Below are 72,089 nucleotides of genomic sequence, written 5' to 3' on the forward strand. Positions count from 1 at the left end.
TACACCTCCTCATCAAAATCCCCGTGAAGAAAAGCATTGTGGACATCCATTTGATGTAATTCCCAATTTTTTGCAGCAGAAACCGCTTAGAATGCCTGAACTGTGACCATTTTAGCAATGGGAGAAAATGTTTCATTATTGCCAAATATAACAAGGCGAGCCTTTAATCGTTCAACTGTGCCATCAGAATTATGCTTCACCTTGTAAACCTATCTGCACTCGAGAGCTTTCTTCCCTGGAGGTAATTCTTCCATTACCCAAGTCTCATTATCTTCCAAGGCACAAATTTCTTTTTGCATAGCTTCTTTCCACCCCTCGTGTTGTATTGCCTCTTTGAAATTACGAGGCTCAACTGTCGTGTCTACGGCTGCAATAATAATTTTTCATTTGATTTGAATAATCCAACCTTCACACGATTTATTAATAATCCGACCTTTTGATACATGAATAATCCAAGTATTATATTCCATTTTTTTTTATTAGGCCAAGATGAACGATTTTTTTTTCTTTTCTTTTCAATTTTTTAAAAAAGGAAAATAATAAAAATAAAAACCTTTCTCTCTCCTTTTCCTCCCAACCATCCTCCACTTTACCTTTACCACCCATGTACTCTTCCCGCCCTTCCCTTTCCTTTCTGTTTTCCTGCTCAATCTCCCCGTCAACCTCCCAACCCCGTAGTATCGTGGGTTGCAATTATTGTTGTTCGAATTGGTGACTGCTGGTGGGCGGTTTTGCTGCGCAAGGGGTAGCAAAATGGAGTGCGGTTGGTGGCGCTGGTGAAGGGGCAACAGGGATGATTTGCTTGCGGTTGCTGCCGGAGGAGGGTAGTAGCTTGATATGTGAGAGGGTTGTGCATTGCGCTAGTGTAGAGGAGAGAATTTTGAATGGTGCTATTGAGAGGGGAGAGGGTTTTGAGTGGTGTCGGTGATTGTTGTGGAGGGTTTCAGGATGTACCAGTTTCAAGGGTGGGATTTTTGGAGGTGTTTAGTCCCGAGGTGGGGTTTTCAGGTGGGGTTGTGGCCGGTTTCAAGTAGGATGTGGCCATTTTTGGGTGGGGTTATGACCGATTTTGGTGGGTTGTGGCCGAAAAGGCATGGTGGTTGGTAAGGGAGGGTGGTCGGAAAAAAGGTGGTGAGGGTCATGGTGGCCGGATTTAATGGAGGAAGGGAGAAAATTGAAAAAAAAAAATCATATTTTGCAAAAGTAAAAAAAATTAAGATTTTAAAAATAAAAATATACTACCTCCGTTTTTTATTAGTTGACACATTTTGACTTTAGCACTATTCACACACTTCCCTTTGACCATGTGTTGTGATTTATATGAAAGGAAAATTATAGTCAAGTGGATCTTGTTAGATTCGTCACAATGTATATTTTCAAAATATCAACTTTTTATAATATTTGCTTATCGGTAATTAAAGATATTATTAATGATCTAATTTGTGCGTTGGCAAACGTGACTAAAGAAACGTGTCAACTAAAAATAAACGGAGGAAGTATATGTTTAGACGAACCAAATCGCAACATGGGGCAAGGTAACCTGGTGTTGTAGGTTGGTAACTGGTTTGGTCTGATAGAATAGAATGGGATATAAAGCTTGGATTATTCATGATTATTTCATGTATACTAAAAAGGTCGGATTATTAAAAATGAATCGCGTAAAGGTTGGATTATTCAAATCAAAATTTCCTTTATAATAAGTAATTGTAATTAATAAAAATGACCAACACAAATATATATAATTAATTCCGAAAAAATACTCCTTCCATCCCCAAAAAGCATAAATTGGAGAGAGGAAGCATCAATCAAAGACAGGGAAAACATAAATTGGAGAGAGAAAGCATAAATTGGGAGAGAGAGAATCCTGCACCTGAACCTAACGTAACTATGGTCGGTGAAGACGGTGGTGTTTTGTAATCCGCCACCCTTTGTCAACAATTTGTAATCGACTAAGGTTATGGTTGAAGGTGGTGGATGGCGAGTGGAAAGGGGGAATCAATTGGGGAAGGAGGAATAAATTGGGTTAACGTGGAGTTAACTTTGTTATCTCCGTCAATTCTGCAACGGGGCGTCTTCAACGGGATATTACTTTTTTTAATTTCCAGGACATTCGTACCCTTCATTTAATTGTGTAGATGACGGTAATGCTCCTGATATCAACAATCCAAGTTGATATCAGTTATTAACTTGTATTTCCTCCGATAATAAGGTTTACCCTTAATCCAAACCAAATGTAAACCAATTCCTTCTAGATTACTTGTACTTCGTTTTATTTAGAGTTGAAATTTTTTCAAATGAGTCCTTCAAAGAACATGCTGTGCATCTACCCGTGAAATATATTTACAAGTTGCAACGAAATTATATGACCACCACCTTCACTAGCTAGTTATTACACTAATTAATTTCTACTCTTAATACTCAACTCTTCAACCTCCAAACCTCCGGAGTACATGATCAATAGTGCCATTTAAACCTAATGGGATTTTTTTTTTTAAAGGTATATACAATCAGTACTTAATTAAAGCAATCTACAAGTAGCAACTAATGAAATTTCTTACCACCATAATTCAAAAAAAAAAAAAAAATAAAAAAAAAAATAATGATAATGATAAAAAATTAAAAATAAATAAAATTCTTACTAGCTTCTTAGACTTTTATATTGTCTACCTTTTTTTTTAATATAAAAAATATTTCATTAATTAAAACTAAATATTATAAAACACCCGGTGTACAATAGCATCGTTGTAAATCGGCTCAAATAGAGTAAGTTATGATCTGTTTGTTTGCACACCTTCTTCCTTATTTTTCATTTTCTAGATCTTTCTTTCTTCTTTCAGTTTCTCTCTCTATTCTTACTTTCCTTCTCTCCTTCTTTACTCTTTCATTTTCTCTTCGTCATCTTCCATGCCTAAGAAATCACTTCCTCTATTCTGAATTTTTCAACCTACAATTAATCTTTTGTTGATCAAAAAATTTTGACCCTAAAACCAATTTCTCAAATGACGAATTTTTCTCAAAAATTTGTTTATTTTAAAATTGAGTTTTTGATTTATATGATTGAAATTCAATCGATTGTTTCTATCAACATTTATGAACCTCCAGACACATAAAATATAGATGATTGGCTTCATCTCAAATCATTATCGAAGCGGCACAAAAATGGCTATTTGGTATGGCAAATAAATCTTCGTTTCTTTTCGCTATGGTGTTAGACTTCATTATGATGTTTCTCACAAACATTTATGATGATTGTTCTGGTGAATATGGGATTTTTTGCTTCTCGAATTTAAAGCGAATGATAGTGCTTATTGATGAAAATTCCTATGCTACTTCTCTGTTTTGTTTTGTAAAAAAAAAAGGTCACTTTTGTGAAAAAAAGGGTCACTTTTGAGAAAAAAAAGGGTTACTTTTGTGAAAAAAGGGTCACTTTTGTAATTAGAAAAGGGTCGCTTTTGGAAAATATGGATTTTTTTTTTTTAAAAAAAAGGTCACTTATGTAAAGAAAAATGGTCACTTTTGTAAAGAAAAAGTGTCACCTTTTCGCAAAAAAATTCGATGTACAATAAAATTATTGTAAAACGAGGGCATGCAAAAGTTTTTGTTAATTAAGTCATACGACATCTACAATTGTAACACCCCCAAATCTCCCTCTACGTAAATACTATATTTATACGTATACAAATACCGTAGAGATAGACTTGGGCGTATTACCGCCACGTGAAAACGTAAGGCTTAATTAATTACTCAAATTGCAGCGGAAAAATAACTAACTTTTATTAATAATATGAATAATTATAATAACTGCTTCAAAATAAGCTAATAAAAAACTTGTCCATACATAAATAAAATTAATTCCTATTTATGTGATCCCAATCCCGACTCAAGTATGCGTACGAACAACTTCACACCTGAAATCAAGACTGCTACCAAAATGGTAAACAGGGCGAACCAAAACAAAAAGGAAAACAGATTAGCAAAAACGCTAAGTACGTATAAATGCAAGGCATGTAAATACTTTTATTAGGCAAACATGCTTTCGAAATAACCATCTAAATTTAAACCTGTCACGAGTCACTTTCCAAAATAAAACTTTCCAAAAATAATTAAACCTTCCAAGGGTAGTAATATCCATCAATAAAAACTTTCCAAACCAATAGATTTCCAATTTATAAACTTCTCAATTTTTAATACATTTCTAAACCAATTTTCCTCACCTAAGTGTGCACACCCCCCAAGCAAGTTATACTATACTCGAGGAAAGACCAGATCATACAAATCTCATGGTCTTACTTAACCAGTCCCGGGTAGAGGGACAATTAAAATATCAAATACTCAGGCTCACAATGAGCTACAAATTAATTAAACCAAGTGATTTATAAATCAAACAACTTTTATTAAATCGATCAACATTTAGAGATCAAACCTTCAAATCATAAAATTATATACTTTAACTTGTCATGAAAATTGTTAACTTAAATATTCATACGCAACATTTATTCAAACAATCATTAAAACAAACATTATACAAAACACGCATTCAAAATTGTATCAAGGACCTAGCCACCTATACGTACCTTGATCACGAGAACAAAAAGGTACGACTACTAAACTTGACCACGATTGGGAGACTCCTCCTACACAAAAAAATAACCTTAATTAATATAAGGTTAACAAAATAACACAAATCCAAAAACACCATTCTATTGTGCATGAACTACCTAAATATTAACCTTTATCAAAATAGTACTATTAGTATAGTTGGGTGGTCGTTGGTGGCGGATGAGGTGGTTGTTCGGTGGCAACAACTTGGTTATGGGTTGCAGAGTTTATTTAAGCTAGATAGAGTAAGAAGAAGGGGTGATGAGATAGAGAGTAGAGAAGAGGATTTCTGATTTTTGGTGTGAGGAATTTGTGAAGTGTTGAGGGTCTATTTATAGTGTTTAAGGGTGGAAAAGATAGAGTTCATGAAGGTATAGGATTAGTATGAAAACTAGATAAGTTTGGTTAGTTAAATGAACTTGGATGTCATTTGGCCTAGGTTAATTTATGTAGAAAAGAAACTAATGAAAGATATTAGGAAAATAAATAAATAAGATAGGTGTTAATAAGATAGGAAGTAGAATAGATTAAGATACTTAACAAAGGTTGTTGAATGGAATTACTCCAATTCTCACGGCCAACCCTTTTTTTTTTTTACATATATATATATATAAAGAAAATCATTCTTAAATAAATAAAATAATTAGATTTGATAATTAAATCAAGTTAAAATATATAGATAATATCAAAACTAAGATTTGTTGTAATTTATGAGATAATAATTAAGCTAAAGTTGTTAAGTATTATTAAGATAAAATCCGGAAAATAAAATTAAAAACGGCGTACAACGTTAATTAATAAAAATACGGACCGACCAAGATCATAATTTAGAAATTTTAATTATTTCAATTAATTAAAGAAATTACTAATTAAGAAAATATTTTCAAAAATTAGGGGTATTACAACAATAGATATTCGGTTAACAAATACATAAGATATTGAGTCAAACAAAATTTTCCTATATAAAAAGTACGATCGTTGAGTAAATCTTGTAGTGAAAATTTTAAGGTATAGCAGCCTGTACCTTGCTTGGTACAGACAAAAAACGCGGAAAGAACACCTAGTTGTTTTATAAAGAACATAAAGTTATTTTATAAAATACATGTAGTTGTTTTGTAAAGAACATCCAATTTTATATATATTTTTTTTATATATCTACAGAAAATTTGTAATATTAATAAAGAACATGAAAATATTATGTAATGAACATTATTTTTATATATCCACTATAATTTTAAGACAAAATTCAAAGAACAATACACAATAAGCAATGAACATTATATCACAAATAAAAATACATTACATTGACAACCAAAGAACATGAGCATATGTTCTTTTTACTTTTTTTTGGTGCAAATATGTTCCTTTTACTTTAGGTATTTGTTCTTTACATTATAATAATATGTTCTTTTCATAATAGCTGTATGTTCTTTACATTTGTATAGTATGTTCTTTTCGTGAAATAGTTGTATGATGCAAGGTACCCACGCCTGTAGGAACCACACACAAGATCTTGCAGTGTGGAACATCTCCCGCTTATATCGCTGGAATATACAGCCTTGTTGGAGAGACAATCTAACAATATTTTTATAGCCGTGAGGATGTTTTCCTTCTGATTCATCTGTCTATATTTGAAAACTTAATAACTTTTTCACCAACAAAATATAATTTCACGACAATACATTAGATTTAATATCATGGATCAAAACCAAGAAATTTTTCCCCCGAAAAGAGGAGATAACCTTTTTTTTTTTTCGAAGGAGGTCGAAAAACCCTTGTCTTTCAAAGGAGATCGAAAACCCTTTCTATTGACCAAAAGGAGGAAGCATTATTATAAAACCTAAAAAAAATTAAAGAAATAAGGATTAGGGCTTTTCACCGATTAAAAATGATGAAAGTCCCCACAAAATTTAATAATGGAAGCTAGGTTTTTGGTGAGAGGGCGGAGAAAGGAAATCCGAAAGACTTTTTTTCTTCTCTTGCCTACCTAATTATATTGATATGCATGTATCTCTATTCGTCTCTTTTTATTGCTTCATAAAACATACTATCTCCGTTAACTATTATTTGCAACAAAGGAATATTTTATATCTCATAAATAATACCCCTTTGTTGCAAATAATAGTTAACGGAGGTAGTAGTATAGTTTTTAAAAGAAGCAAGGTAAAATTGTGCACATGGACTTGTAAATGGGATTGATGAGAAGAGAGAGGGAAGGGGGCAAAGAGCACGCAATTTAAGTAGGTTACATACTGTTGTAATATAAGAAGTATTTTCAAGGCTATATTGAAAGAAAAATAATAAGATCGAAAAGATGATCTTATGACAATGAAAGAGTACGATGTGTCGTGATGCAAATCATTGACTTGAAAACGAAATTCTGGCGCAACCGTGGTGCTCATTGTATTCGTCGGCACGTTCCCTGAGGTTAACACACCACTTCCACACAAAGACACTTTTGGGTGGAAGGTTGGAGCCAAGTAACTTATGCCTAAAAAGAGATGTGTTTAAGCTATTGTGTTTGATGATTATTATTAAGTGTATAAAATCAGAAAATTAAGTCTTCCATTTATAGAGAAGCAAGGATGGAAGAACATAGAAGACCATAGAATAATCTCTTGCATCAATGAGGGGTGAATAAATCAGAATAAAGATGAAGATTTAATCACCATAATCTCCTTCTTAAGTGAGGGGGTTATTAGGAATCAAAAGAGTACAAGAAAGGAATCCAAGAAGAAGGCTAGAAGACGCTCAAGAACTCAGTATCCCACGTGCCCGGACCGGGCACCCAACCGGGCGAGATCGCCAAGCCAAAAATGCTTCTTGGGCCCGACCGGGCAAGCTTGCCCGGTCTGCTCGGGCACAAAGAGAATTCTCCGTTTTTCTTGAAAATTAGTTTTTACCCTCTTCCGCCCTGCTAGAGCGAAATTGCCCTCGCAGCCAGGGCAAGCAAGAAAATAAAATATTCCTTTAAACTTGTTTTTTTCCTCCCTTTAACACAACACATACAAGTGAGAAAAATGACCGAATAAGACATTGCTAGACCAACCTCAAAGGGATACACCAAAAAAGAATACAAGGAACAAAAACAAAATTAAAGGTGACAAAGGGAGTTTTTTTTTTTTTTTTTTTAATTTTTTTTAAAATTTATTTATTTAAAAAAAATTTATATTTAATAGTCAAACAATAAATGAACAAGATTTACCTTAAAATTTTAATGGTCAAGATTGAGAACAGTTTGGCTACATTTTTATTGTAGCTATTGAATAGGTGATTATTTTTATTTTTTTTTTCCACTATTACCTTTATTGTTTACTACTTCGTATTACTCATTATATACTACGCGTTTTATTCTTTAAAAAAATATTACATGTTTTTAGGAACTCAAATGATTTACAATATTATACTCCCTCCATTTTTTTTCCATCACTTTTCTTTGATGGATGTTTTTTATTTATTTGCATCACTTCTATATATATAGTAACTTTATATTATATTTTATTATTTTTCTCTCTTACTTTAAATCATACTCAAATAATTTATCATTTTTCTCTCATGGTCCCACTACTCTGATCTCTCCCACATGTTTTCACTTTCATGGTCCCCACATCACTTTTACCATAATAAATTATTCATCCACTCACATTATTAAATTATACTTAATCCATTCTCCTAAAACTCTGTGTAAACACAAATGATGTAAATAAAAAAAAATGGAGGGAGTATTTAAAGTATGGAAAATTTGTCAAAAATAACACCACCTTTGGCCGGTCTTCCAATAATAGCACGACCTTTTGATTATTCCAAAATAACACCACCTTTCACATGCATTTGCCAAAAATAAAACAAAAAACCGATAACCTGTTTTTCAGGTAATCTTGGAACACGTGTTTCAATCTGACTGGGTCATTTTATATTTTTATATTTTTGATTTAAAAAAAAAACTAAAAATCTAAAAAATTAAAAAAAAACTTATATAAAAAAAAAACCCCCTCTTCCACATTCCCATCCTCCCTGCCCACCCCTTTCACCGGCATCCACCAGACCACCACCCCCCACCAAGACCACCCACCTTGAAAGCACCTCCTCTTCCTGACCCCCTTTTTGGCACCCCCTTCCCTTTCCCGACTCCCTTTTTGGCACCCCCCTCCCTTCCCGACCTCTTTCCGGCATCCCCTTCATACCACCCCACCAGCCCAACCACCATCTACTGCCGCCCACCAGTCTACCAACTACCAGCACAACCCCTCGCCTGCCAACCTACGCCAAAGCGCCGCGCCGACCACTGTCCCTCCCCTGAACCGTCGTCTCTCCCCCTGAACCGTCGAATCCCCTCCCCTAAACCACCAACCATCTCGAAAAACCCATTCCTCATCTTGATCTCGACCTCCCTCATTCACTCCACGACCACCACAGTACCTTTTCCGGCCCTATCCCCTCCCTGTACCTTTCTTGGTCCCCTTCCCTTCCCCACGCACTGGTTTCGACCCCAATCCCCTTTCCACAATCTGCCGATTTCGTCGATCTCCTATTCCCATACCTTGAATTATATGATGGATGTGGTGGTTTAGTTGCGACGGAACAAGGGTGGTTGGTACTGGTCGAAAAATGGAGGAAAGGGGGAAGGGAAGCGGAGGGTCGTGAGAGGCCGTAGATGGGAGCTAGTTTGGGGGAGGCTGGTGTTTTCCGGTGAATTATGAGGCTAGCAGTGGAAGGGGACTGGGTTGGAAGGGGTTTTTTTTTTTTTTTTTTTTTTTATAATTTGAAGGTTTTTTTAAAATTATTTTTTATGTTTTTCTTTTATTTTTTAAATCAAAATTAAAAATAAAAAGAATCAACCAATGAGATTGTGACACGTGTTATAGGTAACCTGTTAACCAGGTTACCAACCGATTTTGTACCATTTTTGGCAAATGCATGTGAAAGTTGGTGTTATTCTGGAATAATCAAAAGGTAGTGCTGGAAGACCGGCCAAAGGTGGTGTTATTTTTGACAAATTTTCCTTAAAGTATTAACTCGGGGCAGTATTCGGGACACAAATTAGTTATTTCATAAACCATTGTGTACTCAAATCTATGCTTAATTAGGCATTAAACATGAAGAAATTAAAGCAATTTCTTGGAGAGCCAGTTTTCATGGAACAAGCTCATTTCGAGAGGTAAGATTATTCACTGGGTATTATCGTGATTCAATTGAAGTTGTTAATTTTTAGACTTAGGCCATGTTTGGTAATTGGCTTTTTAATGGCTTTTTGGTTAGCTTTTGGCTTAAAATGAAAAAGCTGCTTTGAGTAGCTTTTTTGTTGGCTTTTGGCTTGTTGGCCCATAAATTATCTAATGAACAGCAAACAACCAACAATTAATTTACCAAACACTTTTATAAACAGCCAGCTTAAACAGCCAATTTCAAAAGCCATTATAAACAGTCAAATATTCCAGCTAGTCAAACAAGCCAAGTGAACCAGCCAACAACCAACCGCCAACAGCCATTTGCCAAACAAGGCCTTAAAAATTGATCTACCAAGTCTCGGAAGGATTTGATGTTATTTACTAGTAAATTAAAGAAAGAAAGAAAGAAAGAGGACGCAAACAAATGAAGAAAGAGGGTTTTTTTCTACAATTAAGTAGATGACCAAGAGTACCATCTATATACTAATATATTAAACAATTAATATAGTACAGTTAGTTTGAGCCAACTAACTTAATCGAACTATAATGGAGAAAAAAATCATTATTACTGGCTTTGTTCGTACGATTATCTCGTAGGCTAATATAGATGATATTCGTGAGAATTAAAGGGTGCACTCAAATTTCATGGATAGCATGCACCGAAATTACTTTCGGTCTTCCCATTACATATCCGTAAAATTTTTCTTGACTCACCTACTCAGAATTAAATGAACATTGTTTCTTATCTTATACCTCTTCATCCCTTTTTGTTTGCCTAATAAACACAACAAAAAAGCCAAAACAAGTAGATAAAGTGGCATATATATGTGTAACTCAAACTCTCCTAACTAAACCGCGTAAATTATTTAAATGAAATGAAATTTCTCTGCCCCTTCCGGACTACATCTTATTTATTACACTTTATATAATTTTAATTACTACCTCCGTTACAGGTTATGTGCAACGATTGGACATTTACCCTATCTGCTTTATGTCAAATCGTTGCACATAACCTGTAACGGAGGTAGTATATATATAGGATAGGAAAAACCCTAAAATTTTCACACATACAGCTCAACTTCCAAAAAATACCCTTCTACAAAAACAAAAATTCAAAAATCAGAAGAAAAAAAAATGAAGAGTTTTGTTTTGGTTTTTGTCATAGCAGTAACTATTTGTTTGAGCATGAAAGTCAATGCGGCTTTTTCTTTGAATAGCCTAGCAGAACCAGTGAAAGAATTTGGTAAAGAACTTGTGAGCAGGGTTGGAGACACAAAGGGGTTGGAAAAAAAAGCAAAAGAGTACCATGCTGATGAAGTGCTGAAAAAAGGAGCGGAGGAATCTTTGAAGTATATCCCTTCGCCACCACAGGATGATAACGTCCGTGATGGTCGTGTTGTTGTGCCTCGCAATGGTAATGGTGGTGTTTATGGGGGTCACCCAAATGGCTATGCTAATACTGGCAGGAAGATTAAGCCTGGGAATTGAATTGCTTTGCTAATAATAATGTTGATCATCCTTACATTATTGCTGTTGTTGTTGTTGTTATTATGAAGGCAGCGCTAGGTCTCGTTAGTATTTTTATTGACTTATTCTACTATGGTCCCTTTTATTTGGACCACCACTATTCTTAATTATCATTGGTTGATTTTTTATTTATTTTTTTACCTTGGCCAAACCTTAAATTTGGTACTTTCCTTTTTTAATTCATTTTTTATTTTACAAAATATAATTACAAAATTTAGAAAAATCATTTTATTATATTTTCGAAATTTATTTATTAAAATCAGATTTTAATTAAATAAAAAAATAAGATCAAATCAAAAAAATGATTAAATTAAAAAAAATTCAAAATAAAAAAAATTGTTCATCATGTTCTTCATAGTTCATGAATGTTCTTCAACTTTTTTCATCCATGGAGAGATTAAAAATGAACACATGATCTATGTCCATTATCATTCACTCGCGCATCGAAAGCGATTTACAATATGGCTCGATCTAAAAGGAAAAACCGAAATTTTAATTTACAGTACAAAAAATTTGGGATCGTTGCGATTTTGGGCAGCGATTGAAATTCCTAAATAATAGGTTTGGATTGTACAATATCAATCAAAGTTTGCCAAAACGATGACTTTATGTAATCGAAATCATAATTTTTAAGTTTTACGGTAATCGGGGTTTATCATGATTATCTGAAAAAAAAAAATACCGCATCATTCTTTGGTCGAAACCTTGTTTGATCCAAAAAAACACGAAAAACGAATTTAAAATCTTGTTTGTGTAAATGTTTAACCCAAAAAAGGACAGGACATTACCTGTTTTTAAAATTGTAATTATTAACAACATATGACATTAGGTTGTTTTGGACATTACCAATTACTGATTTATAATTCACTAACATTTTTATGTTCTTTATTGGTACGGAGTAGTAAATATGAATGTGGTCTTCACTGGACAACCACGATATCATGTTAATCAGGTTTGGTATAAATGATAATTAGGGCCTGTTCATATTTACTGAACTGAGCTGAACTGAACTGAACTGAACTGATTGGAGCTGAACTGAACTGAAATGATTGGAGCTGAACTGAACTGAACTAAGCTGAAATGAATATTTTATGAGAGAGGGAAATTAAGAGCTGAACTGAACTGAACTGATTGGAGCTGAACTGAACTGAACTGAACTGAAAATAAGTAAATATGAACAGGCTCTTAATATATATTTACCATTGTAGTTTACTTTATGAGTTTATGTATGCATATACTTCAATATTAGATTAAATACTTTTAGAGAGACTAACTAACAATTTTTTATTTTATTTTTTTATTGTACTCCCTTGTTTAATCCCAAAAAACGTAGATTGAAATTTAAACCTTATTTAACTTACCGTGCATGGCACGAGCCTAAGCTATTATATTATTATACTCGTGTATTATTTGGTATATATATTTATAGCTTAACAAATATGATATATACACTCTAATAAAATATATATTCAAAATATATTCTCAAAATATATTCTAATCAATAATCTTATGATCATAACATATGAGTAAAAGTGAAGGAATTTACTTTTCGAGTCTTTTCATGAAACTTTGCTGCTGTCTATTATCATAACAAAATACAAGCTAATAGTAAGCCAAAGATTTTACTAATCATATGCGTGAGTGTAACAACTGAATGCTAGGAATTAGTAGATCAGTTACACAAATATTGAAACTAAACTAAAAGCTTACAAAAAGGAGCCTAAATATATACTAGCTATAAATACAAAGATACAATATAAAATAGAATATATATTCAAAATATATTATTTAAGGCAAAATATAACATATTCTAACATTAAGTGTATTCATATCAAACAAATCTAAGCAATACAAAGAGGAAGATGTTCACGCATAAATTTTTTTTAACATTTGAATATAATCTTTTCAAATTTAAAAATATATTGATTTAAAAATCTTTTATACAATAATAATAAGATAAGAAATTAGGAAACTATCCTTATTATAATTGGTGATTTAAAATGTTTCTTAAATAATATTTAATTTCTAAAGGTAAAAGTTATCCTAAAAGATATTGATTCCATACTTTTATATATATATATATATAGTTAAATTAGATTCATTTATATCTTTGTACATATTTAGCATAAAATATTTTGCAATGGTTGTACAATGCATTAAAGTAAATGTCCAACCTAACGTATGTTCATAAGCATTTAATAATTAAGATGTTTCCAATAGGTAATGTCTTATCCGTATTTTGGTAAATTCCTTAAAAACAAACAAGATCTGTATTCCGATTTCTATTTTTTTGGGTCAAACAAGGTTTCGAAGAAACAATGACACAGTTTCTTATCAAATCTAATGTTAAAAGATATCTTAAAAGATATTGATTCTATTTTTTATACTTAATAATTAAATTAGATTGAATTTAATTTTTGTACATGTTTAACTAAAATTATTTTGTATTGGTCGCACATTAATTTTAATTAATTAGTAATGTCCAACATAACGTTAGGGGATAACCGTTTAATATTTAAGCCCTATATAATAGGTAATGTCTTATACGTAAGTAGGTAAATTCCTTACTCATAAACACGATTTGTAATTCGGTCTCCAAATTTTTTGGATCAAACGGCGTTTCAAAGAAAAACGATATGGTTTCATAACTGGTTTTCTTGAATAACCTAGATCACCGAAATAAATCAAAATTTTTTATGTGATTGAGTACATAAATTCGACGTTTTTGCATTCACTGATTGATATTGTACAAGTGAAATATAATTTTCTACAATTAACGCCGATATGAATCGGGACTGTAGATCTTATTTCGTTTTCTCCATCCACGCACGAATATAGATCTTCCTTATCGGTTACTTCATCGATGCACGACTGTAGATCTTAATTTATAGAGAAATCCATCGATTGTTGAACAAATTTGAAGGACGTTGAAGATTGTCGATGATGAACAATGATGAACTTCGAAGAACGTTTATGAAATTTTTTTTGATTTTGTTTTTTTAATTTAATCTTATTTTTTGATTTAATTAAAAGCTGTTTATAATAAATAAATTTCAAAAATTATAAAATGTTTTTTGGAAATACAATAATTAAATTTTGGAAAATATAAAAAAGAATTAAAAAAGGAAAAATACTAAAATTAAGGTTTGACCAAGCTTTAAAAAAAATAAAAAATCATCCAATGATAATTAAGTATAGTGGTAGTCCAAATAAAAGGGACCATTGTAAAAACATCCATTTTTATTACTTGTATTATTGCTAAAAAAAGTTATTTAAAAGAAAATAAATAAAACTACGTTTTTTGCTAGCGTTATTAACTTATTAAGTTTGTAAAACGCGTGATAGTTTGTTTTGTTATGACTAGTGGCGGAGTCAGGATCTGAATCCTCAGCTCCAATAGTATGATCCGTTTGACTGGATTTGAATCACGGATGGTAACTAATCAGATTTGGATCAGATATAACTCAACTTGTCTCCATCTTCATGTAGTCCATCTGATCCATCACCTAACCTATCCATCAATCATTTTGTTGATATTACGGCTATATCAATTAGATCCACACATCATTAACGAATGTATTAAGAGATTAATTTGCTCCCGTGCCACGGGTTCAATATATATGTCTAGGTCATAAAGACAGAGAAGAACCAGGTTTAACACCTTATCAAGGGTTATATTATTGGTCATTTTTAGTACAAAGTGAAGGCTATTTTTGTAGATATCCTGCAATTAGTGTTATTGCCATTAGAAGGGCCATGAACTTCTTCTTCTTCTCCCTATTTTTATAAAATAAAATAAAAAAAAAAAAAAAAAAAAAAAAAAAAAAAAAAAAAAAAAAACCTTCTTCTTCTCCCTCCTCCTTGTTCCTTCCACACCTTCACCTTCTCCATCTTCTTCTTCACCACCGAAACCAACATTTCTGACGTATATACCAACACCTTCATCTTCCTCTTATTCGCCGACACGGATACCACTACTTTCGGCGGCTTTGCCGCCAAATTTAACAAAAACCCTAATTATTAAAAATAAAGAAATAAAGGGTAAGGTGGTTAACCCTAAGGGTAAGGGATTTGTCGTGGGAGGAAGAGAAAGCTTCAACAATGGAGGAAGATGAAGAACCAAGCTAGCGGCTAGCGGCGTCAAATTACAAGTTTACTTGCCAGCTGTGTATATAATAAAACTAATAAAATTTATTGTTAAAGCACAAAAAACAAGGTGATTTATTTACCATATTGCCATTTGAAGATGATAAATACTATGTATGAATTTTCTCTGTAAAGACACCTAAGCTTTCCCAATTTAATTGGGTTAGTACTCACCAGCCAGCTAAGGTCTCATCCAATCATCCATAGCCAGGTGCCCCAAAAACAGATATATATATAGAGGGTACATGTCCTAGTATGGAGTATGTATAACCGTCGCTCATATAGTATAAATTCTTCTACTAATTTCTTACCGTCTTATATTCATGATTCATACAACAATTTTCTATGTACAAACAGACAACCTACATACAGAGTAATACATGATCAATTAATAGAGCCATTAACTCCTATTTTCTACAGTAGTTCCTAGTACCTAAGAACTAAAGAACGCTTCCCATTGTACATTTGTTAAAGCTCAAAATCTGCAACTTGCAAAGACTGAAAGTTCCTATCTTACCTCCTTAGACTTTTCAAATTTCCATATAAATCAGTTTGGTTGCTAATTATTGTCCTTTCCTTATGATTAAATTCGTAGAAAACAAACATCCCCCCCCCCCCCCAACCATGCCCAAATAATTAATTATTAAGAATTTTAATAAGTATTTGGTACATTGGTTGTAAATCACTTATAAGAGTCTATGAACACTGCTAAGGTAGAAAAAAATAGTACGGAGTTTTTTTTTTTTTTTTTTTTTTTTTTTTTTTTTTTTTTTTTTTTTTTTTTTTTAAATTCAAAATCAATTTGCACATATGTATTTCACGTCACAATAATATTATTGTATATTAGGTGCACACAAGTTTTTACTATTATTATTATTATTATTATTATTAGAAAATTTTGCAAAAAAACACCTTTTAAATCTTGTTTTTTTTGCATATAATCACCTTTTTTAAAAAAAATGTTGCAAAACACCACCAATTTAAAAAATTTATTGCAAATAACCACTTTTTTAGCCAAATTTATCAATTGTTTTACATTGAATTGGTGGTAAGTTGCAACAAAATTTTTAAAATTAGTGGATTTTTGCAACATTTTTTTAAAATGTGGTTAAATGCAAAAAACAAGATTTAAAAGGTGGTTTTTTGCAAAATTTCATTATCATCATCATCATCGAAGGGTTACAAGAATTATTAACACGTTAATTATTTTTAGCTAATTTGATTGGTATACCTTTTGACATTATGAACGGATATTATTTTTGGAGTAATACCAGGATAATTTGTACTCCCTCCGTTTCAAAATACTTGCTCCATTTCTCCATGCGCGTAGTTTTTGGAAAAATTGGATAAAGTAATAAAATATGGAGGTAGTGGGGTAGGTGAAAGAATAAAAAAATTGTAAAAAGCAAAAATAGTGGAGAGAATTGGAGGAGAGAGAATATGACAATAATAAAATATGATTTATGTTGGGTCCACTAGGTGAGATAAATGAATTAAATATTATAAAAGTTTTCCAAATAAGAAAATGGAGCATGTATTTAAAATGACCGAAAAAGGAAAGTGAAGCATGTATTTAAAAACGGAGGGAGTATTTTAAAAGGTTTGTTTTCATTTGGAAATTTTGTGGAAGATGAGCCGGCGGCTTACGCAATTACCATCTCTAAGTAGTTCTTTCAATAATGAACAATATGCAACGCTTCTACCCGTGAACAAATCTTGCTATATGCCAACCATAGTATTTGACTTACTTCCTTAGTTACAAATTGACACAGTATTTCATTTCAATAGTTACATAATTTGATTAATTTCTTCCACTATAAATACAACGCTTCACTAGCTAGCTAAGTATACTCAACTAATAATCAACCTCCATAGTTATATTTGGAAATAAAAAAAATCGAAAAAATGAAGAGCTATTGTAGCAGAAACAACAACGTCTTGGTGGGCATGGGATGGTTTCTTGTTATCCTAGGCCTGGTGATCACTGGCGGGGTTGACGGTGCGTTCAGCTTTCAGGGCCTTGGAGGGAAGGTTAAGAAATGGAGGAGTGTTATTGAAAAGGCGGCAAAACATAAAACTGCCTATGAAAAATTTCTAGAGAAGAATAAAGACCTTTTATTACGTCTTACTGATCCGCACAATCTGAAAGACTTTTGTGACGCGGCTAAATTAATAGAGGAAAGATACTCCGAAGAACGAAGCCTCTTTCCCAACTACCTGGCCTTCAACAGCATTGCCAAAAAGGCTTGCAACAAGCTAAGTCAAAGTCCACCATCAATGTATAATTGAAGCACCGATTATAAGCGTTACTCTGTCTGTCCGGAATTTATAGTCGTGTTAATAAGATATCCTATTGCACAAAGGGGTATTAAGTTGATGGTGCTATATCAATCGCTTGCATTGTTGTGTTTTGCATGACCGTGAGCTAGTGTATTTGGTTGGGTGTGTGTGTTGTTGTAGTTTGTTTTGCTTTATGTATTGCGAAATGTTTGAGTGAGTTTAAGTGTTATATACTGTAATTGCTCTCCAATAAAATAAATTGTTACTTATACAAAGAATTGCAGCTGCAACATCAACGCTACTCTAGCTATACCTTCATTTCATAATAAACGCTTTATTTTCACTTTTGTGTTAGTGACTTTTTTTTTTTAATCATAATGTAAAAACAAAATGTTATTATGTAAAGGCTTTGTCAGATTAGTCACAATGAAATTTTTTATTTTAAAAACATGTATGAAATTTTGCACTTACTATTCAACCACTAAAAACAAGGTGGTTTAAGGAAAGTAGTTACTCAAAAATACGGAGGAGGATCGGAGTAATACACAATAGTACTATTACTCCTCTGTTCCTAAATAATTGACACACTTCTTATTTTTATTTGTTCCCGAATAATTGATATATTTTTAAAAATGACAAGGATCCAAATTATTGTTTCTACCTTACCCACTAATGGGATTAAAGTCAACATGACACAATGGTATTAGAGTATATAAACCAATTTTATAGGCTTCCACCATAAGCTCAACCTTTTCTTAAGATAGTCTTTAACATGGTATCACAGATTCAAAGTCAGCGTTACACATAGTTCGAATCTCGCTCATCTGCCACTCCTTTTAATGGACTCTTATGTGAAGGGTCATGATATAATATACAAATCAATCCTATGCTTTGAACATTAGTTTAAGTTTTAAGTTGAGATAGTCTTAATTTAACAATTAACATAACATGACGAAATGCTAAATATTCATGTCTATACCAAAAAACTTTCTCTCTCTAAGTTGAGAGCTTATCTCTCTAGGATTCTAGAGCCTTTCCCCAACCTCTTCACCGTCTTCCACCTTCCACCATCCTCAACAATCAACTAGCAATAGTTAGGATCAGTAATTCCTTAAATTAATTATATTCAGCCTTTGTTTTCTTGTTGTTTTAAGTGATCCTTCATCTTCATATAGTCTTCCCTAATTCATTTACCCCTGTTTCAATAACGAAGCCAATTTGTTGTTGCATCATACATCTGAACTGGAGTCGCACATCTTCGTACTTCCTCTTTGCTTCAAAGCTGGTATTACTTTTAATTTCGGAGGAATTTTGTCAGCACAAGTTATTTAATTAGGGGTTTTGTTTAAGTTCTGCTCGACACCCCTAATTCTCCGATTACGCTTATCCTAATTTCATATTCCCTTATTTCAATTGTTATGGCTTCATCTCAATACTTAGACACCTCAAGCCGAAAACCGTATTTTCCCGAACCCCAAAACTCCAATTTCCGTCTTCATCTAGTTCTGGGTAAATTCGTCGATTATCGTCAATATTCAGAGCAACGAATTCAAGACTGGGTGTCCGACAAGTGGATTAAATTTGGGGATATTAAAGTCCAGAAGTTCAAAAAAATCTTCTTGTTTCTATGTCAAGATATTCGAGATAGAGACGCCATGTTGGAGCAGAGAACTATGGCATACCAGGGCGGCTCTTCTGGTATTCAAACCTTGGACTACAGGTGACTCTATAAGGGATATCAGTTTTACCGAAGCTGATGTATGGGTACAACTTGATGAGGTACCTTTGAATTTATGCGAGATTGATGTTGTTAAACCGATTCTTTCTTTGGCTGGGAATATTCTCTGTTTTGATAAATCCTTTCCAGGTTCAATCAAATGCTTGCTTAGAGCAAAGCTTCGTATTAATGTTTTTGAACCATTATTACCAGGCTTCTACTTGTACCTTGGAAACTCTGAGTTTAAATGGATCAATTTTAGATATGAGAATTTGTTTATTTTATGCTCTAGGTGTAATAAAGTTGGCCATAGGAAGAATTCTTGTTCTTTGTCTTCTTATAAACCTAATCTTTCAGTGGCTGATAATACTGGCTGGTGTGAGTCTGCTTTGAATCTTGATCATAATCTTTCCAATTCGAACATTGGCCTAAAAAGGACCGAAAAATTCAGAACAACTAGAGTAAATCTTCGACGTATGTTTGAGCACATTGTCCTACCCCAATCCTAGAGTAGCCAATCAAAAAAGAGACCCCTTATGTTTGCTTCTCCCTCCTTCTCCCCTTTGAAAAAGACAAAATTGCACTCTCATGCCACTGAACATACTATTCTTCCTCCTGCAAAACCCAGCCATTCACCAACCTCATCCAGTTTCCCTCCTCTTAGAAAATCCCTACCCAATTTTAAGCCCATGATGATAAATGGGTCATTTTTCTTACAAAGATCACGTCCTCTCAAACAGTCGAAGCCTCCTTTTAAAAGATTTGCATGTTCTGGTCCAAAGCCGCGACGGAGAGGAGAAAAGTTGTGGGAATGGGTTAAGCACCACGGTCCTAAGAAACGGTCGATTAGTGAGGTTGAACCTTCTGAGGCGCAATTTCAGAACTCTAGTGAATCTGGTTGTTTCATGGGATTTCTGCCTTATAAGAAGCGCAAAGGATTTTCCGTTTTAGCATCTACAAAAACTTCTGAGGGATCGGTGACCTCCCGTTTTTGGTCACCAAAGTCTAAATGAAAGTTGGTGCTTGGAATTGTAGGGGCTTGGGATCAGCGGACTCCCCTAAAATTCCATATATTTCTTCTCTAGTCCGCTCTCATAGTTTAGATATAGTTTGTCTCTTTGAAACTATGGTGTCTGTTGATAATGTTGTACGAAAGTTAGCATCTTTATCCTTTTTGGGTTGTAGTGGCGTGGATGCTGATGGTCTTAGTGGTGATATGTTTGTTTTTTGGTTTACTCCGTTGGATTTGGTTCCTGTATACAGCTCTCAGAATGTGTTTCTTTGTAAATTGAAGCAAGGAGATGTTTTAAAACATGTAATGTTTGTGTATGGATCGCCTCATATTTCAGGTCGTTCGGAGGTTTGGAATTTGATTACCAATATTCTTGAAACCGTTCCAAATGTAGTCTTGATTGGCGATTTTAACCAAGTAGAATACCTCTCGGATAAATTAGGGGGTAGCTCTTCTATTCCAGGACAGATGGATTTTGTCAGTTGGCGTATGGGGCAGGATTTGGTAGATGTTCCTTTTTCTGGTCCAAAGTTCACTTGGACTAATAACAGAACAGACTCAGATCCAATTTTTGAAAGGCTGGATAGAGCCTACGCCTCTTCTGCTTGGTTTCTTGATTATCCCGACACAAAGGTTCTGCACCAACCTATCTTGTTTTCAGACCACGCAGCTATTATTCTCTCGGATACACTCAATTCAGGGTATGTAAAGCGGCCTTACAGGGTAGAAAACTGGTGTTTGTCTGCTTCTGAAGTTCGTGAAATCGTGCACTCTGCTTTAACCTTGTTTTTCTCAGGTTCCCCAATGTTTTCTTTATCTCGGAAATTATCAGTTGTTAGAGAACGGTTGCTAGCTTGGTGTGTTTCACACAAGAAAGCGTGGGGGATTAATTGGAAGACTTTGGTATCGGAAGTTCAGCAAGCTTCATCGGTCTTGTCCTCTCGTATCGATCGTTGTCTATTTATTACTACAAAGGACGAGAAAGTGGCAGAGGCACAAGCAGCCTATCTTTTCTGGCGTCAGCGTGCAAAAATAAAATGGGATGCCTTTGGTGACTCCCATTCTCGTCTCCTTTTTTCGTTGGTTTAATCTAGAAGACGACAGAATAAGATTTTTGGTTTGAAGGATGCGTTTGGCGTTTGGCATCGGGACTTTGAAAGTATAGCGTCTTTATCTTTGGATTTTTACAAGGATCTCTATTCAGTCTCAGATTCTGCTACTTCTCACAGTTCTGATTGGTGGGAAAGTTTACAATTGCCTTCGCTCTCCCATGATCAACAACAATCTCTTATGGTTCCTTTTTCTGCAGAAGAGATTCGGAATGCAATTTTTGGTATTGATGATAATAAGTCTCCTGGTCCAGATGGGTTCCCTTCAGCCTTTTTCAAGTCTCACTGGTCCTGTGTTGGCTCATCGGTAGTTTTAGCGGTTCAACACTTCTTTGCTCATGGTTATATGTTAAAATAATGGAATCACACCTTCCTTGCCTTACTTCCAAAGGTGGAGAATCCGGAACTCGTATCTCAGTTCCGACCGATAGGACTTTGCAATGTGATTTATAAATGTGTTGCCAAATGTCTCACTGGTCGGCTTCGCTTAGTTTTGCCAAGTTTGGTGGATGACTTTCAAAACGCTTTTGTCCCAGGTCGTCTTTTATCGGACAATGCGTTAATAGCTCATGAAGTCATTTCTTATATGAACAACTCAAAAGCTAAAAAGAGATTTTTTGCGGCCATCAAGTTGGATATGAACAAAAGCTTACGATAGAGTTCGGTGGGATTTTTTGTTTCGGTTGCTTCAAGAGTATGGGTTCTCGCCTTATTGGATTCACATTATCAGTCAGTGCGTTTCAACTGTTTCCTATCAGGTGCTGGTTAATCGGAATCCTTCGCCGGCTTTTCAGCCTCAGTGTGGCCTTCGTCAGGGTGATCCTTTTTCTTCCTATTTATTTGTTCTTTGCATGGAGGTTCTCTCTGCGATGCTTCGAAAGGCCGAAAGAGAGTCTCTTATTCGAGGGATCACTATTTCTCGAGGTGCTCCTTCGATCTCTCACTTGTTCTTTGCAGATGATTCCTTATTATTTCTACAAGTTTCTCCCAAGATGTGTGACAATTTAACAGCTCTTTTAGCGGAGTTTTGCGGACTGTCAGGTCAGGTTATAAACTTACAAAAGTCATTTGTTAAGTTCAGTCCGAATACTCCGGATGACTATCGCGATTACCTTTCTCATAGTCTGAAGCTGCAGTGCAAGCCATCTCTTGGATCATACTTGGGTTTACCGGTGGAATTAAGTCGCAGTAAAGTATCTGACTTTGGGTTCCTTATTGATAAGATAGTTAAGCGTCTTTCGGATTTTGCTTCCGTGAGCCTTTCTTCAGCGGCAAAGTTAGTTATTATAAACTCAGTTTTGGTTGCGTCGTTCAATCATATTCTCTCTGTGTTTAAGGTTCCATCTTCGATCTGTTCGAAGATTGATAGTCTCCTGGCTCGATTTTGGTGGAAATCTGATTCGCAATCTCGAGGATTAGCTTTACGCTCGAAAACCCTCTTGCATTTGCCTAAAGGTATGGGGGGTTTAGGTATTCGTAGGATAAACAGTTTTAATTCTGCTCTTTTAGCTCGTCAGTGCTGGCGTATTCACCATCACCCTCAGCTTTTGGTCTCTAAGTTATTTACGGCCAAGTATCCTTCCCTTCGCTCTTTTAAGACTCGCACAATTCCGCGTTCTTCTTGGGGTTGTCGCAGTCTATTGACAGGTTTGTCGACTCTAGCAGATGGGATTGCTTGGAAGGTCGGTTCAGGTTCTCAGGTTCGGATTCTTGAGGATAATTGGGTTCCAGTGGAACCTGTGAATTTTCGTCCAACCTCTGGTGAGTCGGTTCTCCCGAATCATGTTTCTTCTATCATTAATCCGCGTTCTTACGCGTGGGATTCGACTTTGGTTCACCGGCTGTTTGATACCTCTACGGCGCTTCGTATTCTGGCTTTGGAGCGTCCTAGTCAGCCGATGGATGATTTTGTATATTGGAAGTTTTCTAGGGACGACTCTTTTTCTACTAAGTCAGCTTATGCTATGTTGCTCAATCAGTCAGTTGGATCTACAGTTGCTTCTACAATCCCGACATCTTGGTGGAAGCACTTTTGGGGTCTGCCCCTTCTGCCGAAATTGCAGTGTTTTTGTTGGAAGCTTGTCAATAATGCTTTACCTCTTACTGGGATCTTACAGCTAAGGGGTATTCCGGTGGACCCAACTTGCGTATTTTGCCACAGGGATCAAGAAACGCCAAATCACTTGTTTCGGGATTGTTCATTTACTTCTTATCTCTAGGCGTCTGCTCCGACTGCCTATTCGGTTGAGGTCTTGCATGACAAGCCATTTACTGATTGGTTTGTCGACATGGTCTCGGACTTTCATTGTGCTAAAAATTGGGAGGGTTTGGTCTCATTTGTTTCCTTGTGCTGGGCTGTTTGGTTGGCTCGTAACCATAAAATATTTCGCCAAGCTGTGTTGTCTCCAGCTGTGATCTTTCATATGATGCAGGACTAGATTTCTAGGAGTATTTCGGCTCGGGAATTTCGTTCGCTTATTAACTCTTCTGTGAGATCTCCTCATGGAGCCTTGGTAAACTCTGTATCTTGTTGTCTACAAGGTTCCCTCACATCTACTTTCGACGCCTGCTTAATTTTTGATGGAGCCTGGGATGTTCAGGACAATAGTGCAGGGGTAGGTTGGATCTTTCGAGATGTTGGTTCGGACTTTGTAATAGGCGGAGGTTCTCGGGCTTTAATTTGTTCTTCAGCTCTCCATTCCGAGTTACAAGCTTGTTTATGGGCTCTTCGCGCTGCAGACCGTCGTGGTTTCAGGCGGTTGCTAATCTACACTGATTGCTCGATTTTATTTACTCTTCTTCGGGATAAAAGTGATAGACATATTTCCTGCCTATGGCTCCTTCAGGATATTAGGACTTTGCTTTCACGATTTTCTGCTTGTGAGCTTCGCAAAGTTCCTCGTCAGTGGATTACTCCGGCCCACTGGTTGGCGGTTGAGGCTCGTCGTCGGCGTGTGCTGTTATGGTCTTTTTAGTCTTCAAGTTTACGTTTGTTTGTTTTTGCTTTGTTAGAACTTCTTGTCAAAAAAAAAAAAAAAAAAAAAACATAACATGACGACATGACATAATTTTAGTCAAATAAATGTAGATGATTACATCACATTACTTAAAGTAAGTGTAATGTATTACATCAATTATCGGGCCAAATGACATCATTGTTGTATTTAAGTGGGAAAAAATTTATTATAAGAGTGACATGTGGACAGTGATGACGTCAGTAACGTTTTGTTTTAATATTCCCCTCCTTTTAAATACTTGCCCCATTTTTTATTTTCGACCGTTTTTAAATACTTGCTCCATTTTCTTATTTGGAAAGTTTTTACAATGTTAAATTCATTTCTCTCACCTAATGAACCCACCATAAATCATTTTTTTTTTGATGCAAATAAATCATATTTTATTAATGTCATATTCTCTTCTACAATTCTCTACACTAATTTTGCTTTTTACAATTTTTTTATTATTCCATCTACCCCACTACCTTTATACGGAGTATATTATTATTTTCTTTAAATTCTCTCAAAACTCCACATAAGAAAATATGGTACAAGAAACAAATGAATTACGGAGTATATTGGAACTTGTTCGGAAAATTGCTTTTAGGGATCGAGCACAACATGGGACTTGTCCTCGGGGCCACGTTGACATCAGAGCTTGAAAAATCAACTTCGAATTAAACATGGTGATCATATACAGTATATTTATCTATCAACTTCTTTTTTTTTTTTTTTTTTTTTTTTGGGTGGTTGTTGTTGAGGAAATTCATCTATTAACTTCTACGTACTGCCATGTTAACAATGTGGAAGCTGCTTACTTTAAAACTACTGGTACTTTTAAATTTGTTTCATATAGTAACAAATGTAAAATATACGATATTGTCGCTTGATAATATGGATAAATTTATTGAATTATAATGCTAAATGCAAAGTTATGGTTAAAGATGGGCAGCCGTGCCGGCCGGCACGGGCCCGACACGATTCCGGCACGGCACGGAGGCCCACCTGTGGGCCGTGCCGTGAACAAAATTCTGGGATCGGCATGGGCACGGCACGAGGCACGACGGCTGGTACATGGGCCGGCACGTCGGCACGGCATGACACGAGGCCCGCAAGGCACCTACGATTTTTAATTATCATTAATTTTTTTGTATTATTGATTTATCGTATCGGCTACCGGCATATAATAAAATAAGTTATACTTCAATTTTTTGTGTTTTCAGATTATCGCACTCGTATTGTTTTTTATTATATGCATTGTTGTTAATTGCTAAATTAATAAAATTGTTTTTATTTGTTTATATAAACTTAAACATAATTAGATTAATAATTTAGGGTTATTCTACATGGTGCCCTTGTGTTTTTGGGTTTCTACATGGTGCCCTTGTAAATTTAACTCTCTCTATGGTGCCCATGAGTTTTATTAAGGTTATTACCTATACCCATTCCTTAATTAAATTTTAATTTACATTTAACTATGGTTAACAATTTTTTTTATCCCAACTCCATTAAACCTGATTTCAATTTTCTTATCTTACCTTCTTTCCACTGAACAACCACGCCTATTTTGGTATTACTTTATTTGCAATTCTTTCTGGTTTTATTGTTTATATTTAATTTTTTTTTCTTGGGCTTATTGATTAATAATGGTGAGTAATTTAAAGGAGAGATTACATTAGAAAATGCCTTAAAAGTCAGTATGCAATGATAATCGCAATATAAAATCAAGGAAAAGTATTGTGTAGAACGGACTCACGTGAGTCCAATCATACAAAAAGAAAATTTAATTGTTAGAAATTAAATAATAATGGTCAGATATTAGATAATAATTATCAGAAATTAGATAATAAGTGTCAGAAATTAGATAATATTGGTCAGGTATTAGATAATAAATATCAGAAATTAAATAATATTGGTCAGATACTAGATAATAAGTATAAGAAATTAGATAATAAGTGTCAGAAATTAGATAATATTGGTCAGGTATTAGATAATAAGTATCAGAATTTAGATAATATTGATAAGGTGTTACATAATATTGGTCAGATATTACATAATATTTGTCAGACATATATACCCTGTAAGTGTTGTTGAAGTTTCTGGAGGAATCAGACCACCAAAAGTATTATTGGAGGAAAGAAGTCGATAATTAACAACATCGACCGTCTTCATCAATCTCTATTAATGGTGAAATGGCGACAAAGATTAAAGAAGTGTATACAGAAAAGACAGAAAGAGGTGCAACAATGGCCAAATAAGAAGAGAGAGAACAAAGCCAGGAAAACCAGCAAAATTGTTAAAATAGCTTAAAAGAGGTGCAACAATGGCGAAATAAGAAGAGGGAGAATTAGAAGAAAACCAACAAAATTGGAGGAAAGAAATTGATTACAACATCAACCGTCTTCAATCTCTACTAATGGCGACAAAGATTAAAGGATTTGGGAATGGCAGCGAAATCGGATGGTGGAATGGGCTGACTTGGGTGGCAGTGGGTGGGGGATGATTGTCTGCATTATAAACTGGACTCATGTGAGTCCGTTCTACACAAAACCTTCTCTAAAATCAACAACTAACGCAGTATAACAAACCATTGTACTCAGAGAGTTTGCTAATTGTTAATCGTATCACCAGAAGCCAGAAGGTGTTTGCTTGAGCTGAAATTGCCCAAACTGGTAATTTTATCACCAAGCAAGCCATAAAAGGCTGACTTGTAGCAAATTGCTCCTACCATGAATCTAACCAGGCCAACCGATTTCAACAATAAAGCCTTTTCTTTTTAGATAGAACAAGTAATTAATCAAGTAATCGTAGCTTTTAGAATAATATGAGCAAAGACTTCCAGTTTCATTGAATTGAGATATTTAAGTTGCAAAGTTTGTGAATTGTGAATAGAACAGGGGTGAGTGGTTTGATTAGAATTGAGAAATTTTATTTTTTTTGTTTCTTTTCTTTTACTAACCACGGTCAAGTGTAAGTTAATTAACTTTTAGCCAAGGAATAACCCAATATACAAGGGCACCATTGAGAAAATTAAATATACAAGGGCACCATGTAGAAACCATAAAAACACAAGGGCACCATTGAGAAAATTAAATAAACAAGGGCACCATGTAGAAACCATAAAAACACAAGAGCACCGTATAGAAAAACCCAATAATTTATATAACCCAAATTAAAATAAAGTTGTTTAAAAAATAAAAAACAAAGCATATTAACATTAACATAAACATAAATTAATCACGTTATTTATATAAAATTAAGTTGTACTGAAATATATATATATATATATATCGTTTTTTATTTACATTTATTTTATTTTTTTTAAAAAAAATTAAATTAAAATGGCACGGTTTGGCCCGCGGCCCAGCACGGCACGACCCGCAAGGCACGTGGGTCGTGCCGTGCCGTGGGCTGGGGTGTGCCAACTTCAGGCACGGCACGGCACGACCCCCACCGCGGCACGGCCCGCGGCGGCACGACACGGCCCGTTGCCCATGTTTAGTTATGGTGTTGAGCCTAGCAATAACCCACATGTGAGCATTTTCATATCCCACATTGAAAGAATTCAAGAGTTACCAGGCCACTACAATATAAGGCTAAGGGCTACTCCCCATATTGTCATATGGTTTTGAAGTGGAACATTTTAGTCTTGTGAAGTGGTAGACTTGCACTCTCCTGTAACGGGTGCGGCTCAGACCTGCGTTTAATTTAGAGTTTTTTATCATTATAAAATAAAGACTACTGATCTTATAATTTTAATTGATTCTTATTAACGAGCTACTACCTTCACATCATATTGATGATCAATAACATTTTTCTTTTTAATTTCCGTACTGTAATCAATGTAAGTTTTTTTTTTTTTTTTTTTTTTTTTTTTTTTTTTTTTTTTTTGATGAAGTAGTCAATGTAACCTTTAATTTGGCCGTTAATATGTATTTTACACTGCATGGTGTATGTTTTGTTAAGATCATAAAAAGTTAGCGATCTGTTTGAAAAAAATACATTAAAGACGAATCTAACAAAACTTTATGTTACTATACACTACTACAAAATCCACTGATTTTCGACGCTATTCATTCGACGCTATCAATACACCGTCAGTGGAAAATTTGGTTCCCGCGTTTTCTCGACGCTTTTCAGCGTCCTCACTTATTATTGACGTAAAAAGGCGTCCTAAGTAATAATCACGTGATAAGCACATGTGCTCTAGCTTTAGAACTTATACAAAATTGGGAGAAAACAACAAAACCACTCCTCTATGCTCTCCGATAATTAAAACCCTAGCCTTTCACTCATTTCTCTCATCAATAATTCATCTCTCCAAAATCGCTAACCCAGTTCAAATTAAACTACGAATGATGCTCTTTGGTTTCATAATATTTGGTATTATAATTGTTTTCAGGTATTATCTCCTTTCTCTTTGGATTTTGATGTTAAGGGTTTTTGTTTTAATGCTTTTTTCCGATTTTGATTTTTTTCTGAGATATATTTCTTAATATATCATAGAGGATGAAGAGATTTTTAGGTCTATTTACAAAAAACTTATACAATCGAATGTTCACACACTGACCCAAATGTCATTGAGCTCATCCTCACCTTTACTTTCGAGTAATTTCTTGCATCTAACTTAATTCTTGTATATTAATTGAGTATATACTTTTGCTGAATTATGTTCATTTTGGTTTAATTTTGTTTGTTTTCGTGAATTAAGAATTTTGTTGTTAATTGAATTTATAAAATTTAGACCTAGAAACCATGCATGGTGCGGTGGTGCCTATGGTGTCAAGTTTTATCTTCATATAAAGGTCTCACCTGCACAATTCAATTTATAATACCACAACATTTTGGCTGGGGAAGTCCAATTCTCTGAAGTTGGGACCATTATTAGACCAAATTGAAATGTTATTGATTCTATCTTTTCTTTGCCAAGTAGTAAATTATAGCAGGACCAAATTAATTAATTGATTAAATTGTTTAACCGTCTCAAGACAGCCCATTGACTGTATCTTATTTTCACTTCATGTCTCTCCATGTGATGTATTATTAGTTAAATTAGAGTGTATTAGTGGTGACATTGTGAATCGGCAGTCTTGCTATTGAAATTGGTGCTTTTGTATATGTATTAATCTGTATTTTCAAGTCTTTTTATATATAAAAAGATGCTGATATTTATATAAGATGTAGTGTATATGTAGATATATTAATCTATTGGAGTAGTGGTTACATGTAATTATTACTTACTAGTGTGTATGGATGATGATTAGATGTGAAAATTTTTATGTATACTAGCTTAGGACAAGTAAGGCTTGTGTCTTATCTTTTCTCGTAGAATGTATTAAACTTTTAATGCTCTTTTTGTGTGTGGTCTTTAGCTTTTACTCATATTAGTGGCCATTTTTTTTTTTTTTAAAAAAAAAACTCATATTAGTGGTCTAGTAGAGGTAAACTTATTATTAGTGTTAATTTTTAATCTTCACACAGAAAGTTAGTACCTCGATTGTAACTCATGACATTAGAGTCGATCACATTTTTAATTCTTAAGAAGGTATGATATTAATCAATAAGGATTCTAATCTTTTAAGCATGGAGTATGAATTCTAACATTTAACTTCCTTTTTTAATTTGGATCTCCTTATCTCTCATGTCAGGTTGTATTTAACTTCTAATCTTGTATTTATTTGGTGATACAATACAAGATTAGAAGTTGAAGCTACTGAGTAGTTTATGGACAACATGCACCACTGGCTTTGAGCCTCTGCTGACTGCCATTATTAGCACTTGGTTTAGGGGTAAGATAAGATTGTGATTACTTTGTTTTAGTTCAGGTTCTTTTCCCACTATTTATCTTCACACAAACTTTAATTTGCCCTTCTCAACACAAATATTTCACTCATAGAATTGGCATTGATACTTGTACTGAATTAATGAGTGTTAAGTCATTGATAGTTTGTAAAAAAATTGGATTGCCTACTTGAACCTACTCCAACAAGATTTTTGTCCCATACAACATCCATGGTGATTAATTTTCAATGACTGCTCATATTCTCATCCATTTTATGGGTACTATTGATCCTCTATGGAGATTATCTTTTATTTTCTGATGTTGCTACTTTGATGTCTTTTGAGAAGTCTTCTTTCAGAAAGACCATGTATCGTTATTCACCATCGCTCGCCTTTCTACTCGTACCAAATGAGGTTTTTCATCGGGGGAAATAGTTATTCTCAGCTGTAGGTATGAAAGAATCTTCCCAACAGCTACTAGGCTTTACCTGTAGATATCAGAAATTCAATTTCTTTGTGATGCATCTTATCTCTGCTCTTTTTTAAATGTATATTCCTCAAGTATGTGGAAATATATTATTCCATTCTAAACACTTGAAATATTGGCATTTAATTTTTTTTGAGCTTTTGTTTTTGGTTTAGGATGACCAATTTTTATGATATTGTGAATTTGCTTGCATGCTTTTGTATTAATTGTTGTGGAGCTTAATGTATATCATTAGAAATATGAGAAATTTCTGATCCATTGCTGTGGTCAACAATTTATTTGTCATAACATCTATTGTGGTCTTGCTATTTTCAGATTTGGGAGTGTACAAGGAAATAAATATGTTGTGCACAATATTTTGTCATTATCTGAGTTGCAACATTTCTAATCTACAGATCTGCTAGTTGGCTACTTAGTTCGTTCCATTTTTAAGGTACGTGGAGTACCAGAGAAAATATGCACTAATCGTAGAGTATAAAAGACTTGAACAACTAATTAATGAGATTATATGGCTGTAGGTTTGCTAAGTGAATGCTTTCTTACAGATGCAAGTATAGTAAGTGGCACTTGATATTTGTACATGTCAGTTGATTTACATGTATAATTTTAAACCGCATTTCTTGCATGTGGTGCAACTTACCATGTTCTACCAAACTTGATTTGTCTGGTTATTTCATTTTTACTGGAATATATGACTGTAAGCCATTATAGATTATTTTTCTTGAGCATATTGTTTTAATTTCATATAATTTTGACTTGTGATTTTCTGTTCTTATCGGTCTACAGGGAAGGTCTACCAAGCTGCAATTTGGTATGGACTTATTGTCTACTTTTGAATATATCCTACTTCGTATTATATATGCACTTCCCATAATGTTAGTTCTTGATCCACATTCAATCTGGTCAGAAGCCCCATGCTTGTGAACTGGAATTCTCATCAAGAAAAATCACCTCAATGCTTAAATGATACAGACCCAAAGTCTTCGTGGACTGTGCTTGTGAGCTTTTTTTCAGGCACTAGGATCCTGTTTGGATTGATATTAGGTGTTGTCTTCCTTGGTTTTACTGGTCTCTTTTATCATTTATATGGGTGGGAATTTATGTACGAGGCACTTCTTTACCATCTAACACGAACTCATCTTAGGCACAATTTCTCCATATATCTTTACCACATTTAAGTTCATTATGAGCATGAGTTCTCAATACTAGAAAAGCAAGTGTCTTTCTTGCCACAGTTTTCAGTTTTGGTGGTTCTCATATTCAAATATGTCATGGATCTTCCCTTCTGCTTTCTTGTGCAGAAAGTGGCATTTGTAGCATTTAATAAGTTATATTTCCAGGGAGAGGTATTGCTGAAGTATTCTATTTTTATACTGCCTTGATTTATTGATAGTTTTTATATTTCCGTTCTTATTCGGACTATATTGTTATCAAGTGGCAGCGGCTAGAATGGGTGTGCAGATGGCAAAGCAGCTGGGACATGAGAGATTGTGCTATTTAAAGATTTTAATTAGTGATTCCGAATTTGTTCCACTACAACTAGTCATAAATAAAGCATAAGTTGGAATTGTACTTGTTGTAATAGAAAACCCATTAGTATGAGATATTGTACATGTGCTATAATATATTTATATATGTAATAAAAAAAATTTTGGCATAAATTTGTTGTACATGTATTTTTTTTTTTTTTTTTTGTAATATTAATATATTAGAAATAATTATTAGTGAATGAAATATTTTATTTTGGTATTCTAGACATTTTATTTATAAAAAAAATGGGACAAGAAAGAGCGTCCCCAAATAGAAAATATGGACAGGAAAAAGCGTAGCCAAAATGTTAAATAGCAAATGTATGAAAATTTGGACATAGAAAAGCGTCACCAATTTTAAGATTCTTGACGTGAAAAAGCGTCGCCAAAGTTAAGAAAGAGCGCCAATTGTGGCATATTGCGACGCTTCGTATAAAAATTTGGACACAATAAAGCGTCGAAATCCGCGACGCTTTTTTGTGTCTACCAAAAATTTTCGACTCACGTTTTTTCGACGCTTTTTAGAAGCGTCGAGAAAGATTTTTGCGACGCTTTTATGTGTCGAAAAAAAGGCTGAAAAGCGTCTAAAAAGCACGCTTTTTGTAGTAGTGATATTGTTGTTCATAACATAGACAGTAGTCAATGTAGTGTTTGTCAATTGGAAATTCTATCATCATAATATAAAACAAAGGTAATAATGTGTACCACATTGCAAACCCGATGGATAACCATCCACCCGATCCAAATATATGGATGAAAACACGAATTTACACGGGTAACAGATGGATGGTCGGGTGACAGAACGGGTCAAATTCGGATGATGATACATTTAATCCATCACCCGACCTATCTATCCACCCGTTAAATTTATTTATAAAAAAATAAAAACAAATATCTTTATTTAATGATTTAATGTTTATTATTTGTAATGTTAGGAATTGATATGTGTTATTCATTTAGTAAAAAAGAACAAGCATTAGAAGAATGTATCAAAGTTTTAATAAATTGATTACTTTTTTTTCAAATCTTGATTTTAATTATTAAAGTGCAAAGTTTGTATTTATATACTCCGTATTTATTTCACCTGAATTATCACCCAATTCATTCTTCTATTAATGATGGATGGATCGGATGTATATGAAGGAAAATTAGGTGATGGATGGATATTTGGTGGATGGGCACTACTAGAAAAAGGTTGATTTCTGACGGAATTGTTTTGAGGACACGAAATTCCGTCGTAAACATCGGAATTTTTGACAGATTTTTATTCCGTCGTTTATTTTCGACGGATTTTAACATTCCGTCGGAAAATAAATCTGTCAGTATAAATACACTTTCCGACGGAAAATTCCGTAGGAAAATTAAATTTCCGACGGAATTAAAATCCGTTGGAAATTTCCGACGGAATATTCTGTTAGAATATATAATTATATATAATAAAAAACCGGCCTTTTAAAAACCCCTAGGGTTCTCTCCTCCCCCATTCATTTCATCTCCAATGTGGATTCTCATCTCCCTTTTCACTTTTTTTTCCTCCAAACCACCAATAATTGTTCGTCAATTTTGATTTGGAGGAGTGAATTGAAGTGTTTTTGATTGTTTGGAGGAAAAAAAGTGAAAGGGGGGATGAGAATCGTGTTAGGAATGAGAAATGTGAGGGAAATAGGGACGAAAGGGAAAGAATGAGCCCAAAATGACGTCATGTGGTAGTTGGGAGGCAAGAAGGTGGTAACTTTTGATGTTTTTGAAAATAGAAGGTGGTAATTTTCAAAAAAAAAAAAAAATAGAAGGTGGTAATTGCTAAAATGGACATAGCAGAAGGTGGTAATTGTCAAAATTTCCTAATAATAATGTTGTTATAAGTTGTAATCGACTATGTCCGCCTGTGTTTTTCAGTGGAACTATATAAATGCGTATGGTCTTGTTCTTGTTCAATAATGTTGTTATAACGATGTATTAATTGCCATGGTAAAGAACGGTAGAAAAGTGGCGGGTTATTACATGTAAGGTGCACGTTAAATTTTATCATATCAAAACCAACTAATTAAAATTTAAATATTTAATGTCTCATGTGTATACATCTTCTATTGATTAACTACTCAAAATCTCTCAGATAAACTAATAATGATGAGTAGACCTAAGCTCGGGTTTGGCCGCCTGGAGAAATTTGCCAAAACTCGATACTTATGAGATCAACCTTATAGGTCTAATAATGAGTAATGCTAAGCTCAACTCGAGTTTGAGGTAGTTTGGCTCGGCTACTTGGCTGGTATAAAATTCAAACTTCAGCTCCAGCTCAAATCGTTTGCATTCAACCAAGCTCGTTAATCAATTTGAGCTCGATCCTAAAAAACATTACTATACTTTGGGAAATTTTGACAATTATCACCTACAATTGTTTTTTTTTTTTTTTTTTGTAAAAATTTTACCACCTACTATTTTTTATTATCATATCAAAATTTCCAACTTATTTGTCTCTCAACTCAACTGTGACATGTGTTGTACTTCTCTCAAAATTGGGGAAAAAATTTCAATTCATGAAATAATTAACATGAATATGCATGTAATTTAATTTGAAGGAATCTACCCTATATACTTTATGTTATCCAAATTTCAAAGTTATTACCTCTGTTTTGGGTGGATAATAAAATACATATTGAGACAAGTGTAACAACACCCCACGTGACTAAAATTTTTATGCTACGTGTAACTTGCAAACAACAATAGTATATTGAAGTTTTTGAATAGTGCTAAAATCAAAGTGTTACTATAAGCTTGAAAGGTACCATATTCGAGCTTGCTCACAATTTTGCTTGAATCGTTTTAAGGAGCTCACAACTATGGACTACTAGTGATCAACATACTTGTCTTTGGAGGATCGCGTTATGGGTTTCATCAGATCAGAGTTCGAAAACAGAATATATCATGGATTCTGCCAACCCCTACTCCATGGCATCAATGCTGAAGCAACAGAATTATTTATTTTCAATGTACTTTTCTATACGAGACCTTTGTTTTATACTATGTAATTTGGCTACTAAGGTAACAAAAAAAAAAAAAATAATAATAAAGAAAGAAAGAAATTATGATATGATCACTTTATTCACTTAGCTTGATGCCGATGAATATAGAATCAAAATATTACATGCGTATATTATTATTCAGGGGCTTTATCAGTATAATGAGATTGTCTCTTCGAAGATATCTGATATAAATGAGATTGATCTTATATCTGCTTCAATTGTGTCTTACATATATCTGTTTCAATTGTGTCTTACATATTAAGAAAATCACACAATATTGATTGTAAACACCTTAATTATATCCTCCACACTTTAAAAAAAAAAAAAAGAAAAAAAAAAAAAAAAAAGAAAAAACCCTCAAAAATGGATTATAAGGTCCATTTTTTGACCTTTGCATGGGTTGTCATCCTTGCCGTAGTGTCAATTTCATCAACGGTTCACATTAGTCAAAAGAAATAAATGGTTGTGATTTAATTTAATACGATGACCTCAATTTTACAATGTTTAATCTAGCTTGATAAACACCTATTATAATGTTTTCCAACACGTAATATATTATAACACGTACACTTAAATATAGGCCCTGTTTGGCAATTGGCTGTTGGCTGTTGGCTGTCGGCTGTTTTAATTGGCTGGTTTGACTGGCTGTTTAGATTGGCTTTTGAGTTGGCTGTTTGACTAGAGTTGTAGTGTTTGGTAAATTGGCTGTTGGGTGCTAGCTGTTGTTAAACTATATTAACACTAATGAACTAATATAGTACTTTAATATTAATTAAAATAATAAATTATTGGTAATTATAATTGTAAATTAATTATTAATTATTTACAATAAGGTTACAATAATTTAATAATAATTAATTATAATTTAAATTAATTAATTATTGGTTAGAAATTACTAATAATTGTATATTACTCCATTTTAATACTAATTATTAAAACTAATTATTCAATTATATTAATTATTAAATAGTAATTATTAAAAACTAATTATAAAATACTAATAATTTATGTTTCAAAAAAATATTAATTATTAATTACTAATTATTAATTACTAATTACTAATTAATAATTATTAATTATTAATTAGTAATTACTAATTACTTATTACTAATTATTAATTACTAATTACTAATTACTAATTATTAATTATTAATTACTAATTACTAATTATTAATTATTAATTATTAATTACTATTATTAATTAATTATTAATTACTATTATTAATTAATTATTAATTATTAATTTTTATTAATTATGAATTATTAATTATGAATTATTAATTATGAATTATGAATTATTAATTATTAATTATTAATTATTAATTATTAATTATTAATTATTAATTATTAATTATTAATTATTAATTATTAATTATTAATTATTAATTATTAATTATTAATTATTAATTATTAATTATTAATTATTAATTATTAATTATTAATTATTAATTATTAATTATTAATTATTAATTATTAATTATTAATTATTAATTATTAATTATTAATTATTAATTATTAATTATTAATTATTAATTATTAATTATTAATTATTAATTATTAATTATTAATTATTAATTATTAATTATTAATTATTAATTATTAATTATTAATTATTAATTATTAATTATTAATTATTAATTATTAATTATTAATTATTAATTATTAATTATTAATTATTAATTATTAATTATTAATTATTAATTATTAATTATTAATTATTAATTATTAATTATTAATTATTAATTATTAATTATTAATTATTAATTATTAATTATTAATTATTAATTATTAATTATTAATTATTAATTATTAATTATTAATTATTAATTAATTATTATTAATTAAAAGTTAATTATGTCAACAAGCCAAAAGCCATAAGCCAAAAGCTGCTCCAACTAGCTTTTGGCTTTTGGCTTAAAAGCCAGCTTTTCAGCTAGTTAAAAAAGCCACTAACCAAACATGTTTTTTGGCAGTTTGACCAACTTGAAGAAGCCAAAAGCCAAAAGCCAGCTAAAAAGCTGGTTTCCAAACACCCCCATAGTTACATGCTTTATTTAGTCTCATATTATTTTGATAACTTTTCTTTTTTAACTTAACACGATTTTATTTTTTTTTAGTTTTCTTTGCGCAAGTTTATATAAATGACAGAACAAAAAAATTATAATAACTTGTATACATAGCTCATTTTTTTTTATTATTATTTATTATTATGGAGAAAAGGTCTATATTAATATTGTAGGTGTACTCATCAATTGGTGTGTATATGTTAATAAAGATATTGAGGGTAATCAAAACGGAAAACAAGAGGTAATGCAATCCAGTGGGCTTCTCATATTAATTAATTGGTCACCTATTTGTAACTTGACTTTTTAAATCATTGGTAGGTAATTAAGTAGGGCTCTTTATTTTATATTTTAGTGTAAGAAAAGTATAGTCTTTTTTTTTTTTTTTTTTTTTTTTTTTTTTGAGAAAATAGTCTCTTTTGTCTTATGCATGGTGTAATATGTGCATTTTATTTTGTCTTTTTCTCTTTTCATACGTAGTAATTTTTTTAGTTTGCTCGGTTGGACTTTGGAAGACCAGCAAATTGAGCTAGCTAACTACAAAATTTTAGTTTGAAACATGTTTCTCCCTTCCCTTTTACAAGATTTTTTTTAAGGTAAAATAAAAATAATTACTAACTACGTCCTCGTTAATGTTTAGTCATTGCTCAACTATAATCTTCCTACGAGCTGTATTAGTTTGACAAACATTCTTTCTTTTATTTACCTATGGATTGAGTAATAAAATAAAGAGAGGTCGTGGAGACTAGGCAATACAACCCTATCTCATTTGCCAACAATAATTGAAGGATTATTATAAGAATGAAAAAATCGTACGTAAATTATTTTATTTTGGCTGGTTATAAACCCTTGTTGTACCACTTGACACTTTTTATAACAATGTAACTGTATGTAGTACGTAGCATTTTGGCATGATACTAAGCTAGCAGATTTTTTTTACTTGTATTTTGTTTTCATTTGGAAAATCAATGGAAGATCACATAAAGGACCCGGCGGCTAAGCATGTACCTTCAACGAACATGCAACGCATCTACCTTTAATATTGTTACATATTTCGATTCATATCTTCCACTATAAATAACAACCTTCATAAGCTAGCTAAGTACTCAAATAATAATTCAATTCGAAAAACTCGAAAAAATGAAGAGCTATTGTAGCAGAAACAACAACTTGGTGGCCATGGGATGGTTTCTTGTGATCCTAGGTCTAGTGATCACTAGCGGTGTCGACGGTGGCTCGATCAACATTGGGCGCCTTGTAGCGGGGTTTAAGAACTGGAAGAATGGTATTGTAAGGGTGGCAAAACAAAAACCTAGCTTTAAAGAATTTCTAATGAATAATAAAGATCTTTTATTACGCCTTACAGATGCACGCAATGTGAAAGACCTTTGTAGTGCGGTTAAATCAATAGAGAAAGAGTACTCCGAAGAACGAAGCTTCTCTATTCCCAACTACCAGACCTTCCAAAGACTTGCCAAGTTCTGCAACAAACTAAATAGTCCTCCGTCTGTCCGGAATTAATAGTCGTGCTAATAATACGTCCTGATGAACAAGGGGTGTATTAGGTTGATGGTGATCGATGTATCATTATCAATCGCTTGTTTGAATTGTTATGTTTTGCTTTCCTAATTTAATAAGCTAGCATGATCCTTCATGAGCTAGTGTACTGTGAGTACTTGGTTTGGTGTCGGCTAGTTGTTTCTTGTTTGTTTGTTTGTTTTTCTCTTTATGTAATTCACTATGTTTGAGTGAGCTTAAGTCATACTTTATATAATTGCTATCCAATATAATGTTAGTGCTATTTGTGTAAATTTGAGAAGGAGAAAACAATAAGGAAAACATATGAAACTACTCATAATAATATTGCATAATTAACGTAACAAAGTACAAAGCATTCTAAGACTTAAATAAGCTAAGCTTAACCTTCACTAATCCCTACTATTAAGCTCCACTAACTAACATGATTCTCAAAGTGGAGAAACAAACTCCACATACCACTGCTACTAACGTTGACTAAATAATACGGAGTAACTATTATTATTGACTCCTAACATTAAGCAACTAGTGGTAACTAACTAACTAAAAGATAGGAAAGCATAACATTCCTAATAATTTGAAACAATACAACAACATATAATAAATTGTTACTTATACAAAGAATTGCAATATATATTAACTCCGTACTAGCTAAAGATACTACCTAATAAGTAATAACTACGTACCTTCCTTTCATAATACGTTACTCCTCCAATCCTAGTCCTTTCATAAGCTTTTCGAGTTTTTTAGATGCTATAGGAGATATGTGGAACGGATTAAAGAGAGGTTTCAACAGAGGCGCCGCCGATCGAACACTTTTTCAGTGATCCGGATTTTCGAAGAGAGTTAGCTAAACCAGAAAATTTGAGGAATGCATGTACCAAGATTTACTATCTTCTGCATAAACCAAACGCTAATTAATTAATTATAATCCCAACTACAACTCCTACGAAGATTTTTACGATACAAAGTGTGCTTAGTCTTTAATTTAAGAATTTCATATGTGTTTCTATGTACTAACAAGTAGAGCTGTCAATTCAGGTAAACGGGTCAGGATTGGGTCGGGTCAACTCAGGTCGGGTCGATTCGGATTAATCCAATAACCTATGCGGGTCGGGTTTGGGTTGGATCATGCTTGAGTCAGGTCACGTCGGGTCATAGTTCTTATCAGGTTTGGGTCAGGTTTAGGTCGGGTTAATAACAGGTCGGGTTACGTTCGAGTCGGTGAAACAATAGGTCCGTTTAAATTCGGGTTAAAACGGGTTAGGGTAATTCTCGGGTTCGAGTCGAGTTCGGTTCAAGTCAATAATTTGCGAATTAAAATCAGGTCGGATCATTCTCGGGTTTGAGTCGGGTTCGGTTCAAGTCAATAATTTGCGGATTATAATCAGGTCGGATCATTTTCAAGTCGGGCCGGGTTCGGTTTAAGTCAATAATTTGCGGGTTATAATTAGGTTGGGTCATTTCCAAGTCGGGTCATTCACGGATTCAAGTCAGGTTATGTTCAAATCAATATTTTGCAGGTTACAATCAGGTCGGGTCATTTTTAAGTCAGGTCATATTCAGGTTCAACTAACTATAAATAGATAATTATCATTTTTATCAAGCTAAGTTTTTTCTTTGAATATAATATATAAGACAATATACTAGGGAACTATAGTCTATAATTTAGGAAGATAATTATCTCCTTTGACCATGTAACAAATATATACTATATTTTTTACTCTTAAATTTGAGGATGATGCTCCTTTCTTTTGCTGACTTGGACCGACTTAGTCTCCCTAGACAAAATGCTTTGATCAACAATAATAAGGTGGTCTAAATTACATTTAAGGTGATTTGAAATTGGGTCAGGAACAATTTGGGTGGACTTTAGGTCGGGTCAACAAGTCGTGTTAATTTCGAGTCAGGTTAGTAAGATCGGGTTGAATTTTTGGGTCGGGTAAGTAATAGGTATGGTAAAATTCGAGTCGGGTCAATAACAAGTCGGGTTTGATTTGGGTCAGGTCAATAACAAGTCGGGTTGATTTCGGGTCGGGTTTGTAACAGGTTGGGTTAAATTCGGGTCGAGTAAGGAACGGGTCGGGCTAAATTCAGGTTAGGTTAGTAACAAGTCGGCTTAAATTCAGATTTTTACAGGTTAAAACGGGTTAGAGTCAATTTCGATTCAAGTTGGGTTCGGTGCAAGTTAATTAAATTGGCCGTTGTAAACCGGTAATTAAATCGGTACTAGTTGTAAACCGGTAAATTGGCCTTTTAACAGCAAATTGGATGGTTCCACACACCTAATTGGACTCTCGTAGGATATTAAGGACCATGGTAAACATTTTGGCAATTTTTATAAAAAAGTCAAAAATTTCCAAAATTGAAGGCTTATATCCATGCTTTTTGAGAAATTTTGGAGGTTTCGGGGTCCGGTGTCAAAAAGCCTTGAGATTTTAGGGAATACATCTCAGGGTTATATAATGACGTTTGGAATCATATATGATCATTATATGTTGTCATAAATGTTCGTGGTAAGCTTGATTTAATGAAATCAGGGCAAGTTATAAACCGGTAAATAGGTCGTTTAAAGGCAAATTGGATACTTGCACCCATCCAATTAGACTCCCGGAATGTATTAGGGACCATGGTAAACATTTCGGCAAATTCTATTTCCGGATGAAAAAAGTCAAAAAATTCCAAAATTGAAGGCTCATATCCACGTTTTTTGAAAATTGTTGGAGGTTTCGGGGACCACTGTAGAAAAGTCTTGATATTTAAGGGGATACATCTTGGTGTCATATAATGTCATTTTGAACCATATATGATCATTATATGTTGTCTTAAATGTTCGTAGTATGCTTGAGTTAATCAAATCCGTGCATGCAAGTTGTAAACCGATAAATTGGTCATTTAAAGGGAAATTGGATGGTTCCACCAACCCAATTGGACTCCTGGAGGATATGAGGGATCATGGTAAACATTTCATAAATTTATATTTCCGGGCAAAATAAGTCAAAAAATTCCAAAATTAAAGACTAATATCTACGTTTTTTTGAGAAATTTTGTAAATTTCGGGGCTAGGTTTTGAAAAGTATTGAAATTTTAGGGGATACATCTTGTGGTCATATAATGCTGTTTGGAACCATATATGATAATTATTTGTTGTCATAAACGTTCGTTGTAGGCTTGAGTTAATGAAATCGGTGCAAGTTGTAAATCGGTAAATTGGTCGTTTAAAGGCAAATTGGATGGTTCCACCCACCTAATGGGACTTCCGAAATATATTAGGGAATACATCTCAGGGTCATAATGTCGTTTGGAATCTTATATGATCCTTATTTGTTGTCATAAATGTTCGTGATAGGCTTGAGTTAATGGAATCGGTGCAAGTTGTATACCGGTTAATTGGCCGTTTAAAGACAAATTGGATAGTTCCACCCACCCAGTTTTACTACCAGAAGGTATTAAGGACCATGTTATACATTTCGGCAATTTTAATTTTTGGGCGAAAAAAATTCAACAATTTCTAAAATTGAAAGTTAATGTCCATGCTTTTTGAGAAAGTTTGGAGGTTTCGAAGCCTGGTGTTGAAATGTCTAGAGATTTTGGGGAATACATACGGGGTCATATAATGCCAAATGGGACCGACTATATATGATCATTATATGTTGTCATAAATGTTTGTGGTAGGCTTGAGTTAATGAAATCGGTGCAAGTTATAAACCGGTATATTGGCCGTTTTAAGGCAAATTAGATGGTTCCGCCCACCCAATTGGACTCCCGTAGGATGTAACTGTAACACTCCGACCCCAAATAAATTAGGGAGGGGCTTATTGCCACGAAATGCGCATCAAGGGCCAACAAATGTCCTCACAAACCAACACGAGTCCTTTCAGCACATTTTTGTCCTCACTCATGCGCGCCCTCGGAAAACTTCCCAAGAGATCACCCATCCCAAGAGATCACCCATCCCAAGACTACTCTCAGCCAAGCGCGCTTAACTGTGGAGTATCTTAGCAAATGAGTTCCCTAAAAGGAAGATGCACCTAGTTGATATGAGTAGTATATCAAATCCTTTTAAAGCAATCATGAGGGGTATTACATACACCCCCACTTGAGAACGACAACGCCCTCGTTGCGCCTGGAAAGCTAGGGATTCCAGTATTACGCCTAATGGCAACTGGGTAGCCAAAGTGTTACATCCAGTCTGGCTACGGCCATATGGCCCCAGAATTCTCCCCTGCTAGACGACTGATATAGGATTAAATATCCACGGTCAACACGCGGTCGCAGGGTTGCTTTGATACCATTTGTAACACCCCGACCATAATAAATTAGGGAGGGGCTTATTGCCACGAAATGCGCATCAAGGGCCAAAAACTGTCCTCACAAACCAACACGAGTCATTTCAGCACATTTTTGTCCTCACTCATGCGCGCCCCTAGAAAACTTTCCAGGAGGTCACCCATCCCAAGACTTTAAAGCAATCATGAGGGGTATGACATTACACCCCCGATTTACTAACCAATAATAAATAAGAATTAAAGGAAAAATAAACAACCTTTAAATAAAATAGCGGAAGCATACACCTAAATCGGAGGTATTACCGCCACACTCGACAACCCGTCAAGTGTTAAGGCTTACAAAATCCCAATAATTACAACCCAATAAACTAGGTTATTTATACAACTTTACAAACTTGTTATAAACAAACTAATCGATCACTTGAGCTCCTTTAGCTACGATCAATTGATCAATCTGTTTAAACAATCTTGCACTACAAAAAAAAAATAGATTTAGGATCAACTAAAATTTGTTGCTATTCACCAAAAATCCGCTGCCAACTCTATTTAGCAACGGGTTGGAAACAAAAATTTGTTGTTGCTAAAAAGCTTGTTGCCATGGAATTTTGGAAACCAGTTGCAAAGCAATTTTGTTACAATATTGCATCATTTAAATATAGTTTCCATGATTGTTGCTGTTTTTGGTGCATTCGTTGCCAACAGATTACCATTGGTTGTTACAAAAATTAGCAACAAATTATTAATGTTAGTTCCTAAAATAGAAACAAATTATTAATGTTGGTTCCTAAAAATAGCAACAAATTATTAAAGTTGGTTCATAAAAATAGCTACAAATCATTAATATTGGTTGCTATCAACACTACGAGACAAAAATCCAATCCCTATTAGCAATTCGGTTCAACCCGATCTCGGCCTTTACCAATATGAAATCTCACTCAGGTTAGGTCAACTCGGCTCGACTTTGCATGTAAGTCTCTTTGAATCCCCAGTCTCAAGAATCGCATTTGGTAGGAGTCGAACTTGCGACCTCAAAGTCAGATGGTGAATCTCTTAACAACTATACCAAGTACTATTTGTTTACTTCTATGCATATAATTTATAATAAGTGAACAAAATATTAGAGACGAAATTGAAAAATTTGTCTCCAAATTAGGGACAAAATCAAAAATCCGTCTCTAAATTAGAGACGAAATTGAAATCCGTCTCTATTTGATGTCATTTTAGCAACAAATAATTTTATACATTACAGCAAAAAGTGGCTTACATATAAATTAACAACAATATGTAACACAACTCGTTTCCAATGGTAACAAACAAAATAATGTGTTATCAATTAGCAACAATAATTTAGAAGACTTGTTTCTAATGGAAACAATTCAAAAATTCATTGTATTTGTTTGTTTCTAAATCAATACAAATAAAATATTTGTTGTCACAGTTTGTTACTATTTGGCAACAAGAGAAAAATATGATGTCGTCTAGTAACAACTAGTAAGACAATTTGTTAAAAAAGCAACAAATAAAAAATATGTAGCCATTGTTTATTAAAAAATAAAGCATAAAATATCGCTTTTAATTAGGCAATGAAAAAATTTAGATTCGTTGCTATTTAGCAACATTTTAAAAATCTGTTGCCAAACTTAGTTGCTAAAAAGCTTTTATTTTTGTAGTGTTGACTGCTCACCATTAAGGACAAATTCCAAAATAGATCGTCGTAGGGCCACCATAAGAAAAAGACATGGCCGCAAACACAAGTAGCACAACAAAATAACACACACGTCAGCAAAAAGCTGAGTAATCACCACATATCAGAATACAGAGTATAATAGGATAGTCAACATTACTAGCTCAATTAAATAATGTAGTTCAAAACTACATTACACATTGTACTCTGAAAATAACCTTTATCAACTCAACCTCCAATAATAATACAAACTTTTACTCAACTAACTTATATACCCCATAAGTGTGCCATGCTCTTTGTTTTATACCTAGTCTTGGACATGGGTAATTCGAATAACAAACCAACAAGTATAAAAACTTGAATACTTTCAATAACCACAAAAATACCTTGAACCAGACCACATACGGGTCAATTCCCACTGTAGGGGACCATAGAAAAAATATATAAATAAATATTGTACCTCATTCTTAACTCGTGATTATTACCCTCTTACCAACAAGCCAAGGACTAAGCTATATAACGTCGAGCCTCAAACCAAGAACAAAATAATAATTCTCAACCTTTTGATCTCACACATCGATCAAATAATCATTCACAAACTAATAAATAGTATATCAATAATGGCACGAGTTCTCAAATTACATAACAGTTCGATTAATAAATATCTCAACTCTTAGGGCAATCAAATTAGTACCCAAAACTAATCAAATCTCAACCCAAAAATAATACTCTGCATTAGTAACCCTAAAACCTCAATATAACAATACTCCCTAAAATAACAACATTATTAAAAACCCTAACACAAATAACACAATAATTAATTCAAAAATTAAATCATATAAAATAGTACAACAAAAGTAATACAATATTCAATACCAATCAAATTATATAATACCACATAATAATCAATTATATACATGTACAAGATTACAAATAATAAATCATACAATCTATACTAATATATTAAAAGGCGTTTCTAACAACGTCCACGTGTCACATAATCTCCCCTCACTACGCCACGTCATACATTCAAGTACTCATAACGCCACATGGCTCTCTCTTCCATTGATTTTCATTTCATGTCATGCACTCATAATAATTTTTTAAAAAATAATTCTCCACAAGATTTGAACTCCCAACTTCTAATTCAAGAAGTAAATGTCTTACCACCAAGCTATGTGATTCTTTATGTAATCTTTTGAATACAAAATATTAATGTGTAGCAAATGACAATATGAATAACAAATTTAATTACAAGAAAATAAAATCATAAATTACAATGTATATTAATGATCAGTTAGTTTCATGTAACAAACCGGGACATCGCCCGGGCCCAAAAACTAGTTCATATATAATAATAAGAAATATACACTAGTAGAAAAAACGCTATTCGTAACTAACAAAAACGGGCTTTTTGTAACCAACATTGGTCGTTACAAGTACTGGGGTTACAAATTCTCCTTTCAGTTGTAACGGACATTGTCCGTTACAAATGGGTACCTATTCGTAACTAACAATTGAATTGTTAGTTACGAATAGGTACCCATTTGTAACGGACAATTCAATTGTGAGTTACAAATAGGTAAATATTTGTAACCCACAATTGATATGTCAGTTACAAATAGGTACCTAGTTGTATCGAACATGTTAATTGTTGGTTACAAATGCTCATTTTCGATATTAAAAAATTGCAAATTCTAGGTCGATGCAACTTTTATTATTATTATTATTATTATTATTATTATTATTATTATTATTATTATTATTATTATTAATCCTAAGGGCACCAATTCAACAACCAAAAAAAGGTAAAAATTAATGGCTTAACCCCGTCCCACTGCCCCCACAACACACCGACGAATCCACCACCGACGACCCAAACCCACCTCCATTGCGCAACTAGCAAATGATGTTAGGTTGAAATGTGTCATGGAACTTGAATCGACCACCGACGACCCACAACCCCCATCCACTGACGACCCACAGCCCCCATCCACCCACGAATCCCACCATCCTAACCCATATCGTTCTCCCCCAACCATGACCGCCACAAACACCACCAATACAAACCAAACACCACCACCAAACACACTAAAAACAGATTTATCATACAAATAAAAAAACCTAAAAATTATACACATATATTACGAAATTAAAACACAATTATCTAAAAATTAAACAAAAAAAATATAAAATTAATTGAAATTATGTACACAAAAAGTCCTAAAAATCGAAAGGAAGAAATAATTATAAATTAAAATTCCAATTACATAAAAAAAAAATTACAATTAGAATTTAAAATAAACAAGCCTAGATCTAATGTATAAAGTAAATTAAACTAACTAAGATCCAAAATTCGAAAACCTCGGTTGACAACAAAGGGTTACTTTGACATTGGATGCTCGGTTGTTTAGCGGTGTGTAGACAATTGACGACATATATATGTTCGTGGATTGACAATGAAGCTCGACGACTTATGGGTGGCGGTGTGTGGTCGTGGTCGTCGTGGATGCCTTGCAGAATATAAAATTTCTTAGAGATTAAGGGAAATGGGAGAAAGAAAAAAGGAGGACATAGAGATTTGAAAGGAGAGAGGAACGGAGGAGTAAGAGGGAGGAGAATAGACAGAATCGAGAGGAGAGAGAAAGAAGAGAAGGGAGGAGGAGAAAGATTATAGAGTTGAGAAATAAAAGGGGCGGCTGTATGAAATTACGTGTTGTATGATCGTGTACATCTACATCCATAATTTTAGGACCCATCCTTTTTATCATTGTTAAGAAACACATTTTTGTCATATAAATATATATATATATATATATATATATATATATATATATATATATATATATATATATATATATATATATATATATATTACCAAAAAAAAATTAAAATTAGCTTGTTGTTCACCTTTTTTTTTTTTTGTTATTATTAGCTTATTAACGTTTTTTTTTTTTTTTTTTTTTTGTTATTAGCTATATATTGTTCTTTATCAAATCTTATGTAATGACCAAAGATAGTTTAAGTCATTACGTATCCCACAAACAACTTCTAAAAAACTTAATTACATTTATAAGATCAAACAGGAGTTGCGGTAGGTAAAAAAATTCGACTCACTCCATCTTCTACAAACTTGACACTCCTTATTCTTTGACAAAAGTGCGCAATTTGAGTCCACATAAATCATATTTTTGAACCATTTAAAGCGGAATTTGTCCTTTGCAAATACTTATGAATGAAATTGTTATTGAGATTTTTTTACGAACGAAACACTAAAATTAAAAAAAAAAAAAGCAAAAAACAAAATACAAACACACAATTTGTTTTCGAATTTTTATCACGATTTTAGTTGGGATTTGCGAATTTATCAACAACTAACATTGAATTTGGGAATAGAGGGCTAATCTATGACATGATTCATGAACAATGATGAACGATGACGATCTAAAAATGATGAACCATGATGATGAACGCATACCAAAAAAGATCAAACAATGATGAACGATAATGATAGAACAATGTTAAACAATGATGATTGAACAAGGATGATAAACGATTAATGATGATGATTAAACAAGATGAACGATGAACGATAATGAACAATTCTTATCACGCGATGATTTCTAATCTATAACTTTATACTAAAGGCGAAACCAGGAATGACACATGTCATTTCCTGGTTAAAAATATTCCCTCCAAAAGTTTTTTTTTTTTTTTTTTTTTTTTTTTTTTTTTTTTGTCAAAGCTTCTTAGAGAAGTTTTTAATACAAACTATGCAATAATATTTCATATCCTATTTGATAAGTATATTCTATTTGTACTCATTTAAACAAAGATATTATTTTTTTATACAATAATATGCAATAATAGTTTATAACTTTGTAATGTAATTCATAGTTATTTTTATGAAGTCGTGCATATATTATTGTCTCTGTTTTCTTTAGTGTGATAAATTTTTAAAATTGTTTTTTGTAATTACAGAACTTTATCCTATTTTAGGTTTAATTTTTAATAATTAAATAATAGTGTTAAACTAATGATAAATATTAAGTATTAAAAATTACCGTGCATGGCACGGGACTTAACCTAGTTATAATTATAAATTTGAAAATTAATTCATATTATAAAAATACATTTTCATAATTTATAATTATGTATTTAAAAAAAAATTCATGTATTAAAAATAATACAAAAAATAATACAATTTTAATACAATGTGGACATTAAAAATAATTCAAAATGAAAATAAAAATACAAGATATAGGTCAATTATATTTTGCCACATCATTAAATTGTGGTGTCATTTTTAAAGAATGACATTGTAGAATTTTTAAGATATATCTTGGTGCCATATAATGCCGTTTGGAACCATATATGATCATTATATGTTGTCATAAATAATCGTAGTGTGCTTGAGTTAATGAAATCCGTGCAAGTTGTAAACCGATAAATTGGTCTTTTAAAGGGAAATTGGATGGTTCCACCAACCCAATTGGACTCTCGGAGGATATGAGGGATCATGGTAAACATTTCGGCAATTTATATTTCCGGGCAAAAAAGGTAAAAAAATTCCAAAATTAAAGACTAATATCCACGTTTTTTGAGAAATTTTGGAGATTTCGGGGACTGGTGTCGAAAAGTATTGAAATTTTAGGGGATACATCTCGAGGTCATATAATGCCGTTTGGAACCATATATGATCATTATTTGTTGTCATAAATGTTCGTGGCAGGCTTGAGTTAATGAAATCGGTGCAAGTTGTAAACCGCTAAATTATATTGGTCATTTAAAGGCAAATTGGATGGTTCCACCCACCCAATGGGACTTCTGGACGGTATTTCGAACCATAGTAAAAATTTCGGCAATTTTTATTTACGGGCGAAAAAAAGGTAGAAATTACAAAACTGAAGGCTAATATCCATGTTTTTTGAAAATTTTTGGAGGATACGGGCTCGGTGCCGAAAAGTCTTGAAATTCTAGGAGATACATCTCGGAGGTCATATAATGTCGTTTGGAGCCATTTATGATCATTTTATGTTGTCATAAATGATTGTGGTAGGCTTTATTTAATGAAATCGGTGCAAGTTGTGAACTGGTAAATTGACCGTTTAAATGCGAATTGGATAGTTCAACCCACCCAATTGGACTCCCGGAGGATATTAGGGACCATGGTGAAAATTTCAGCAACTTTTATTTCCGGGCAATAAAAAAAATCAAAAAATTCCAAAATTGAAGGTTTATATATATGCTTTTTGAGAAACTTAGGAGGTTTTTTAGCACGGTGTCGAAAAGTCTTGAGATTTTAGGGAATTTATCTCGGTATCATATAGTGATGTTTAGAACCATATATGATCATTATATGTTGTCGTAAATATTCGTGGTAGGCATGATTTAATGAAATCGGTGCAAGATATAATCCGGTAAATAGGCCGTTTAAAGGCAAATTGGATGGTTGTACCCACCTAATTGGACTCTCGAAGGGTATTAGGGACCATGGTAAACATTTCGGCAATTATTATTTCCGATGAAAAAAGTCTAAAAATTCCAAAAATAAAGCCTAATATTGTAACACCCCAATAATTCTCTCTTAAAACCTGTAAATACCCTGAACAAAATCTAAGAGAATTACTGGCGTGCTACCGCCACGTGTTCAAACATTAAGGCTTTATCAGAAAATAGCAACGTAAAAGCTAACTCATTTATAAGTAAGTTTTAAAACCAATAACCAAAACCAAATTAAATGATACAAGCTGGAACCATTAAGGCCCTTATTCAAAACCCAACAAAAGTAGTAAATAAATAAAACCAGATCGAGTTTAAATAAATTCAAACTTATGAAAATAAATAAACTGCGAATAATAACCAACTCTCTACTCAAAATCCCACAACCCTGATGCGAATGCTGCGTATTTAAGAACCTGTGGTTAATCTGCTTCCCAATATTACAAGTGTAAAAATTGGATCGTCACAGGGTCATTGAAAGGCGAAGGCCATGACCAAAGAAAGACACACAAAGCACGCAATCAGCAAAGCTGAGTACATACAAGCTGCAAAACATAAAAAGAAATCCCTAACACGCTACTAATAGTCAATCATCACGCATCATTAGTTTATAGACTCGACACATGACTCAACTATCAAATTTATTAAGACTTCACTAGTTAATATTAACTAACTCATTTATTTATTTCATTGGATTTAGCAATAGACAAAGTTGTCCAACCCATGTCCCATTTGGAACATCAATAAAAGAAAAACCTCATGCCTCCTTTCGGAAACATCAATAAACATCCAACGACCACGGGCTCGACTCCATGACCGTAGTTAGTATGAGATCTCACCTAACTCCTAATTTTGAAAAATATTTGAAATAGGAGACTCGTAGATCAGACGGCCTTGATAAAAGTACACGGCTAATACCCCGTGTACCCCAACCCCTGATTGTAATTACTCCAAAAGTGCACCAATCAAGAGTTTTATTGCTCATCCATCTTGCACTTTACGTGATTTACTGGTTTAGACTTTGTGATGACTCATATGCATAACAATACAAACATTCTAAACACAATTCAATCAAACAAGGCAAGTTTCCAATTTCAATTCTTGATTTATTAGTGACAAACAACACTTATTATTTATTCCTTTACTACCTCGGTGTATAAACACCTTGAGTGCATAAGGCACCCCAAAACCTTAACCTCGTCTTATAAGACTTAAATTCTTCCTTTACTCATCCTGTTTGCATAATCATGAATGAGTAGTAAATTAATCTTCACACCAATCACATACCTTTGTCTCTAAGCGCACCTTGCATAATTAGAGCACAAATAATACTTGCAATATAAAATAGTGCACATCATTTGAAATTCACAATGTATAACCAAACAATTTAACCCAGTCAACCCTATACATGATACTAAGTTCTCGATCCGTCCTTAAACATGCACCTACAAGCAAGGTTTCGTAACTTGTACGTACCTTGAGAAAACGAATTGGTATGCCACTTTACTAACTAGAAATCACCTTCAATAAACTCCTCTCCTAAACCAAATAATAACATCTCAATCAATACCCAATCAATCAAATTTACAACAATATCAACTTACTTTAAAACCTTCATAATCCAAATCAAACATCACTTTAAAACCTTCCCTTTAGTTAAAATTAAAGGCTTATATATAGTTCTTTAAATTTTCTTCATAAAAACCTTAAAATTCACTCTTATACATGAAATTACAGCAAGTTTAAAGTTTAATAAAAATCTTAAAATTATTTAAAAAACCCCTAATAATCTCCCTTTTTAATGGGTGATTAAACCCTCTTAATAAAACATCAAAAGTAATACTTGGAAAATATTTTCAACACTTAAAATTTCAATAAAAACATATATTTATGCTTAATTAACTTTAAACATAATTAGTTTTATTAATCAAACTCAAGGATAATATTTTAAGTATAAACAAATTTCGTTAAAAATCAAAAACTGCCCGAAAATCATATTTAGAGGTGGAATTTGGCCCCGAGAGGGTAGTATTCACTACCAAAGGTAGTGGGAGTTTTTTAAAAACCTTGTTTCCACATGAAAAACACTACTTTTTCATCAAAATCGGATGAGTTCAGAACCTGATCGGGATTAAAACGGGATTAATATTAACGAACGAAAATCTTAAAATTAAAACACGAATTTAAGTGTTCAAAATAATCTGGAATTAAGTTAAACTAATTAGTAGTTATAATCATCAAAATTTCAAAACATCATTACTATAAAGCCCTAAATCAATTGTTCATAAAAACCCTAAAATCATGATTTTCAATAATTAAAAACCCTAAGGTTATAAATTTACAAAATTTGAAAATTATGACATTATAAAATCTGAAATTATAAAGTTTAATCATCAAAATACAACTTGATACTAATTAAATTACTTTCAAACAATAAAATCAAAATCCATAAATCAATAATTATAATTATACAAATTAATAAAACCAAGGAGAGAGAAAATAAGACTAACCTTTTTGTGTGGAAAATTTATGGGAATTTATGGGGTATTTATAGGAGACAATTGTAGGGTAAATAGGAAGATTGGGCCTCATAAAAATAATGGGTCAATTAAGTAAACAAATGGGTTAAACTTGTTTGATTGGACATAAATTGTAGAATAAAGGTGCATAAAATAATTTATTCAAATAATTTTTGACCCAGATTAATAATTTGAAAATTTTGAAATTAAATTCCGGAAAATACCAAATAATATTATAAATAAAATAAAATTCTATTTATAAAATATTTAAAAAAAATACAGGGGATTACTAATATCCACACTTTTTGAGAAAATTTTGAGGTTTCGGGCCCGGTATCGAAAAACCTTGATATTATAGGGAATGCATCTCAGGGTCATATAATGTCGTTTGGAATCATATATGATCATTATTTGTTGTCATAAATGTTCATGGTAGGCTTGAGTTAATGAAATCAATGCAACTTGTAAACCGGTAAGTTGGCTGTTTTAAAGGCAAATTAGATGGTTCCACCCACCCAATTGGACTACCGAATGATATTAAAGATCATGGTAAACATTTCAGCAATTTTTATTTTTCACTACAAAAAATGTCTTTTCGTAGCGATTATTTCGTGGTGATTGTACATTCGCTACAATATACAAGTATGTTTGTGAAATAATTAAGGAAGTTGCATCATTTTACAATCGCCATGGTTTTCCTATATAAAATCGATACGGAAAACATAATAATACATATCCACACAATTTTACACATTTATATAATTTTGAGAAATCGTATCATTTACAATCTCCACTAAATCCTAAAAATCGATACGAAAAGCCTTTTCAACACTAGATATATAAATATTGTTTGACAAAGAATAATACACAAAATATGTCATAGCTTATTGGTGAAAATTTAATATACGAGTTTGAGGTTGCATGTTCGAATCTTGTAAAAATCATATGCTTTTTTTTTTTGAAGAAAATGAGTTAACATTTATAGCGATTGTAATCGCTACAATAATCACCACTATTGGATGTAGTTTTAGGCCAACCCTAGCAATATTGAAAACCACTACTAAAGGCTGAGGCAACGAGAGATATTGTATCGAATAACCATTCGTTGGGAAAGCTTTTTGTTGCAATTACGATCGACACTAAAGGTTAAAATAATCACTACGAAAAGGTTATTTTCTTGTAGTGTTTAGGCGAAAAAGTCAAAATTTTCCAAAATTAAAAGTTAACGTCCACGTTTTTTGAGAAATTTTGGAGGTTTCAAGGCCTGGTGTTGAAAAGTATTGAGTTTTTGGGGAATATATATGATAATGTTGTTTGGAATCATATATGATTATTATATGTTGTCATAAATGTTCGTGGTAGGCTTGAGTTAATAAAATTTATGCAAGTTGTAAATCAGTATATTTGCCGTTTAAAGACAAATTGGATTGTTTAACCCACCCAATAGGAATCACGGAGGTTATTAGGGACCATGGTAAACATTTCGGGAATTTTTGTTTTTGGGAGAAAAAAGTCAAAAAAATTCTAAAATTGAAGGCTAAGATCCACGTTTTTGAGAAATTTTGAAGGTTTCGAGGCACGATGTCGAAAAGCCTTTAAATTTTAGAGGATACATCTCGGGGTCATATAATACCGTTTGGAACCATTTATGATCATTATATGTTTTTATAGATGTTCATGGTAGGCTTTATTTAATGAAATCGGTGCAAGTTGTAAATCGGTAAACGACCATTTAAAGGCAAATTGGATGGTTCCACCCACCCAATTGGACTCCCAGACGGTATTAGTGACCGTGGTAAACATTTCGGCAATTTTTATTTCTGTGCGAAAAAAAAGTCGAAGAATTCAAAAATCAAAAGGCTAATATCCACGCTTTTTGAGAAATTTTGGAGATTTCGAGGCCCGGTGTCGAAAAGCCTCGAAAATTTAAGGGATATATCTCGGGGTTATATAATTCTATTTGGAATTATATATATAATCATTATATATTTTCATAAATGTTCGTCATAGGCTTGAGTTAATGGAATCGGTGCAAGTTGTATACCGGTAAATAAGCCGTTTAAAGGACAATTGGATGGTCCATCCACCCTATTGGACTCCCGGAGGGTACTAGGGACCATGATAAACAATTCGGCAATTTTTAATTCCGGGCAAAAAAAAAAGTCAAAAAATTCAAAAATTGAAGGCTAATATCCACACTTTTTGAGAAAATTTAGAGGTTTCGGGGCCCAGTGTCGAAAAGTCTTAAAATTCTAGGGGATATATCTCAGGGTCATATAATGCTGTTTGGAACAATAAATGATCATTATTTGTTGTCATAAATGTTCGTGGTAGGCTTGTGTTAAAGAAATCGGTGCAAATTGTAAACCGGTAAATTGGTCGTTTAAAGGCAAATTGGATGGTTACACGCACCCAATTGGACTAAGGGGTGGTATTAAATACCATGGTAAATATTTCGACAATTTTTATTTTCGGGCGAAAATAAGTCAAAAATTTCTAAAATTAAAAGTTAATGTCCACGCTTTTTGAGAAATTTTGGAGGTTTCGGGCCTGGTGTTGAAAATTATTGAGATTTTAGGGAGTTTATATGGGGTCATATAATGTCGTTTGGAACCATAAATGATCATTATATGTTGTCATAGATGTTCGTGGTAGGCTTGAGTTAATAAAATCGGTGCAAGTTGTAAATCGGTAAATTGGCCATTTAAAGGCAAATTGGATGGTTCCACCCACTCAATAGTACTCCCGGAGGATATTAGGGACCATGGTAAACATTTTTGGAATTCTGTTTTCGGGTGAAAAATGTCAAAAAAATTCAAAAATTGAAGGCTAAGATCCACGTTTTTGAGAAATTTTGCAGGTTTTGAGGCACGGTGTCGAAAAGCCTTTAAATTTTAGAGGATACATCTCGGGGTCATATAATGCTGTTTGGAACCATTTATGATCATTATATGTTGTCATAAATATTCGAGGTAGATTATATGAAATCGCTGCTAGTTGTAAATCGGTAAATTGGACGTTTAAAGGCAAATTATATGTTTTAACCCACCCAATTGGACTCCTGAAGGGTATTAGGAACCATAGTAAAAAATTCGGCAATTTTTATTTGGGGCAAAAAAAAGTCAAATAATTCCAAAATTGAATGCTTATATCCATGCTTTTTGATAAATTTTTGAGGTTTTGGGTCACGGTGTCAAAAAGCCTTGAGATTTTAAGGAATACATATCAGGGTCATATAATGACGTTTGGAACCATACATGATCATTATATGTTGTCATAAACGTTCGTGGTAGGCTTTATTTAATGACATCGGTGCAAGTTGTAAATCGGTAAACGACCATTTAAAGGCAAATTGGATGGTTCCACCCACCCAATTGGACTCCCAGAGGGTATTAGTGACCATGGTAAACATCTCAGACTGAGCGATAAAAAAGTCGTAGAATTCCAAAATTGAAGGCTAATATCCACGCTTTTTGAGAAATTTTGGAGATTTCAAGGCCCGGTGTCGAAAAGCCTAGAGAATTTAAGAGATATATATCGGGGTCATATAATTCCGTTTGGAATCATATATAATCATTATATATTGTCATAAATGTTCGTGGTAGGCTTGAGTTAATTGAATCAGTGCAAGTTGTATACCGGTAAATTGGACGTTTAAAGGCAAATTGGGTATTAGGAACCATGGTAAACAATTCGACAATTTTTAATTCCGGGCGAAAAAAAAGTCAAAAAATTCCTAAATTGAAGGCTAATATCCACACTTTTGAGAAATTTTAGAGGTTTCGGAGCCTGTGTCTAAAAGTCTTGAAATTATAAGGGATATATGTCGGGGTCATATAATATCGTTTGGAACAATATATGATCATTATTTGTTGTCATAAATGTTCGTGGTAGGCTTGTGTTAAACAAATCAGTGCAAATTGTCAACGGGTAAATTGGTCGTCTAAAGGCAAATTGGATGGTTCCGCCCACCCAATTGGATTTTCGGAGTGTATTAGGGACCATGTTAAATGTTTCTTTAATTTTTTTTTCCGGGCTAAAAAAACAAAAAATTCCAAAATTGAAGTCTAATATACACACTTTTGGAGAAATTTTATAGGTTTCGGGACCCGTTGACAAAAAGACTCGTGATTTTAGTGAACACATCTCGGGGTCATATAATTATGTTTGGAACGATATATAATCATTATATGTTGTCATAAATGTTCGTGGTAGGCTTGAGTTAATGAAATCGGTGTAAGTTGTAAACCAGTAAATTGGTCGTTTAAAGAAAATATTGGATGGCTCCACCCACCCAATTGGACTCCCAGGGGTATTAGGGACCATGGTAAATATTTCGGCAATTTTTAATTTCAAAATTGATGGCTAATATCCATGTTTTTTTAGAAATTTCGGAGGTTTTGGGTCCCGGTGTCGAGAAGAAAAAAGATTTTAGAGATACATCTCGGTGTCGTATAATGGCGTTTAAAACCATAAATGATCATTATATGTTGTCATAAATGGTCATTATCATCCACGCTTTTTGACAAATTTTTGAAGTTTTGGGACCCAGTGTTGAAAAGGCTTGAGATTTTAGGGGATACATCTCGGGGTCACATAATGTCGTTTTGAACCGTATATGATCATTATAAGTTGTCATAAATGTTCGTGGTATGCTTGAATTAATGAAATCGGTGCAAGTTGTAATTCGGTTAATTGGTCATTTAAAGGCAAATTGGATGGTTCCACCCACCTAATAGGACTCCTAGAGGGTATAAGGGACCATGGTAGACATTTCGGAAATTTTTATTTATGGACGAAAATTTTTTAGGGTATACATCACGTCGGGTCATACTTCTTATCGGGTTTGGGTCGAGTTAACAACAAGTTGTGTTACATTCGAGTCTAGTGAACAATAGGTCGGGTTTAATTCGGGTTTTCACGGGTTAAAGCGGATTAGGGTAATTCTCGGGTTCGATTCGGGTTCGGTTCAAGTCAATAATTTGCAAGTTATACTTAGATCGAGTCATTCTCGGGTTTGAGTCGGGTTCGGTTCAAGTCAATAACTTGTGGGTCACAATCAGGTCGGGTCATTTTCTAGTCGGGTCATTCTCGGGTTCAAGTCGGGTTTGGTTCAAGTCAATAATTTGCGAGTTATAATCAGGTTGGGTCAAATTCAAGTTTGGTCATTCTCGGATTCAAGTCGGGTCATGTTCAAGTCAATAATTTGCAGGTTACAATCAGATCGGGTCAATTCCAAGTGAGGTCATATTTGGGTTTAACTAACTATAAATATATAATTATCATTTTTATCTAGCTAAATATTTCTTTTGACTATAATATATTTGGCAATATAGTACGGAACTATAGTTTATAATTTAGGAAGATAATTGTCTCCTTTGACCATACAACAAATATATACTATATTTAACTCTTAAATTTGAGGATGATGCTCCTTTCTTTTACTAGCCTGGACAGACTTGGTCTCTCTAGACAAAATGCTTTGATCAACAATAATAAGGTGATTTGCAATCGAGTCAGGAACAATTTGGGTTGAATTTAGGTCGGGTCAATAACAAGTCGTGTTGATTTCGAGTCGGGCTAGTAACAGATCGGGTTGAATTTTTGGGTCAGGTTAGTAATAGGTCTGGTAAAATTCGGGTCGGGTCAATAACAAGTCGGGTTGAATTTGGGTTAGGTCAATAACAAGTCGGGTTGAATTTGGGTCGGGTTTGTAACAAGTTGGGTTAAATTCAGGTCAGGTTAGTAACGGGTCGGGTTAAATTTAGGTTAGGTTAGTAACAAGTCGGGTTAAATTCGGGTTTTGACGGGTTGAAACGGGTTTGGGTCAATTTTGGTTAAAGTCGGGTTCGGTTCAGGTCAATAATATAATTTACGGGTTACATTCGGGTCAAATTATCTCCAAGTCAGTTCATGTTCGGGTTCGGATCTCACATTTTGGTTAACTCGGGTCTAGGGTTGGTTTAAGGTCGGATCAGGTCAGGTCGGGTTTGGGTCACCATTTTTTCGGGTTCAGATAGGTCGGTCGAGTCAGGTCACTTCGGATTGGGTCAACGTTTGACAGCTCTACTGATTATATACTACTCCCATTTTCCCTAGTATAAGTGTAGGGTCGTAGCAAGGGGAGAGCAGCTATGGCGGCTGCCTTGGGCCCCTTGTTAAAAAGTCCATCTTCAATACAATACAAGGCCCCAAAAATTAACTTCGTTCTAAATAATACTACGTATATATACATTTGAAAAAAAAAAGCAACAAGTGTACTGTACAACACTACAATAGTACTGTAGAATTCCAAAATATCAAATGACAAATTTGGTCAACTTAACGTATTTCTTTCCTAATTTTTTGCATAAATTATTCACATCCCTAAGTGAATTTGATTTTACAAAAAAAATGTCATTATTTTTAATTGTACCCCCGTGTTTGGTAATTTATTTTTCAACATGTATCTCATTACAATTTTCAATTAGTTAAATTCTTTCTTTTTTGCGATTTAACTGAAGATTAAAACTATAATAAACGGTCCTTTTACTCTTCAATTTTCAACGGGAATTTATCTAACTATATATAATTCTCTTTGCATACCCTACTTTATTTTTTATTATTTATTTTTTAAACAATGCATACACGACTTTATTCATCAAGATCTCTTCTTTGTATTAAATTATATTTTTCTTAAACTCTATAACTACTTTCATTCAAATATTACAAAATTTGGGGAAAAAAATCTAATTGATTGGTTGGATACTTGGTTTGAATGGTTCGGCTGGTGTAATTACTTCAACAAAGAGTTACAAGAATGTAATTTTAATGTTATATGAAATTTCAATGTTATAGAGGAATATGTATTTTCATTTTGCAAACCCATTTTTTAAAAATTTTATATATTATATGTAAATTAGGGCCTCGATTTATGTTTTTGCCCCATGCCACCAAAATCTCAGAAATGGGCCTTTATAAGTGCAGCTAGTGTTTTCTTAATTTGATTGTGTTTTGTCATGTTTATTCACCCCATGATTTGCCAACCAAAAGTTGCGTTTTACTTAGACTATAATCTTCATTGTAATAATGATAGAAACAAAGAAATGGTGATAAGCTTGATGATTTACCATTATTGCACGAACGAGATTTCCAGCTTACCACTCATATATGATATATCCTTCTTTAATAGTTGCTCTCAATTAAGTACTACATACATACAATTACAAGGTTGACTTATTCCAAGTACACTTACAATATCCACAAGGTTATATAGTATCAAATTATCTATCTAGTTTATTAATTTGCTTGGTTGTTCCACCCACCCAATTGGACTCCTGGGGGTATTAGGGACCATGGTTAACATTTCGACAATTTTTAATTCCAAAATTAAAGGCTAATATCCTTGTTTTTTTTAGAAATTTCGGAGGTTTCGGGTCTCGGTGTCGAAAAGAAATAAGATTTTAGAGATACATCTATCTCGGTGTCATATATATATATATATAATGCCTTTTGAAACCATAAGTGATCATAATTGTTGTGGGTAAAAATACCCCGTATACATGGACCAATCCCATAGTGACACGTGGCCCAATTATAGGGTGACACGTGTGTAGACACCCATTTGTGTCTCCCCAAAACCAAACCCAGTGATGAATGCCTTGCACGTTGTGTTATTATCGAATTAGGTGAAAGTGATTCGAAAGCCAAGTGTTGCGGTTTAGTTTTAATTAAATTCTTTTCTCTCTGTTTTTGAAAATGACCTTATTTTATTTGAAAACGTCCAATTCAGTTTATTTTGGTCCATGATAAGGGTCCAATAATGGTGTAGATGGATGGGGCTCGAAGAGACCTTTCCAACGATATATTATAAGCCCGATTCCGATGAATATTGAGGAAGTTATGGTCAAAATACTAAACTGGGCCCGGTTATTTATTTTAATACGGCCCAATGATCTAGTGGAGGGCCCAATATTAATTATTATTCCTAAAATTATTAGGATTAATTATAGTTTTCTAGAAGTTTCTAGCAAGTTCCTTTTAATTCTAATATTATTAGATTTAATAATTAATTATCTTTAAAAGATTTTTATTTGGAATAAAATATTATTTTGTTATCTTAAAGGTACATATTTTATCTTCTGTACGGATTCCGTAGATCAAGTTGATTAAAGATCGGATTCCGCGTGAAGAAAAACGCGCTAATACAGGCCGTCGCCAAACGACAAGTCTGTCGCCTCGCGACAGACATTGTCGCGTCGCGACAGAGTTAATTCCTTATTCCTTATCAAATTCTATGTTTTCCGGATTATTTTCATTATAAATAGCGTCCGAATCCCTGTTTTCAGAATGGATTCAATCATCTACAAACAATTCTCATCATCAATTCTCTCTATTCCCTCTCAAGAATTACTTAATTCTTTCTTTTTCTCTCTCTTTCTAAACCAACCTTTTCAAATACAATATTCCGCATTCACAAGACTTAGAGTCTCTTAGCCAAGTTCGAAGTTGCCTTCGCCCAAGACGTGCAAGGTTGATATTTTCTGAGGGTTTGGTCCAAAACTAGTCAAAACTTTATTTAATTTGATTTCAATTTAATTCTTTAATTCTTTAATTATTCTTTATTTATTTTCATTGAAGTTTACTAAATTGTGTATTTTGTTATTAGAAAGAGGTACGAGGCTTCAAAGTATGTAATCTTATTACTCTCTTTCAATGTAGAAAGCATGCTTGTTATTGTTATATTCCTAGTATCATGTTAGGATGTATTTAATTCCTAGTATCATGTTAGGATGTTATTTTATGCTTTCTAGTATCATGTTTAGGGTGCCTTTACTTATTTCTAATATCATGTTATCATGTTAGTGCCATGTTAGGTTTAAAGCTTTGATCTTTATTGTTTAGTGACATGCTAGGATTTGTTATTAATCTTGTTAGTATCATGCCTAGGATCTTGCTATTATTATTAAGCTTTGTTATGCCTTATCATGCTATTATCACGTTTATTATTTTGATTTATTATGTTGCTTGATATTTATTTTATATTATTGTTATTGCTTGATCACACCTTTTATGCTTGTTTAAAGGGAATTTGTACTTGAAATCACGCTTAATAAGATAATTAATAATTTGGTTTAGGCTAATGTGATTTTAAGTCAAGTGATCGCCAATAATAGATTTGTTTGTGCATTAATATTCAACCAACATAGATTAAACAGGGTAGGTTTAATATAATGTTTGTATGTTATTCGAAAAGCGCACATGAATACGAACAGAACAAAGTAGAGGCCTATTTTATAGGGCGGGTCCTTTCTTTTGTAGATTGGATTCGTACCCTCATCCCCGGACCCTGTTTGGTTCAAGACCTTATGGAGTAGTTGATGGTCCTTTTGGATTGTCTTTTGGGTTTACAAGTTCCTAAAACTTGTTGGCGACTCTTTTTGCTCTTTGTCTTTCCCTTTGGAACGCCACCGTACTTTAGTGTATGATCACAGTGGGGTTCAAGTTTGGGGTTATCGTAATGCTTGAAATATTCCCTACAGTTTTTGGCGACTCCACTGGGGAGGATTTCTATTTATATTCCTGAAATTTATTTAATTTTGGCAATTATTTAGAATGAGCGGATGAGACTCGAAAAATTCTAAGTATTTCATGTGCGTGATTTGATTAACATTATTGTCATATGCATTAAAAGGTCCTCATGGGAGTACCCCATGAGTCAATCTATAGGAATTTTACACGTAGGAAATTTGGGAAATATCTTTCATGACTAGAATCGAAAAGATGATGCGAAATCTGGAAAATTCGAAGAACACAGAAACTTGCCAAGGCATGTAGGAACTAGCGTCTAGAAAACAGGGCTTGTCGCCCGTGAAAAGTTTATGTCGCCTGGCGACAGTTCTGTCGCCTGGCGACAGAAGCTTTTTTGCGGCGACAGTCCCTGTAGTCTGGCGCCAAGTTCTTCCAATACCGAGCCAGGGGTCTGCCTTCTTGCTTTGACCATTTCTAGTGTTGTTGGCTCGATTTTGCTTATTGATTGAGTCATTTTCTCACTTTTCTGAACCCATATGTGTTCTACATATGGAAATAACCCTCTGGGGGTTCCTGCTTCACCTGTCCAATGGAATATCCCACGATCATGTGCAAAGTTCAGATTTGGGTACGTGTAATGTTTGTGAATCCACCAAACCATGGAGTCGAGTCCGATTTCATCTCGCACTCGCGGAATCCTGTCCATTCGCTCCAACCCTCCCGGTAGGCTTGTGTGCAATGCATATGGATTCTTAACCATGGACCCTTTTTGACTTAACCCATATCCTCGAACTTTAGAGAACTAGAGCCATGGTTAGGTTGCAAACTCATCTTGTGACTATGTGAACTACTTGTGCACCCTTGCTTGAATTTATTATATATGTGCTAACCGTTTGTTTGACCTGTGATTAAGACTAAATAAATTGACTAATGACTAAAAGGACTTTGTCTAATTAATTAATTAATTTTGAATTAATTAAAGGCTAATAATTTAATCAATTCGACTTAGTACGACTTTAGGCATGTCCATTTAGAGTAAAATTACTGGAAACAGTCCAGATTAATGTTCCAGCAATGGCACAGGAATTTGGACTGTGGCGCTGCAGTTTAGTGTCTGTCGCCTGGAGACAGTTTTGTCGTCTGGCGACAGGCTCTAAACAGTGGCGACAGTCCTGTTGTTTTAGCGACAGTCCAGTTTTCTTGCTCGAGTCATCACGACGAGTCTAATTCACAGTCTACTAATCAGTTTATCATTTTATTAATGGCTCAAACCATGTTAAGTCTTTAATTGAGTTTAGGCACTTAAAGTCCAATGGTCATACACTAAGAGTCAAAGACTTTGTTTAATTAATTAATTAATTAATTTGAACTAAAAAAAAGGCCTAAAGTCGAGTCATAGTTCCTTTTAGTCAACCCGGATTTTTATTCCCGTATACTGCACATGCGTCAACTTGTTTTGGTCATAGCCGGAGTTCTAGGAAGAACCATGAGTCGTACAACCTATGGATCTGTAGCCCCGAGTTTTATCTTTAATTTGGCGTTGGTTTCATCCCAATCAGAGTCACAGATTAAATTTATGACTAAAATACCACAGCCTGTCCAGTTTAATGCACATACGTGAAGTCTTAATTTAGTCTTTGCTTAAGTCTAGTCACATAGTCTAGCCACATGGTCATGACACAAGTCTTAACATGTTACCTAAACTCACTAGTCTTAGCACACACTTTGCATATGTCGCCATGACCATGTCTTAGGTTCATGCATGAGTCGTTTTTTCCGTCATTTGAGTTGGGGGGTCCATTCTATTCTTAATTCTTCCATATTTCTCCATCTACATCATCTTCCTACACTCTCCACATACTTTCTCCACACATACCATTCCCTTCATTCTTTCATGATCTCTTCCCATCTATGCATGTTGAATCGAGTTCGAGTCATGTGATTGACAACAATAATAATAAAAAAAAGAGTAATGATGAGACAAAACACAAGGCAAGCTTCTCACTAAGATTTCATGCTTTCTTCTTCTTTTTTTTCAAACCTTTCCCCCATAAGTCTAGCATAGGAACCTTGCATTTTCCTTAGATTTACTTTGTAGGTTTTTCTTTTTCCCTTTTAATAAAATGAGCATTTTATTTTCTTGCATATGATCATTGCATTGCATTATTCAAAAAAAAAACGCCGAATTAAGCACAAGGTATACCAATGATTTGAGGCACCCCTTGTAGCCATATCATATCTCTCACCCTTTAAATATATAATCCTTTTCTTGATAAACCACTTTGAGCCTCGTCTAACGATAGACCTTTCATTTTTCAACCCACATCTACCTAACCTTGGGACGGGATGGTGTGTAACTTATGCGAGTTCCAAATATGAAAGCTTGAGTGATCTCAAAAAAATAAAATAAAAATAAGCAAAAATAAATAAAAGTGTACAAAAGGGCAAGTGTTCCAATGTCTTTGATATAAAAATATCTTTGATAAGAACATGTCTCAGATTGCGTCTCTTATCGAGTGCTCGGTACCGTGCCTGAGAAACATGAATGCCAAGTGAGTGATAGACCGCATGATCGGGATTGCCCACACTTATAAAAATAAAAAAATGCGAAAACAAAATAAAAAGATAGAGCAAAAATAAAAAAAAAAAAGAAAAAAAAGCTCAAAAGAGAGAAAACCTCAAGCATAAAAAAAAAAAAAAAAAAAAAAAGATTCAAAAGCAAGGTTGCACACCTTGGGGGCTTATCTAGGGTCTTGAGCCTTTATCCCCTTCTTCTTCAACCTTTAGCCTAACCACGTTACAACCCTTAAAAGACCTTTTGAGGTATACATACACTTGTGCGAGGTTCGGCTAGAGCTACGTTTGGCCTGATTCCCAACGGATACGTAGGCAACCTCATATTGAGGTGCGGCCATAATAAAAATGCATTCATTTTCACATTCACACACTTACACCATGATCATATCAAGGGATTTCCTATGCTCATCCCTATTCACTTAGAGCTAGACTTGGGGGCTTGATCCTTACATCATTAGCCTACCTAGCCTAAGAGTCATCATTATTTGACTCTTATCAAATAATACTTTTTCACACCGTTAGCCTTTGCAGCCTAACTTTAGTGTCACTTTCACACACATCACAGATACATGACCAAATAGACTTCCAATTAGGAACCTTTTGTCATGAAGTCTTAGCATAACGTTGAAGCATGCTTTGTCATATCAACATCACTTATCACTTATAATCATCATTGTATCAAGAAGTATGAAGTACTTAGCCTCCGTGCCTAAGTTACCTAAATACTTTCATAATCGAGTCAACTAAGATAGTTTAGGATGAATTAATCCTTGCACCTTGAGGGATAGTATCAAATGCATATACTTGATTAAGCTCATTCAACATGCACCATCAAATACTTCGATTCTTTTTCACTTATTTCTTTTTCGGGAAAGTCGGTACCCTCCACAAAAATGACGGAAAATTTTTGTTTTTGAGTCATGTACACATCAAGTCCAGTGCACACACGAGTCACACATAGTGAGTCATCATTAAGTCAAAGTTCACATCGAGTTGAGTCTAACACATGTGTCAAACGCTTTGAGTCGAGTCATGACCAGTCAATGAGTCAAGCAACACTAAGCCTTAGGTCAACCCTAAGATAATAATAAAAGATGAGCAAAGTCCTATAGTCATAAATATAGATGCAGGTACATTCCAGCGAGCAAGAATATTCCCGGATTTTTTTCGAAAAACTGCGAATATAGATGTATGAAACTTTTCCAAGATGAGAGAAGTTTGAGCAAAATTATATGGAGATGAAGAGCCTTAATTTGCAAAAGATTTGAGCATATTTGGTTGTAAGGAAACGACTAAATTGAAAGTTCGGAACGAAACCGAGCAATGAACAGCAGCAGCAGCGGTAGGAATGAGAAAGAAGAAGAAGGCGGGTTTTAAAACCCCGATTCTGTCGCCAAACGACAGAATTGTCGCGAGGCGGCAATCTCTGTCGCGTGGCGACAGATGAAAATGCTCGCGACAGGTGTCTCCGGCCAACGCTGGAGCGGCGACAGAATGCTGGGCCCCTCTTTATGACTTTGTGGGTCTATTTTAGTAGTTTGGGTTCCTTGGTACGCCAGTTAGCCCCTTTAAGCAAAATTGACATGATTTAGTCAGCTTGATTGCAAAGCATTAAGTGATCGACTTGACGAAGATCGTCTCACTTAACTTAAAGCGCCTAAGTATTGGCTCATAACAAGGCACCGAAATAATGGTTCAATAGAGGCACCGAAATAATGGTTTACAAAGGCAAAAAGCACCAAAGTAACGGTTCACAACGATTTCCTAGGATGGAAGAAGATTTGAAGATTCGAGATGACGAAGCCTTCAACAGGGGGCTTTAAGATTAAAAAGAGTCTATTGCTTGGATTTGAGAAGGGCGGTTTGAGATGAAGCGACCTTCAATAGCTTTCACTATGATTGGGGAGGTTATTATTAGATTTGAGAAGAACGATTCAAGATGAAGCGGTCTTTGATAGCTTTCGCTAAGATTGTGAAGGTTATCACTTGATTTGAGAAGATAGCACGAGATGAGCGATCTTCGACGACCTTCGCTAAGATTGTGGAAGTTGTCATCAAGATTTGAGAAGATAGCACGAGATGGGCGATCTTCGACGACCTTCGCTAAGATTGTGGAAGTTGTCATCAAGATTTGAGAAGATAGCACGAGATGCGCGATCTTCGACAATGTCCGCTAAGATTGTGGAAGTTGTCACTTATATTTGAGAAGAGCGGTCCGTGATGAGGCGTTCTTCGACGACATTCACTAAGATTGTGGAGGTTGTCACCTAGATTTGAGAAGAGCGGTTCGTGATGAGGCGGTCTTCGACAACATTCGCTAAGATTGTGGAGGTTGTCACCTAGATTTGAGAAGGGCGATTCGTGATGAGGCGGTCTTTGACGACATTCGCTAAGATTGTGAAAGTTGTCACCATGATTCAAGGAAAAGCTCGAGATGTAGCAGCAATGATAGAAAGCGTTCCCTAGGATGTTGAGAGGTGTCACAAATCTTGGAGATGGCGAAGTAAGGTCACCTTCGACGGTCCCTCAAGGTAAAGAAGAGATTGTCTATAGCGGCGATGCACTGCCGTGGCGACGTAAGGCCACAACCCTGAAGATGATGACATACGGTTATTTTCGACGATGTTCCCGAAATACTGTAGAGGATTGTCACCAGGAATATTGAAGGCGACGACATATGGTTATCTTCAACGATGGCGTTCACGAGGCACTGTGGGGGTTGTCACAAACAACAAATACAACAACAAAATGATTACGTTCAGAGACGTGTGCTCGACGGTGCAAGATACGCGTTTCTTAACTCTTTTATCTGTTTTAACTAATGATTAGTTTGCAGGTATCGACGTTATAAGAATGATTTGGAATCGCAGAACGTTTTGAATCATTCTCCGTCCCTATCGATACTTTGACTTTCGTTTTCGAAACTTAAGTTTCACCAAACTCAGTCAAAGTGGGGGCTTCTGTAGACACCCATTTGTGTCTCCCCAAAACCAAACCCAGTGATGAATGCCTTGCACGTTGTGTTATTATCGAATTAGGTGAAAGTGATTCGAAAGCCAAGTGTTGCGGTTTAGTTTTAATTAAATTCTTTTCTCTCTGTTTTTGAAAATGACCTTATTTTATTTGAAAACGTCCAATTCAGTTTATTTTGGTCCATGATAAGGGTCCAATAATGGTGTAGATGGATGGGGCTCGAAGAGACCTTTCCAACGATATATTATAAGCCCGATTCCGATGAATATTGAGGAAGTTATGGCCAAAATACTAAACTGGGCCCGGTTATTTATTTTAATACGGCCCAATGATCTAGTGGAGGGCCCAATATTAATTATTATTCCTAAAATTATTAGGATTAATTATAGTTTTCTAGAAGTTTCTAGCAAGTTCCTTTTAATTCTAATATTATTAGATTTAATAATTAATTATCTTTAAAAGATTTTTATTTGGAATAAAATATTATTTTGTTATCTTAAAGGTACATATTTTATCTTCTGTACGGATTCCGTAGATCAAGTTGATTAAAGATCGGATTCCGCGTGAAGAAAAACGCGCTAATACAGGCCGTCGCCAAACGACAAGTCTGTCGCCTCGCGACAGACATTGTCGCGTCGCGACAGAGTTAATTCCTTATTCCTTATCAAATTCTATGTTTTCCGGATTATTTTCATTATAAATAGCGTCCGAATCCCTGTTTTCAGAATGGATTCAATCATCTACAAACAATTCTCATCATCAATTCTCTCTATTCCCTCTCAAGAATTACTTAATTCTTTCTTTTTCTCTCTCTTTCTAAACCAACCTTTTCAAATACAATATTCCGCATTCACAAGACTTAGAGTCTCTTAGCCAAGTTCGAAGTTGCCTTCGCCCAAGACGTGCAAGGTTGATATTTTCTGAGGGTTTGGTCCAAAACTAGTCAAAACTTTATTTAATTTGATTTCAATTTAATTCTTTAATTCTTTAATTATTCTTTATTTATTTTCATTGAAGTTTACTAAATTGTGTATTTTGTTATTAGAAAGAGGTACGAGGCTTCAAAGTATGTAATCTTATTACTCTCTTTCAATGTAGAAAGCATGCTTGTTATTGTTATATTCCTAGTATCATGTTAGGATGTATTTAATTCCTAGTATCATGTTAGGATGTTATTTTATGCTTTCTAGTATCATGTTTAGGGTGCCTTTACTTATTTCTAATATCATGTTATCATGTTAGTGCCATGTTAGGTTTAAAGCTTTGATCTTTATTGTTTAGTGACATGCTAGGATTTGTTATTAATCTTGTTAGTATCATGCCTAGGATCTTGCTATTATTATTAAGCTTTGTTATGCCTTATCATGCTATTATCACGTTTATTATTTTGATTTATTATGTTGCTTGATATTTATTTTATATTATTGTTATTGCTTGATCACACCTTTTATGCTTGTTTAAAGGGAATTTGTACTTGAAATCACGCTTAATAAGATAATTAATAATTTGGTTTAGGCTAATGTGATTTTAAGTCAAGTGATCGCCAATAATAGATTTGTTTGTGCATTAATATTCAACCAACATAGATTAAACAGGGTAGGTTTAATATAATGTTTGTATGTTATTCGAAAAGCGCACATGAATACGAACAGAACAAAGTAGAGGCCTATTTTATAGGGCGGGTCCTTTCTTTTGTAGATTGGATTCGTACCCTCATCCCCGGACCCTGTTTGGTTCAAGACCTTATGGAGTAGTTGATGGTCCTTTTGGATTGTCTTTTGGGTTTACAAGTTCCTAAAACTTGTTGGCGACTCTTTTTGCTCTTTGTCTTTCCCTTTGGAACGCCACCGTACTTTAGTGTATGATCACAGTGGGGTTCAAGTTTGGGGTTATCGTAATGCTTGAAATATTCCCTACAACGTGTCACCACGGGAAGATGCCACGTAATCCAGAGCCCTTAAGGCCGCAGGCCAGTCTTGTGGCGACACGTGGCCCAGTCAGAGGGTGACACGTGTCGTCATGAGTAAATGCCATGTGTTAAGGGCATTTGTTCCCTTAATAATCAACATGCCAGAAAACCCTAACAACGTCAGGGCCCAAATCCCGAGAGATATCAATGAAAGCCGCAAAACGACGCCCCCAGAGTAGCACGTGGCATTCACTGATTGCACAACCAATCACGTCACGCAAATCTAGGGTATAAACCCTAGAGAGGGGCACGAGTCCCACTCCTATAAATACCCCAATCATTTATGATGGGAGGGGATCAAGTCATTTACAAACAACAGAGCATTAAATAGCTCCACCTTCTCTCTACTTTCTCTCTCTAGCCTTTTCCGTTCTGATCACTGACTTGATCGTCGGAGGCGAATATTCCGTTGATCGGAATATTCGTTGTTTTGCAGGTTGGACCGTCTCGTTGCCTGAAGAGCGTGACCAGTATCCCAGGAAATCCAAAAAACACCCGAAACATTTGGCGCCGTCTGTGGGGATACTCGTACGTTATGGCGATAGACGGTCAGACACCTAATCCAGGCGAGGATGGGCATGTAGAGGATATAATCCCTACGATACGTACTAGCGATCCTCTGATAGCCACATTTGAAGAAGCTGATGACCCTCCTGTTACCGCTGCCTCTCTTAAGGCCGCGCTTAACAAACTCAGAAAAGAAATTGAAAACAATGGAGCCTCTACCTCTAGGCAGCCGCCCAGGAGAGAGGAACAGAGGGCTCCAAAGAAGACACACATTAAAGCAGTCCATGCAATGGACGCTGGAAACACTCCCTTTCGAAGGCCGACTGGAAGGTCCCTGAGAGTACCACGGACTAATTTCTCTGACTTGCTGGCGAAAACGCAGTCGGCTGGGGGGAGGGGTATGCAGCCTCGAAGAGAGGAGCCTGAGCCGTCCAGACGATGGAAGGACGCAAGAGATTACCTTCGGCATAAGCAGCGGGAGCGCGCCGCCTACTCGGACACGGCCTCAACACCAACTATGCCGGATGATTTTTCACATCATTCTCTTTCCCAGCATACCAACACGGCCGTCTCCAGTGGAAGTCAAGCAGTCCGCACCCCAACTCCTATTCCAGTCTTCCATGCTCCAACTCCTATTCCAGCCCAATCACTGCAATATCAACCTCCTCAGGGGTTCAATGGCTTGATGCAGCCGAACCCCCAGGCATACGGACAATATGGGCCATACGGGCAGGTGTACGGACAGGCTCCCTACCTGGCTGGACCGTCCGTGCAACCACAGCCCATCGAATGGCAGATGCGCCTACTTACTCAGGGAGATAAGCCGCCCCCGTTTTCGCAAGATATCTTAAATGCCCCTCAGCCACCAAAGGTGAAGAGTGTACTTGTGGGAGCCTATGATGGCACAGGCAACCCAGAAGAGCACATCACCTCGTACAGGAACCTGATGTACTTGCAAAGCGTAGATGACGCTACTTGGTGCAAATGTTTCCCGGCCACTCTGAAAGGTGTGGCGCAGGATTGGTTCAACAGTTTGCCGGCCGGTGGTATCAATTGTTTTACTACTCTTAGTTTTCTGTTCGTGGGAAATTTTTCATACAACATACCGCCTCGAAAGACTAGTCTTAACTTGGCGACAATCGTCCAAGAAAAAAATGAGAGCTTACGCTCGTACGTCCAGCGATTTAACCAAGAAAAAGCCCAAATTCATAATCTACCGGACGAAATGGCTTACTCTGAATTTCTCCGAGGATTAAGGCACAATGGTTTTAAATTTGACCTGGTAAGGAAAAAGATTCGGACATACGCAGGTGTTCTGCGGGAAGCCGAAGCTTATATTGAGGCGACGGACTTTTGTTCGCTCACAAAAACAGAAGCGCCGAACAAGGGGGCTGAGAAAAAACCTTCTCAGCAAGACTCGGCCGCAGAAATAAGGAAGAAAAAAAGAGAAAGGAAGTCTGGGTGGCTGATGCCCAGCCACAGAAGTCCAAGATGGTCAAGGCGTACGAGCCCCAGTTTGAATTCAACAAGGATTGTTATTCTATCCTGATGGAAATCAAGGATAATTTTGAGTTTGAGAAGCCACA

At 34.2% G+C, this 72,089-nt stretch overlaps 1 protein-coding gene and 1 pseudogene across 1 annotated transcript; both read left to right on the forward strand.

Moving 5' to 3' along the window:
- The first annotated feature begins 20,446 nt into the window (after positions 1 to 20,446).
- On the forward strand, positions 20,447 to 24,533 carry LOC145591712 (uncharacterized). Its single transcript, XM_081648218.1, has 4 exons — positions 20,447 to 21,500; positions 21,654 to 21,865; positions 22,317 to 23,682; positions 24,100 to 24,533. Exons 1-4 carry the CDS (start codon positions 20,447 to 20,449, stop codon positions 24,531 to 24,533), a joined length of 3,066 nt encoding a protein of 1,021 aa, XP_081504344.1.
- Positions 24,534 to 31,330: 6,797 nt separating this feature from the next.
- Positions 31,331 to 32,222, forward strand: LOC145591713 (GPI mannosyltransferase 1 pseudogene; annotated as a pseudogene).
- Positions 32,223 to 72,089: the final 39,867 nt, after the last annotated feature.

Source organism: Chenopodium album, chromosome 18 (genome assembly GCF_948465745.1).
Source record: "Chenopodium album chromosome 18, dcCheAlbu1.1, whole genome shotgun sequence".
In the NCBI taxonomy this organism is placed as follows: Eukaryota; Viridiplantae; Streptophyta; class Magnoliopsida; order Caryophyllales; family Amaranthaceae; genus Chenopodium; species Chenopodium album.

Excerpts from the sequence above, each read along its gene's own strand:
- LOC145591712 (XM_081648218.1), top strand. The coding sequence starts at position 20,447 with ATGAAAGTTGGTGCTTGGAATTGTAGGGGCTTGGGATCAGCGGACTCC. Across the intron at positions 21,866-22,316 it reads GGTCCTGTGTTGGCTCATCG|GTGCTGGTTAATCGGAATCC; the intron begins GTAGTTTTAGCG and ends GTTTCCTATCAG. Across the intron at positions 23,683-24,099 it reads TGGGATCTTACAGCTAAGGG|GTTCCCTCACATCTACTTTC; the intron begins GTATTCCGGTGG and ends GTTGTCTACAAG.